Source organism: Nicotiana tabacum, chromosome 15, assembly GCF_000715075.1.
Source record: "Nicotiana tabacum cultivar K326 chromosome 15, ASM71507v2, whole genome shotgun sequence".
NCBI classification, from domain to species: domain Eukaryota; kingdom Viridiplantae; phylum Streptophyta; class Magnoliopsida; order Solanales; family Solanaceae; genus Nicotiana; species Nicotiana tabacum.
In genome coordinates this window covers 21,774,132-21,846,220 of record NC_134094.1, presented here as the reverse complement: position 1 = coordinate 21,846,220, position 72,089 = coordinate 21,774,132, and positions in this window count along the sequence as shown.

Sequence of the window (72,089 nt, the reverse complement as noted above, 5' to 3'; positions counted from 1 at the left end):
GAACATGGCCCCGACCTACCCATAACATATATACATACATACAAAAGATGTACATAAAACCCTAGACCCGGCAACTCCGAAGGACGTGGAGCCTACCGATCAGGCTGAACTCGGGAAACACCTACTGAGGAGGTCTACCTGTCTGTCTATCTGAACCTGCACGCATGAAATGCAGTGTCCCCAGTAAAGGGACGTCAGTACGAATATATACCTAGTATGTAAGGCAATAACATAACTAAAAGCTGAAACTGAACTGATAATATAATAACTGAAAGTAACTGGGAGTCAAAGATGATCTGGAGATATACTTACCTGTTAATATTGACTCAACTCCTTCAATATAGTAAGTAAAATAAATGTTCGGCCCTTTAAGGCTCGCTATGTGTAACTGCTCGTCCGTAGTAGGCTCGCTCATAGGCGCTCAGCCATACTAGGATTTGTATCTCGGCCATACTAGGCTTTGTATCTCGGCCATCCTGGGCTCGCTCATAGGTGCTCGGACATAGTAGGCTCGGTATATATCCTACCATCTGATCAGAGGTTGCCCAATAGGGGCCTGCCCATCGATTATAGCTCGATGGTAATGAGAATATATATATATATATATATATATATATATATATATATATATATATATATATATATATATATATATATATATATATACCTCTCTTGACTGGAAGAAAATAATACTTAACTGAATATAAAGTCCCGATAAGGGAGAATACTGTAACTTATGAGACTAGGATAATGTGAATAAATTCATGAATACGAACTTCTCTTTATGTCTCATTATCAAATAAATGTAGCTACGAGATCATGCCAAAATGGAGGAATGTATTAGCCTTAACATACCTTATCACCAATCACCAAGTTTAACTCGCCTCTTCGCACCTTAATCTACAACAATGATAATAATACTATCATTAAGTTACGAAAGGTACAACTATCGCACAACGAACGACAAGCTTATTTTGTGTTAAAACGGACAATATCTCCCCTATGATCCTTACTTCCTCCAAATTTTAGATAACACTAACAACACAAGAGCACAACAATAAAAACATATATACATTATTTTCCAACCTTATATACACCACAAAATACTACAAAATAGCCCAACACACCCTAATCTCTTCATACATAAGGACCACCATCGTAGTGTCAAACAACCCGAAAATGTTACGACAAACGACCAGCCCACCACCCTGTATTTATGTGGTGCTTCTACACACCCTTCCTCCTCCAAAACTCCACAAAATAATAGTAAAACACGCATCCCAATAGAAACACAAAACAGTCCATAAAACAGTCCGCTACAAGTGAATAACTCGAACTCATGGCTTCCGATCACCGTCCCGTGAGTTATTACAAATATAGAATGACTTAATATGCATTTAAAGCAGAAAAAAATGTATGAAAGAGAGCAGTAAACTTACCTTATTTTTTGGATAACTCAACTCCTATCTTGGTTCTTCAAACTCTAAGTTTTTACCTCCAATTAGAACTTGAAAAGGAGAGACAATCAATTGGGGTTTGTGGAAATTGTTTGGGAGGATTTTTGCAGAGCTTATGTCTGGTTATTATGCCCTATTATCAGTCTAATATATAAAGGATATAGGCCTTTAAAAATTCCTCTATGGATGACCCGAACTGGCCCATTTTTGGACGACCCGAACTAGCCCACTTTTGGATTCTAGTTTAAGCAAGTAGGTGACAGTCTGCGCAGTCTCGCCAAAACACCCATATATATCTACGCCGTTATCGTAATGACAAACGGGTTAATGAGTTAGAAAATAGACTCATAGATGTTTAATTTGATGGGTGGAACACTCCATAAATCTAAGTATATTGGGAGAAAATCGCAGTTACATTGGACCCAATGTTTCAGTAAAACTTATGAACTTAATTTGTGATGACTTTCATCGACTTTTGTTCCACCACTCGCTTGACTTAAAAACATAACACGCGACTATCATAAATCATAACATAACCTACTTATCATGTTAAATACCCTGGTCTCACCCCAAAAGTACATGTTATAACATTCCCAACTTGTCGACTTTTGATGAAACATTATTTTCTTCAATTCCTTTAGCTTCTGAACCTTCCAACCCTCTTTGTACTTGTTTTTCATGATATTCAATATTTGTAACCTCCTTGGTAATATGATTAACTTACTCTATATATTTTCAAAGATGATCTCATTTTTGGTCATACATTAGTTTGCTCACGACGTAATTTTACGTATTAAAATATAGGGTGTAACAGAAGAGTGTAAAGCACGAAGGGTGATGCCGTACCTTTGTTTATACATTATCATGTGAGGCAGAGTGTGAAGCACGAAGGGTGATGTCGTGCCATACTATTGAGAGTAAAATCACGAAGGGTGATGCTGTGCCATATTATTGAGAGTAAAAGCATGAAGGGTGATGCCGTGCCATATTATTGAGAGTAAAAGCACGAAGGGTGATGCCGTGTCATATCATTTGTGAGTAAAAGCACGAAGGGTGATGCCGTGTCATATCATTTGTGAGTAAAAGCACGAAGGGTGATGCCGTTCCACGTTATGTGAGTGTAAAGCACGAAGGGTGATGACGTTCCATTTTATTTATATTATCATGCTTTAAATTATCATGTGTTCATGGCACAATGGGTGTTTTCGTGCAAGTGAGGATGAGGGACATGCATTATGTTGTGATATCTTTCCTTTGTGTACACGTTCATGCCGTTACATTGAGCTGTTATTGTTGTATTTATGGTTCTTATATGACTTGTCATTAATGACATGTTATTGTTCTTTATCTTATTTGTTATTGTGTCACTCATGCCTTGTACTTGCTAAACTTGCAAATACCATGCCTACTTCCTGATGTCATAATTATATCTTTGTCATATCTATTTTGGTTGCACTTAGTACATGCCTTCTACCGTGTTAGTCATTCATTCTTCTACTTGTTAACGCATAAAGATCATGTGTTCCCCTCTTATTCGTTATATTTGTATTTGTGCCTCCACTATGCTAGTTAGTTGAAGTTACATTCCTTTTCCCGATTCTTGTCATCACCTCTATTCTTTCTGCCTAGTCGGTTACTGATGCCCTTATGTACATTCTCGTTCATTATTGCTACTTGCATATATCCTACTTTGTCATTACTGTTATCGGCATTTCTACCATCCGATTGGTACTGTTGTATGCATATTTGGTGAGGATGAAATAAATACACGAAAGGTGTTTCCGTGCAATTGACTTGATATCAGAGTATATTTCTCACATTATGAAAGTTATGGGGTGACTATTGTGGTTTATTGGTTTCGCTCTAAGGAAAAGACTGGTTGAGATATTGGAAACTGTTGAATTGTGATCTCTTTCTAGTACTCTGTTATTGTTTTGTACATTCATTTTGTGTACTCTATCCTGTTATAATATAGTATAGTTCTATTGCTAGATTTCGGTACAAATTTTTATTAGTGAGCATCTTTTTACTAAAAAGCCTCGTCACTACTTCGACAAGGTTAGACAAAATACTTACTGGGTACATGGGGTCGGTTGTACTCATACTACACTTCTACACCTTGCATGCAGACTTTTGGAGCGGAGCTACTGGTGATGTCAGGAGCTGACCCTGAAGATGTTCGTGCATTCCGGATATGGGTGCCACTTGTCCTTGGCGGCTTTAGATTTTGTTAATCTGTTTATGTAGCTTTCAAACAGATCGAGTAATTATTTGTATCAGCTTTGTAAATTCTAAGCCTTAGAAGCTCATGATTTGTACTACCAGTTCTTGGGTTAATTTGTAAATGTCCAGATAATTCTTCACTATTTTCCTATAATTTCATTTGTCTGTTAGTTGGCTTATCTAAATTTGGGTTAATTTGGGTCGTGACAAGTTCAACTAAATAATATGGGATAATATAATTGAATTAATTATATAAGTCCAATATATATGGGTTAAATAAATAAATTCAAATTTATTGGGCTAGCCGAGATAATCAGGCTACAAGTGATGAGCCCACTTTATTGAGCCCAAGATGTCAAGTTTGGTGGCACGTGTCGAATGACGTGGCACGCTAAGTCAAACAGAAGAGCCAATGAGATCATGCCACGTGTCAAAATGACAAGGCATGCCTAGTCAAATTAAAAGGCCAATGAAATCACGCCACGTGTGCAAGTGACATATTCTGACCAATTAAATGGAGCCTTGTCACTCTTCAATCTAATTGGCCGGAAAGAATTTGTTATCATAACAACTCTTCCCTCCCACCACTATAAATAGGGGTCTTCATAACCAGAAAAGACACCAGAAGTTATAACAAGAAGCAAGAGAGAACTCGTGGATCAAACGCCGCAAATTGCTCTACAAGTTTCAAGTTTCAAGTTTCAAGAAATTAAGTTCAAGTTCAAGAAATCAAGTTCAAGCTCAAGAACGAAGAACAAATCAAGATGCAAGGAGTACGAGTTCAAATCAAAGTTCTTGCTAGTTGAATTCAAGATTATCGTTCATGACAACAAATCTAGGCTCAAGATCAAGCTCAAAGGCCCTTGAATTTATATTGGAAAAGTAGAATGAGAGGAACCATAGAGATTGTAACACTCAAATATTTGAAATAAAATACTACGATTGTTGCAATATCTTTGGTCTTGATTTTATTTTCTTGACGCAAATTTATTGTCTACAAATTCTGGCACGCCCAGTGGGACAATCTCTACCTCTCATCTCAACTTTTCAATCACCAAAGTTTAAGAACATCGAAAGGCTTCAAAGAAAATCAACCCTAGATCAACTTCCACCAAGGCTGCTAATTCCAGGTTCTATACTGATGTAGAAAGCATCCTCGATGTTACATTTGGAAGCTTTGGACCAACTACAAGGAGCAATGCAAGCTCTTTAGGACAACAAGCACTCCAAGTGTCGTCCGGATCAACCCATATTTTCGGATCTTCATCCTCAAAAGGAGCAAGATCTTCCACAAACTCACCCGAAGGAGTAAGCAATGTTGGTGAAAAGATTAAGAAAACTCTTGCTCTGCTTGACCTCTTCAGATCCAAGAACTCTGCTATGAAGGAAGATGATGATGCTTCAAATGATGGATCCTCTCCACTTACACCGCATAGCATGAGCCAATCAAAGATCAATATGTGTGAAAATCCATGCTACTCTCCATCGTCCACAACAATCATACAAGCCATGGTGACAAACATTTCATCTGTGGATGAGCAGTTGGCAAACTTGACGGAAGCAATTGCTGGCCTGACCAAGTGCATGCAAAATCAAGATGCTAGAATTGACAAGTTAACAGACAGGGTGGGAATCTTGATGGAAGAAGAATCCACCCATGCACCTGGCAAGCTCGCAGAGGTTCCAGAGAGTAATTCTCCTCCAAGACAAGTAGCATCCGCTAAGTCTATCCCTGTCTCATCTAAAGAGATGATTCCAATCGATCAACTGAAGGGGTTCATTGAAGGAACTATTAAAATCAAGTACGAAGGTTCTACCAAGTCCTCTCTTACATACACAAAGCTATATATTGCAAGGATCGATATATTGAAGATGCCTGCTGGCTATCAACCTCCAAAGTTTCAACAGTTTGATGAAAAAGGCAATCCAAAGCAACACGTGGCACACTTCTTTAAGACATGCAACAACACTGGGACTTATGAAGATTACCTCATCAAGCAATTTGTCCGCTCATTAAAAGGAAATGCTTTTTATTGGTACATAGACCTCGAGGTTGGATCTATTGATAGCTGGGATCAACTAGAGCAAGAGTTCCTCAATCGCTTTTTAGTACAAGATGCACTGTGAGCATCTTGGAACTTACAAATACTCGTCAATGGAAGGGCAAACCAGTTATCGACTTTATCAATCATTGGAGGAATGCAAGCCTCAATTACAAAGACATGCTTAGTAAAGCTTCTGGCATAAAGATGTGCATTCAAGGTATGCATTGGGGATTGTGCTACATCTTACAAGGTATCAAGCCTAGCATATTTGAAGAATTTTCCACTCGTGCCCATGACATGGAGTTAAGCATGGCCTCCACTAGAAACGAAAGGCTTACTATCTATGAGCCTCACAAAGGGAACGATGAAGGTGAATCATAAGAAAGATCACATCGAGCAAGAAGCAGAGTACGAAATCCACTTATTTTCGTGGGAAGCTATGAATGTCAATACATCACTTGTCTCATAAAGGAAACATTGTGTTTCATGACAAGAAAGTAACTTCTGCACTCCAATACGTCCCTAGAAATAAGAAAGATGAAGGTGAATCATATAATCTCCAAACAAACATACTAAACGGATTGACTCTTCCGATCAAACAGATTGAGGCGACAAAAGTTATCGTCGAAGGTACTTAGAAAGTCTGTTTCTCAGAATTCATCACAAGATATAGCATTTCCTACGAAGCGTACAGATAAAGGTTTTGATCCCAATGCTTACAAGTTATTTGCAAAGGCCGGATATAACCCCAATGAGCCATCAAAGTTAGGGAATCTCCCATCAAAAGCTGCTACGAGGAAACCATGTGAAGTTTTGGGATATAAATAACCCTCACTAATGCGTATCTCCATAAGAAGGGCAAGCAATAATTATATCACTATAGAAGATGAATCTACCGCTTCTAACATGCCTTCTATATTTGTTCGACTTGGAAAATCAACTGTGAGGACTTCCGTATTTAAGAGATTGAGGCCATTAAAGAAGGGGAACAAGTTCCAGAGAAATTATTAAAGCATAAGAACACCCGCTTCGCCCAGAATCCAGAAGATCTCTTAGGATTTCCAAAGTTTGGTTGCTTCCAGAATGAGGCGACAAACAAAACTTGTGGTTTCATGTAAAGAAATACTGAAGGTAAAGCCATATACTGTGGTCTATACTAAGGAACGTGATGAAGATGAAAAAAGTGTGGGTTCTTCGTATCATGTTACTGCACTAGGCGAGAATGGTGTTTCATCTCTAATGGATGATGATGAGAAATTGGAGGATGTTTCACTGTGTTATCACATATCCTTCAACAATGGGGACCTTCAAGAAGATGAATATGTGAAAGATGCTCTACTTTAACTTGAGGAAGGGCTGAAAACAACAGTTGATGCCTTGAAAGAAGTTAACCTTGGCACTTATGAAGAACCGAGGCCCACTTATCTAAGTGCTTTACTAGCAGCCGATGAAGAAAGAACTTATATGGAGTTACTCAAGGAGTTTAAGGATGTCTTTGCTTGGTGTTACAAAGAGATGCCTGGCTTGGACCCTAAAGTAGTAGTCCATCACCTTGCCATCAAGAATGGCGCTCGTCCTGTTAAGCAAGCTCAAATGTGCTTTAGGCCGGACTTGGTTCCCTTGATTGAAAGTGAAGTTAACAAACTCATTGAAGCTGGCTTTATTCGTGAAGTTAAATACCTAACATGGGTCTCAAGTATTGTCCCTGTAAGGAAGAAGAATGGCCAGATTTGGGCGTACGTTGACTTTAGGGATCTCAACAATACGTGTCCCAAAGATGAATTCCCGCTTACTATTCCAGAGTTGATGATCTATGCTACCACTGGTTATAAGGCAATGTCTTTCATGGATAGTTCATCAGGCTATAAACAAATTCGCATAGCACCAAAAGATGAAGAGATTACTGCATTCCGTACCCCAAAGGGTATTTATTGCTACAAGGTACTGCCTTTTGGCTTGAAGAACGCTGGTGCTACTTACCAAAGAGCTATGTAGAATATATTTGTTGACCTTCTCCACAAGAATGTCGAATGCTATGTTGACGACTTGGTGGTAAAATCAAGAAAGAAGAGCGACCTCTTCAAAGACTTGAGAATGGTGTTTGAGTTGCTCCGGAGGTACCAACTTAGGATGAATCCAATGAAATATTCCTTTGGAGTTACTTCTGAAAAGTTCCATGGTTTCATTGTCTGGCATTGAGGGATCGAAATTGATCAAGCTAAAGTAGATGCAATTTTAAAAATGCCTGAGCCTCGGGATATTCATGAATTAAAAAGTCTATAAGGAAAGTTAGCATATCTTAGGAGATTCATCTCGAACCTAGTTGGGAGGTGCCAACCATTCAGTCACCTTATGAATAAAGGTGTCGCTTTCAAGTGGGACCAAGCTTGTAGTAATGCCTTTGAAAGTATCAAAACTTACTTGATGAAGCCTCGAGTTTTGGCAGCCCCTATACTTGGAAAGCCACTGATACTATATATTTCAGCACAAGAAAGGTCTGTTGCAGCGCTGTTGGCCCAAGAAAATAGTGAATGAAAAGAAAACTCCCTTTACTACTTGAGCAGGATGATGAAACCAAATGAGCTGAATTATTCGTCAATCAAAAAGTTATGTTTGGCGCTAGTCTTCTCTATCCAAAAGATGAAGCACTATTTTCAAGCTCATGTTATTCGTTTGGTTTCTAGAGCAAATCCCATCAAGTTCGTGATGTCAAAACCTGTCCTTAGTGATCGACTAGCAAGGTGGTACCTCCAATCTCAACAATTTAAAATTGTGTACATCCCTCAAAAGGCTATAAAAGGACAAGCGTAAGCGAACTTCTTTGGCAGATCACCTTATACCTGATGATTGAGAGCTAACTGATGAACTACCTGATGAGGACGCAATGGTCATTGAAGTTCAACCTCCATGGAAGATGTACTTTGATGATGCTGCATATCGCAGAGGAGCTGGTGCTGGTGTAGTATTTGTCACTTCTCAAGGTGAAGTTCCACCTCTCTTTTACGTTGACTCAACTCTGCTCTAACAACATTACTGAGTATCAAGAACTAATACTTGGGCTTGAAATGGCTGTCGAAATAAAGCGGTTGCAATTGCAAGTCTTTGGTGAGTCTCAGTTGGTGATCAACCAGCTTTTAGGTAATACGAGGTCAAGAAACCTAAACTACACCCATATCATGATTATGCTAAAATATTAATGGGGTGGGTCGGTGACGTGACTATTCAACATGTGCTAAGGAAAAAAAGAAGAAGGCTGATGCTTTAGCTGCCCTAGCTTCATCGTTAACCCTGCCTGATCAAGCGCAAGTTACTGTCTGCCAAAAATAGGTAGTGCCACCGCCAAATGAGGCTGAAGGTGAAGAAAATGAACTCAAGCATCTTGTCACTATTTCTGAAGCTGAGAAAGAAGAATGGAGACAACCTATTATTGAATACTTAAGCTATGTGATACTTTCAGAAAATTCGAGGAGAAAGACTGAAATCCGTCGTCGTGCACCTCGCTTCCTTTACTACAAAGATACTTTATATAGGTCGTTCGAGGGAGTACTATTGCGATGCTTAGGGGAAGAAGAAACACTCCAAGCTTTGCAAGAGGCACATTCTATGGTATGTGGGTCACACCAATCTAGACCAAAGCTCCAATTCCATATAAAAATGATGGAATATTATTGGCCAACGATGGTAAAAGATTGCTTGGACTACTCTCGAAGATGCAAGGCTTGTCAATTCCATGTGAATTTTATTCATCAACCTCCTGAAGTGTTGCACCCAACTGTTGCATCCTGGCCGTTTGACGCTTGGGGATTGGATGTTGTTGGACCACTGCCAAAGTCCTCTAGTGGGCACCTATACATCTTGGATGCAACTGACTACTTCTCAAAATGGGTTGAAGCTGTTGCTCTTAAGGAAGTAAAGAAGGAAAATGTTGCAAGTTTTATCCGAGTATACATTATCTATCGCTTTGGCATTCCTCGTTACATAATAATGGATAATGGCAAGCCGTTCGACAATAGGTTGATGAACAATATTTGTGAACTCTTTGGCTTCAAGCAACGTAACTATTCTATGTACAATGTTGCCGCCAATGGTCTAGCTGAGGCATCCAACAAGACTCTATGCAACTTGTTAAAGAAAGTCGTCTCCAAATCCAAAGGGGATTGGCATGACCGTATGGAAGAAGCTCCATGGGCATACAAGACAACTCATCGCACACCAACACAAGCGACCCCTTATTCACTTGTCTATGGAGTCGAATTCGTTTTGCCACTTGAGCGTCAAATACCTTCATTACGATTAGCTATTCAAGAAGGGATCACTGATGAAGAAAATGCTAGACTTCGACTAGCAGAGTTGGAGGCTCTTGATGAGAAGAGGTTGGAAGCTCAACAGAGTCTTGAATGTTACCAAGCTCAATTATCTCGTGCCTTAAATAAAAAAGTTCGCCCAAGATCCTTTCAAGTAGGAGATCAAGTCCTTGCCATACGAAGACCCATTATTACTTCCCATAAACCTATAGGGAAGTTCACTTCAAAATGGGAAGGGCCATATGTTGTGTAAAAAGATTATTTAGGTGGAGCTTACAAGCTGGTTGATGCAAATGGCATGAGAATCTCCCCTATTAATGGCAAATTCTTAAAGAAGTAGTATCCTTGAAGTTGCAACGCTCCTTGACGCATAAGCCTAAACTGCATGTTCCTACACTCCTGGCCCACATAAGTCTAAACTGTGTACGACCCGCCTAAAAAAAAAGTCCGCTAGGTTAAAAACCTCGAAAGAGGCGGCCTAGGAAAAAGTTAGGACATAAAAAAAAAGTCCTCTAAGTTAAAAACCTCGAAAGAGGTGTCATAGGAAAAAGGTTAGGACATAAAGAAAAATCACCCATTCTGAACTACGGTATAACTTGATCCTCTTCACCGAGGTACGTAGGCATCTTAGAGTTTTATTTTGAGTTCAGTCACATAAGTTCAAAAGATACATATTGCCCCAATCGTTATGCAAATGAAGTATGATGGAAGTAATTCATTCAACCAATACTTGAAAATTAGGCTGAAATTTCATTCTTTTTTTGAACTTTGGATCTCATATGACTTAGAAGGGGAAAGCCTCCATGATAAACCAGTGTCTTCAATGGGACGATTACAGTCTTTTAGGGGGCTACCAAGTATTTTCATTGAGGTTTAGGGATTCACTATGTCTTCATGTTCACCAAATCTTTAAGTCCTATGGTCTTCAAGTTGAAATATTTAAGCCCTCTAAGTCTCCAAGTTGAAGTCTCCAAGTTGAAGTCTTCACGTTCGCCGCTATTCAAGTTGAAATATTTAAGCACTCCAAGTCTTCAAGTCCGTCGGTCTTCAAATTCGCCGGTCTTAAAGTTGAATTGTTTAAGACCTCCAAATCTTCAAGTTGAAGTCTTTAAGTATGCTAATTTTTCAAGTTGAATTTTAAAAGTCCACCACTCTTCAAGTTGAAGTCTACAAAGTCCGCCAAATCTTCAAAGTCTTCCAAGTGTTCAAGTCAATGTCATCAAGTCCACAGAGTCTTCGAGTTGAAACTTTCTAATTTTTCAATATTAAGGTGGACATTTAGGTCCCTTTGCACCTTAAGTTGGCCTCTTCGTGGGTTTGTCCTTAAAAGGAAATATAATTTTCCAATCTTAAGGTGGACATATAAGTCCCTTTGTACCTTAAGTTGGCCTCTTCGTGGGTTTGTCTTTAAAAGGAACTATACTTTCCAATCTTAAGGTGGATATGTAAATCTGTGATATCCGGGCCACCTTGAGAGTAATCTCTTCGATATTCGGGCCGTGATGAGTATCCATCCCTTCACACCTTAAGAGTAATCTCTCAAATATTTGGGTCACCGTAAGAGTAATCTCTCCAATATTCGGGCCAGGATGAGTATCCATTCACCATCTTCATGCAAGAACTTGTACTTCTCTTCTTGATACTTAAATCCTTGTCTTTTAAAGCTCAACACGTTTAAATTTTGACAAGCCTTGAAGTAGGGGGCATTTGTAAGCATTTGAATTTTATCGAATTTAAATCAATAAAATAATATGGACTATATTTAAATATATTAGTCCAACTAAATATTATGGGATAGTATAATTGAATTAATTATATATGTCCGATATATATGGATTAAATAAATAAATTTAAATTTATTGGGTTAGCCCAGATAATCAGGCTACAAGTGGTGAGCCCACTTTATCGAGCCCAAGATGTCATCTTCCTAGAGGCCAAGTTTGGTGTCACGTGTCGAATGACGTGGCACATCAAGTCTAACATAATAGCCAATGAGATCATGTCACGTGTCAAAGGCATGTCAAGTCAAATTAAAAGGCTAATGAAATCACGCCACGTGTGCAAGTGACATGTTCTGACCAATCAAATGGGGCCTTGTCACTCTTCAATCTGATTGGTCAGAAAGAGTTTGTTCTCATCACAATTATTCCCTCTCACCACTATAAATAGGGGTCTTCATAACCCAGAAAAGACACCAGAAGTTATAACAAGAAACAAGAGAGAGCTCGTGGATCAAATGCAACAAATTTCTCTACAAGTTTCAAGTTTCAAGCAATCAAGTTCAAGTTCAAGAAGTCAAGTTCAAGATCAAGAACAAAGAACAAATAGAGATTCAAGGAGTACGAGTTCAAATCAAAGTTCGTGATAGTTGAATTCAAGATCATCGTTCGTGACAACAAATATATGTTCAAGATCAAGCTCAAAAGCCCTTGAATTTATATTGAAAAAGTAGAATCAGAGGAACCGTAGAGATTGTAACACTCAAATATTTGAAATAAAATACTACGATTGTTACAATATTTTCGGTCTTGATTTTATTTTTTCGACGCAAATTTATTGTCAACAGAAACATTCCACATTAGAGCATCACAAACCCAAAAAAGCATTGTGGAATTTCTTGTCATCAAAAAGGGAATACCAAAGCTTTAATAAGAGTACTACTGGTTAGTGAAAACAAAGAAGAGGAAAATCAAGAGAATCTTCTTTATCATCAGCAGCAGAAGAAGAGTTCATTAAGGACTAAAGCAACACACTTTGTATCAGATGTTGCTACTGTTATTCTGAATCATTATTAATGTAACGATCCGGCCGGTCGTTTTGAATAGTACAACCTCGTTTTCCCTATTTACTGCTCAATTTATGTTTTACCGTTGTTATGTGACTTGTCGGGGTAATTGTTTCTGGTCCGGTGAGGTTTTGAAATAAATTGGGACACTTAGAGCCCGTTTGGACATAAGAAATTTTTCCCTTTTTTCCAAAACAAATTTATTTTTTTCGAAATCAGCATTTGTTTATAAAATGTTTTAATTTTTACTTGAAGATGCATTTTGAAAATTTTCGAAAATTTTAAAAACTCCAAAAAGCTATTTTTCAAAATTTTCACTCAAATCACTCACAAAACTTCAAAAACAACCAAAAATTATATTCATATCCAAACACAACTCTAAATTTTAAATACCATTTTTACTTAAAATTTCTTTTCCCCCTATTTTTGAATTTTACAATTCTTATATCCAAACGCTCACTTAGTCTCCAAGATGAAAACTTAAGTTGAAAAGGTTGATCGGATATTGACTTATGTGTAAACGACCACAGAATAGAATTTTGATAATTCCAATAGTTCCGTATGGTAATTGTGGACTTAGGAGCGTGTCCGAAAAATTATTTGAATGTCCGTAGTGAAATTAGGTTTGAAATGGCTAAAATAGAAATTTAAGTTTGAAAGTTTGACCGGGGAGTTGAATTTTTGATATCGGGATCGGAATCCAGTTCTGAAAATTTTCATAGCTCCGTTATGTCATTTATGACTTGTGTACAAAATTTGAGGTCAATCGGAATTGATTTGATAGGTTTCGGCATCGAATGTAGAAGTTGGAATTCGTTAGTTTTCGTTAAGTTTGAATTGGGCGATGATTCGTGGTTTTAGCATTATTTGATGTGATTTGAGGTTTCAACTAAATTTGTATGATATTTTAGGACTTGTTGGTATAATTGGTTGAGGTCCCGAGGGCCTCGGGTGGATTTCGGATGGGTAACAAAGTTTAATTTGGATATTTCAAGAATGTTTCAAAGTCGTTTCTTTAATAATAAGTGGTATCACATTAAGCAAATGAGTACAAAATTCAGTATTGATTGAAGCATTAGATCCCTGTTGAAATTTCGGAGCCATAGCAAAACGAATCGTCGAATTCAGACATAGTATGGAAGAGTTATGCTTATGCCCATTTCCGTATCGAAAAAGATTTTCCGTCGCCGCGAGCGCCCAGGGTAGCGTGGAGCGCTAGCCCTGGCACTGGGATATTTAAGAGTACTGAAAATTGCGCCACATGCAGTGCCCCACGCTACCTGTGACGCTCGAAAATGTCAGAGGCTCTATAAACGGGTCTTTTGGGGGGGGAGGTTGGCCATTTTTGACATAAACATAGTTTGGGAGCTCGGTTTGGGCGATTTTCAGAGGCAAACTTCACAAATTGGACTGGGTTAAGTGATCTTAACTTGATTTGGTCCGTTATTCATGAATCTAATATTATTTCCAGCACTTATTTCATGATTTGGGGGGTTAGGATAGAGATTTTCCCAAAAATTGATTTGAGATTTGGAGGTCGAGTTGATATCGGAATTTGGTAAAATTGGTATGGTTGGACTCGTGGTTGAATGGGCGTTCATATTCCGTAACTTTGGTCGGGTTCCGAGACATGGGCCCCACAGGCAATTTTTGAGTTCATTTCGGAATATGTTGGAAAATTAGTATTTTCTTAAGGAATTAATTCCTATAAATTTGTGTTGATTGTATCGAATTATTTTGACTAAGATTTGAGGCGTTCGGAGGCCGAATCACGAGGAAAAGGCTTATTGGAATAAATAATTGCTCGGATTGAGGTAAGTAACAGTTCTAAATGTGGTCCTGAGGGTATGAAACCCTGAAATTTGTGATATGTGATTGGTTTTGAGGTGACGCACATGCTAGGTGACGGGCGTGTGGGCGTGCACCGTAGGAATTGTGACTTGGTCAATTCCATGGAACTATGTTGTTGAATAGTATGTTGATACCCGTACAGTTTTCACGTATTAGAGAAATCGAACTATAAATCATGTTTAAACCATATGTTGACACTGTAGGGACCCACAGAGGTCGTGTACATGTTGAATTATCTGCTAAATGGTTATGTTGTACTCAGTCACAGTTTTACTTGCACATTATATCTCAGTCTCTATTGTTTATTATTGATGCATCATATCATTGTTGTTTGAGCTGTTTATCATGATTTCTGAGAGCCCGAGAGACTGGAGAGGTTGATGATTGAGTGAGACCGAGGGCCTGATTGTGAGGATATTTATGAGATCGGGCTGCATGCCGCAACATGTTTCACTGTTATATTCCATGATTGGCTTGTTATAGCGCTTGGGTTGAAGGAGCCCTTCCGGAGTCTGTACACACCCCCAGTGAGTGTAGGTACCTACTGAGTGCGAGTGCCGAGTGCCGAGTGCTGAGTGATTGAGAGGAATGAGTGACTATAAGGAAAGAGTGATTATGAGGTTGGAGTGAATGGGAGGACTGAGTGACTGTTTATCTGAGAGGATGCATTAATTTCATTATTGTTGCACTTCAGCTGTCATATATCACTATTTTTGGAAAAATTCCTGAGAGATATTATCTTCTGTTTCAGTTGAACCTGATATGAAATTACTGTTTGGGTCTTGAATGTTGAACTTGAAAGCATGCCTACCTTCTTATGTTGGAAATTACTGTAATTGGACTTAACTGTAAAGCTCGTCACTACTTTCAGTCCTTTATTTAGTATTGTTACTTAATGAGTTGGTTGTACTCATACTACACCCTGCACTTCGTGTGCAGATCCAGGTGCTTCCGGATACGGTGGTTGTTGATTCCTTCGTACATTTGATTTTTTGGAGATTCTGAGATAGTTGCCAGTATTTTGCAGACCTTGTGATTCCTTCCCTATATTCTTGTTTACTTTATTTGGTCTCAGACTATTATAGACCGTATTTTCCAGACTTGTGATGTATAGATACTCATGTACTCTGTAACACCCCGATAGTTGGGAATTCTGCGTTATGTTTTGGGTTTTCTATCCCGTTTATGAGAACTTTTGCTATTAAATCTGTTTTTAATTCATTCTTGTTAAAAGTGTTGGAAATATTTGTGAGAAGTCGGCTTGCCTAGTACCACGTTAGGCGCCATCACGATAGGTTAGGATTTTGGGTCGTGATAAGTTGGTATCAGAGCCTAGGTTACATAGGTCTCACGAGTCATAAGCAGGTTTAGTAGAGTCTTGCGGATCGGTACGGAGACGTCTGTACTTATCTTCGAAAGGCCGTCGAACCCTTTGGAAATCTCACTTTCTTGTATTCTATCATGCGATTGATTCAGTTTGAAACATAATTCTTTGAATCCCTTCCACGCATTTGTGTACGCATGTGAGCGCTCGGTATCGTCTGTGCATCACCAGTTTGTGATTTCATGAACGAGGTTCGAGATAAGTATTCTGTGTTTTGGTGATGGGCTAGTCTGGAGGACTTGAGGCCGGGGCTAGACCGTATCTTAAGCTCGGTAGTTTTGGTTGTGAGAACTTATGCGTTTGGACTTATGCGTTCAGTAGTATCCCTATGAGTTGAATTTATGGCTCGATGAACGGTTGAATGACTATATGATGAGTATGTTGTGAATGCGGGATGTGTTCAGATGGGTTGAATGAGACAAATAAAGTTTACTTGTGACTCAAGAGTTTGTTATTGGGTACTTGATTCCTGTTTTGATGTGACGTACGGTCTTGAGTTATGAGTGCATTGAGGGATCTGTCATGCTGTTTAATTGTAGAGCAAAGTAGATTTTCATGTCGTGTTGATGAGTTCAAACTCAGAAATATTAAGTGATTCCGTAGTAATTGTGGATGCGAAAGGGTATATCAAGATGCCAATTTGAGGCTAAGCAGGTGGGTTATCTCCTGCGGAATAATCTACGTATGTGTGTTCTTTATAATATTGAGTGGAGGGTTTATTTTCTCCCAGCAGGGTATATGTGTTCAGATTTGAGTTTGGATTAGTTGAGAAAGTTGACTTGACCATCACGGGGATGAAGGCGAGCTTAGTAGATGATTTGAGGTATTTTATGGTTTGTGTTACCTGAGCTTGTGAAGAATTTTCGTGGAATTGACTGCGGGATTATGACAATAGTAGAGTATGGGTATGGTGAGTTATCAGATGTTTTGTTATATGGCTTTGAGCCAAGTGGGGGAGTATGCTATCTACGATTTAATTGCACGATTATGTGCGGTATTGGTTTTGATCTGAGTCATACTTGTTGATTAGTTATGACTTGCAGAGGTTGATATTGGGGATGACTCAAGTAAGAAAATTTGTTGAATGCAGGTTATATTGCACTTTATGAAAATATAAAAAAATTATGAAATGATTAAATTGTGTCTTTCGGCCCATTTGGGCGGTGTAATTTAGATTTGAGCATAGTGGGTGACTTTCGAAAGGGTTCTAATGGATCCAAAATGTATATGTGTCAATTGAAAATTTTTCGGAATTTGTATATCGCTAAAATCGGTTATTTACATTGGATGGTGCCGGGACTTGCAGTAATTCTGTATGACTATGGATTCTATATTTCAGTGCAAGAAAGGTAAAAAGGAACAATTTTAAGTCCACATAAGTCTTTTCAGTGTGGGGGTCTCGGTTGTGGTACTTTTGTGGTGCTTAAGAAGAATACAATGGCTTATGGGCCGTAGGGCGGTATGGTTTTATGTTAGGATGTCTAGCAGTGAGCTTTGGGTAAGGATCGTAGTGTTTTGGCAAGGAGAAGTGTCAACTTGAGGGTAATTCAGAAGAAACTCGAAGTAAATAGAACAACAGGGAAGTAGGTTAGACCAGTATGGTAATGGTATGCTCGGTTCTTTTGGGTAATTATGATGTGGTGAGACTTTACAGATGTTTTGGTGGCAATATTCTTGGGTTTGGTGACCTGCGTGGCTTGGTTGATTTAGAGGAATTCAGTTCTGATAGTTTGGTTATGTGCAAATGGATTTCAAAGTGTTCTTGATGGTTTCTACCATAGTTTGAGCCGTATATTTTCTACCGGTGTGGGGAACGTGTTGTGTATTATGATTCCTCCTTGAATGAAGCAAGTGTCAAGTTTCTAACTGACCGGGTATGTAATTTGATGGTGACTCAGAGTTGATAATGAGATTCTCGTGCTTGTCACATAATGGCATGATAGATGTGGTGTGTTGTGCCGGATTAAGATTTACATGTACAAGGTGGCAGTTATTTCTTGAAGGGAAGGTCACGAATTCTGGACAGAATGGTCAGTTTCAGATATTTAGATTAATGTTATAACTGCTCGGTAATCCCTGAGAAAGGTACGTATTTCAGAAGGTGCATTGTGTTTTGACTTACGGATGTTCATCGGTATTGCGGTACTCACCTGGTGATAGATTGTTGATATTCCAATTATCTCTATGCGGCACAGAAGAATTATGGAAGTATTCCTAGTGGGATGATCGTGCATGAAGGATGTGATAGTCATTCGAGTGCTGGAGTTGTGAACAATTACGGTGGTTCATGTGTTATATGAATTTGGGGGACTGGGAGATCTAAGAAGCAAATTATTTCAGGGTTGCGACCTGGTTGAGGTGAGTATTTTATTTAAACTCAGTGGAGGCACTAATTGCATTAATTATTTATGATAGCTGCTATCGCGCCCCGTTTTCTAACGAAAGCGGGCCTCGATGTGTGACAACTCTTTTAAAGGAGGTATTAAAAGAGGAGAGTCGCCACCTAATGATTTTTAAGGTACGTTAAGGCACCTATTTGCAAATAACTCTGTTTTAACTAGTCAACGTCACCAAAAGATCGGGTAAGGGCTTAAGTTACCTCAAAGAGAAAGTGTTAGGCACTCCTCGAGGTCCACAACTGTGGGTCCCAACTGTGATGACCCAAAATGTTATCTTTAAATTTAATAAGTAATTCTGTGTTCTAACACCTCAAAAAGCACCATTTATCATTCCTCGACCTGCGTGCGCAGTCCGTACAATCTTTTGAAAAGTTTTTATGTGAAAAATGGATTAAAATGTGAAATAGAGCTTTAAAACTCAACTAAGTTGACTTTGGTCAACATTTTGAGCAAACAGACCCGGATCAGTATTTTGACAATTCCGGTAGGTCCGTATCGTGATTTGGGACTTGGGCGTATGCCCATAATCGAATTCCGAGGTCCTTAGCCCGAGATATGGAATTTTGATAAAAAATTAAAAACTTGAAAGCTTAATGATTTCTAAGAAATTACTGATGTTGGATTTATTGACCTCGGGTCCGTATTTTGGTTCCGGAGCAAGGTATAGGTCCACTATAATATTTATGACTTGTCTGCCCAATTTGGTGAGAATCGGAGTTGATTTGACGTGATTCGGACGTCCGGTTGTAAAAATATAAGTTTTAAAGTTTTCTTGAAAACTTCCTTTGATTTGGTGTCCGATTCATAGTTCTAGGTGTTATTTTGGCGATTTGTTCGCGCGAGCAAGTTCGTATGATGCTTTAAGACTTGTGTGCATGTTTGGTTTGGAGCCCCGAGGGCTCGGGTGAGTTTCGGATAGGCTAAGGGATGTTTTAGACTTTGAAAATCTGGTATTTTGCTGCAGCAGGTGTTCTGGCATGTCCTTCTTCGCGTTCGCGAAGGTACTCTCGCGAACGAGAAGAGTAAACTGGGCAGCTGAAGTTTTCTTCTTCGCGAACGCGAAGCTATGGGGGCATTACCCTTTGCGAACGTGACCACCTCCTCGCGAACGCGTAGTGTTAGGCACACCTGGGGGAGGGTTGATCATTCCTTCATCGCGAACGCGAGCAATGCCTCGCGAACGTGAAGGCCAGGGGGAGTAACCATCGCGAACGCGAGCTGGGTCTCGCGAACGCGAAGGCTTGACAGCCAGTACCCATCGCGAATGCGACAGGACCTTCGCGAACGCGAAGACGGCCTGACCCCTGTGACTTAAAACAGAACCAAAACGGGATTTTTTTCATTTTTCACAAACCCTCAATTATAACTCGGCTTAAGGGCGATTTCAAAAGAGTTTTTCACGATTTCGAACTGAGTAAGTGTTCTTTATCATATAGTGATTGTATTTCATAAATTTAAGCCTATATTCATTATTTATTTCGGATTTAGATGGAAGAAATTGAAATTTTGGTAAAACTTTCCAAAAAACGAAAAATTAAGATTTGAAGGTCCATTTGATATCGGAATTGGACAAATTTTGTATGGTTTAAATCGTATCGGAACGGGTGTTCGGATTTCGTGAGTTTTTCGGGATTTGAGACGTGGGTCCCAATGCCGAATATTTTAATGAATTTCGGATTTTTATCCGGAAAATTTATAAATTCATATGGAATTAATTCCTATGACTCGTATTGAATATATCGAATTATTTGTGAATAGATTTGAAGCTTTCGGAGGCAAATTTAAAAGGAAAATATGTGGTTGAATAATTGATTGGAATTTGCAAAGCGAGGTAAGTGTCGGGGTTAACCTTGACTTGAGGGAATAGAACCCTTAAATTATTTGTTATGTGAAATGCATGTGAACGACGTATAGGAGAGGTGACGAGTGTCTATACGTTGTCAAATTGACTGTTTGCCTACTTACTTGAAAAATCATAAATTATTTTAAATTATGAATTAATTATTATAATAATTATTTCTCTCCTATTCTTTGTCAAACATTAATCCTTGAATTCTTGCATTAATTGTTACATGCTATTTGAATTATGTGTCTTAATTGTTATTTGACATTTAGCATATTAAATATTAAACTTCCTATTTTCTTCCTGATTTCCATAATAATTTGCTATTTGTCATTGTTTATTTTATAATTAAATCATAATTATTATATGCTTGTTGTTTTATAGTTTAATATTAATTATTGCATTTATCGGGAAAATTTCTTCTATAAGAATTGGTAAATGAATATGTTGGAGGAGCGGGTTGCACGCCACAACAGAATTGATTGAAAAGGATATATATTGGAGGATCGGGTTGCACGCCGCAACAAACTTATTAAAAATCCAATATTGGGGGATCAGATTGCACGCCGCAACAGACTTATTTAAAAGTTTATATATATACTTGATTGAAATAAATACATGACAGACTTGATTAAAAGGAATATATTGGGAGAGCGGGTTGCACGCCGTAACAGAATTGGATGTGAATATATTGTGAGAGCGGGTTGCACGCTGCAAAAAAATTTGTTGAAATTTCCAGTACATCATCGGTTGCACGCCTTAGCCTCGTCACTACATCGTCGAGGTTAGGCTCAGCACTTACCAGTACATGGGGTCGGTTGTACTGATGCTACACTCTGCACTTCTTGTGCAGATTTTGGAGTTGGTCCCAATGGCGTACCATAGACTTGCACGGATTTCAGCTACCAGAGGAGACTTGAGGTATAACTGCATGGTGTCCGTTGTTCTGAAGTCCCCGTCTATTTTACTTTAGCTGTGTGTTTATTTTCAGACAGCTTTATTATATTCAGACCTTTATTTGTATTTATTCTAGAAGCTTGTGCACTTGTGAGACCAATTCTGGGATGGTATTTAGACACCGTTATTTTTTATGGATTATTTCACTATATTTCAAACTTTGCTTCCGCTTTTGTTTCCTTGATTATTAATAATTTAAATATTATTTAAAAATTGGTTAATATTATTCTTACGTTTGCTTGCATGGCAAGTGAAATGTTAGGCGCCATCACGGTCCGAAGGTGGGAATTTCGGGTCGTGACAGTTGGTATCAGAGCACTAGGTTACATAGGTCTCACGAGTCACGAGCAAGCTTAATAGAGTCTGAAGGATCAGTGCGGAGACGTATGCACTTATCTCTCAGAGGCTATGAAGTTTAGGATCAATATCACTTCTTTCTTATTCTGTCATGCGATTTTATTCTATCATCGATGATTGAACCATTTTACTCTTATTCTCTCGCAGATGGTGAGAACACGTAATACCTCTACCGATGGACAGGGACCAGAACCCCCGGTGGCAATTATGGCTAGGGGTAGAGGTCGAGGCCAAGGTCGTGCTAGAGGCAGAGGCCGAGGTAGAGCTCAGTCCAGAGCTCGAGCAGCTGCACCTGTTGTAGAACCTCAGGTGGACCTTCAGGAGGAGGTTCCAGTTCAGAATGTACCAGTTGGACCAGTTCAGGTCTCGGAAGGATTCATAGCCACTCTAGTACTTTAGGACGCTCTAGTCCGTTTGGTAAGTCTTATGGAGGGCGTGGCCCAAAATGGTACATTTCCAGTGGCACCAGCTTTCTCACAGGCTAGGGGAGGAGCACAAACTCCCACTACTCACGCTCTGGAGCAGATGGCTCCCCAGAATCAGGCTCCAGCAGCCCCGCCAGTTGGGATAGTTCAGCATGTTATTGCGGTACAGACCGGTGATAGGCCCGCCATGTCTTTTGAGGCCTTATTGAGACTGGATAAGTTCACTAAGCTCTTTCTAATTCACTTCAATGGTACACCTTATAAGGACCCACAAGAGTATCTTGAACGCTGCCATGAGGTGCTGCGGAACATGGGTATAGTTGATTTTATTGTATTCCAGATGACAAGTTCCGCCAAGAGGTGGTGGAGAGATTATACATTGACCCGACCAGTCGGATCACTTGCACTTACCTGGGAGCAGTTCTCTCAGCTATTTCTGGAGAAGTTCCTCCCTATTACACTGAGAGAGGAATTCCGCAAGTAATTTGTTACTCAGTATGAGTCCCGTTTTGTGGGTTTGACCCATCATGCTCTCCTTTTACTACCTACGGAGGGAGAGAGAGTGAGGAGGTTTATTGAGGGACTCACTCACACTATCAGACTTCAGATGGCCAAGGAAACTGAAAGTGAGATTTCTTTTCAGGTGGCTGCTAATGTCGCCAGGAGGATCGAGATGGTTCTTGCACAGGAGAGAGGGCAGAGGTCTAATAAGAGGCCTCGTCAGTTTGGTGGTTTCAGTGGTGCCTCGTCTGGAGGCAGGAGTAATTTTGGTAGGGGTCATCCTCCCAGACCGTTTCATTCAGCACTTCATGCATCTCCCGGAGCTTCAGGGAGTCACGGTCCTATTATGCCTTACTCTGGGCAGCCAGTATTCAGTGCACATTCAGCTCCTATCAGTGCACCACCACTCCAGAGTTACTACAGTGGTTATCCTGCCCATTTGGATCAGCTTCAGCAGCCACGACATCAGGATGGGTGTTATGAGTGTGGGAACATTGGTCACAATAGGAGGTATTGCCCTAGATTGGCGAGTAACAGATCTCGACAGGATTCTCGTGCCATCATACCGACACCGGTTGCTTCACCGCCTGCTCAGCCAGCTAGAAGTAGGGGTCATGCAGCTATAGGCAGAGGTCATGCCATTAGAGGTAGAGGTCAGACCGTTAGAGGTAGAGGCCAGCCAGTTAGAGGCCGTCCTAGAGATATAGTTCAGAGTGGTGGGGCCCAGCCCCGATTTTATGCTTTTCTAGCTAGGCCTGAGGCTGAGTCATCTGATGCTGTGATCACAGGTATTATTCCAGTTTTCCATAGAGATGCTTCAGTTCTATTTGATCCAGGATCTACTTATTCCTATGTGTCCTCCTATTTTGCTTCATATTTGGTTGTGCCTTGTGATTCTCTTAGTGCTTCTGTGTGTGTATCTACACTGGTGGGAGACTCTATTGTAGTAGATCATGTCTATCGATCGTGTGTGGTTACTATTGGTAATCTTGAGACTAGTGTGGATCTTCTACTTCTTGATATGGTAGATTTTGATGTCATCTTGGGTATGGATTGGCTGTCTCCTTATCATGCTATATTGGACTATCATGCCAAGAAAGTAACCCTAGCTATGCCGGGGTTACCTCGGTTAGAGTGGAAAGGAACTCCTGGCCATTCTGCCAGCAAGGTTATTTCTTATATGAAAGTTCGGCGTATGGTAGAGAAAGGGTGTCTAGCCTATTTGGCTTATATTCGCGATCTCAGTGCGGATGTCCCTTCTATGGACTCAGTACCAGTTGTTCGTGAATTTTCAAAAGTATTTCTTGCAGATCTGCCGGGGATGCCACCCGACAGAGATATTGACTTCTGTATTGATTTGGCTCCGGGCACTCAGCCCATTTCTATTCCACCATACCGTATGGCCCTGCCAGAGTGGAAAGAATTGAAAGAGCAGTTACAAGACTTGCTTGATCAGGGATTCATTAGACCTAGTGTCTCGCCCTGGGGTGCACCAGTATTATTTGTAAAGAAGAAAGATAGCTCGATGCGGATGTGTATAGATTATCGGCAGTTGAACAAGGCCACTATCAAAAACAAATATCCGCTGCCAAGAATTGATGACTTATTTGATTAGCTTCAGGGTGCCAAGGTATTTTTGAAGATTGATTTGAGATCAGGTTACCATCAGTTGAAGATTAGGGCATCTGATGTCCCTAAGACAGCTTTTCGGACTCGGTATGGGCATTACGAGTTCCTAGTGATGTCATTTGGGTTGACAAATGCCCCAGCAGCATTTATGGATTTGATGAATCAGGTGTTCAAGCCTTATATGGATTCTTTTGTGGTTGTATTCATTGATGATATCTTGATTTACTCCAGCAGTCGAGAAGAGCAAGAGTAACATCTTCGAAGTGTGCTTCACACCTTGAAGAATAATCACTTATATGCCAAATTTTCAAAATGTGAGTTTTGGTTAGACTCAGTTGCCTTTTTGGGACATGTTGTATTGGCAGAAGGCATAAAGGTGGATCCTAAGAAGATTGAGGTTGTTCAGAATTGGCCTAGACCTACTTCCGTTACAGAGATCCGGAGTTTTCTGGGTTTGGTAGGTTATTATCGTCGGTTCGTGGAAGGGTTTTCATCTATAGCAAGCACATTGACCAGACTAACCCAGAAGGGTGTCCCATTCAGATGGTTAGACGAATGTGAGTTGAGCTTTCAGAAGCTCAAGACCGCTTTGACTACGGCGCTAGTGTTGGTATTACCCACAGGTTCAGGATCGTATACGGTATATTGTGACGCATCTCAAATTGGGCTTGGTGCAATATTAATGCAAGATGGCAAGGTAATTGCATATGTGTCGCGGCAGTTGAAAGTTCACGAGAAAAATTATCACGTTCATGACTTAGAATTGGCAGCCATTGTTCATGCACTGAAGATTTGGAGGCATTACCTCTACGGTGTCTCATGTGAGGTATTTACTGATCATCGTAGCCTTCAGTATCTGTTCAAACAAAAGGATCTTAATTTGAGGCGGAGAAGATGGTTGGAGTTATTGAAAGACTATGATATCACCATTTTGTATCACCCCGGAAAGGCCAATGTGGTGGCCGATGCTTTGAGTAGAAAGGCTGTGAGTATGGGCAGTCTTGCGTATATTCCGGTTGGTGAGAGGCCATTAGCTGTAGATGTTTAGACTTTGGCTAATCAATTCGTGAGGTTAGATGTTTCAGAACCCAGTCGAGTTCTAGCTTGCACAGTCGCTGGGTCTTCTTTATATGAGCGCATCAGAGAGAGGCAGTATGCTGATGCTCACTTACTTGTCCTTAAGGACACGGTGTGGCACGGTGATGCCAAATAGGTTGTTGTGGGGGAATATGGGGTTCTGCGAATGCAGGGTCGTATTTGTGTGCCTAATGTGGATCGGCTTCGTGAATTAATTCTTGAAGAAGCACACAGTTCCAGGTATTCTATTCATCAAGGTACCGCCAAAATGTATCAAGATTTGCGGAAATATTATTGGTGGAGGAGAATGAAAAATGATATAGTTGCACATGCAGCTCGGTGTCTGAATTGTCAGCAAGTTAAGTACGAACATCAAAGACTTGGTGGTTTGCTTCAGAAGTTAGAAATTCCTGAGTGGAAGTGAGAGCGTATCACTATGGATTTTGTTGTTGGGCTCCCACGAACTCAGAGAAAATTTGACGCAGTTTGGGTCATTGTGGACAAGTTGACCAAGTCAGCCCATTTCATTCCAGTGGCAGTTACCAATTCTTCAGAGAAGTTAGCTAAAATTTACATTCGTGAGATTGTCCGCCTTCACGGTGTGCCCGTGTCTATTATTTCAGATCGAGGTGCGCAGTTTACCTCACATTTCTGGAGGGCTGTACAGCGTGAGTTAGGCACGCGGGTGGAGTTGAGTACAGCATTTCATCCACAGACAGACGGACAGTCAGAGCGCACTATTCAGATATTGGAAGATATGCTCCGCGCTTGTGTTATAGACTTTGGAGGTTTTTGGGATCATTTTTTACCAATTGCGGAGTTTGCTTATAATAATAGCTGCTGGTCAAGCATTTAGATGGCTCCATATGAGGCATTATATGGAAGGCGATGCCGATCGCCAGTTGGTTGGTTTGAACCGGGAGAGGCTAGGTTGTTGGGTAACGATTTGGTACAGGATGCCTTGGATAAGGTCAAGATTATTCAGGATCGACTTCGCATAGCTCAGTTTAGGCAAAAGAGTTATGCCGACCGTAAAGTTTGTGATATTGCATTCATGGTTGGAGAACGAATATTGCTCCAGGTTTCACATATGAAAGGTGTAATGAGGTTCGGACAGAAGGGCAAGTTGATCCCTAGGTATATCAGACCCTTTGAAATTCTTGAAAGGGTGGGTGAAGTAGCCTACAGGCTTGCATTACCACCTAGTTTATCTGCGGTTCATCAGGTGTTCCATGTGTCTATGCTCCGGAAATATCATGGTGATCCGCCCCATGTGTTAGATTTCAGCTCAGTCCAATTGGACAAAGATTTGACTTACGAGGAGGAGCCGGTGGCTATTCTAGCCCGACAGGTCCGACAGTTGAGATCAAAGAGTTATCCTTCAGTTCAGGTGCAATGGAGAGGTCAGCTGGTAGAGGCATCTACGTAGGAGTCCGAGTCGGACATGCGGAGTAAATATCCACACTTATTCACCAGCTCAGGTACTTTTTTTCTAACTCCGTTCGAGGACGAACGGTTGTTTTAGAGGTGGAGAATGTGATGACCCAAAATATTATCTTTAAATTTAATAAGTAATTATGTGTTCTAAGACCTCGAAAAGCACCATTTATCATTTATCGGCTTGCGTGCGCAGTACGTACAATTTTTCAGAAAATGTTTATGTGAAAAATGGATTAAAATGTGAAATAGAGCTTTAAAACTCAACTAAGTTGACTTTGGTCAACATTTTGAGCAAACAGACCCGGATCAATGTTTTGACAATTCCGGTAGGTCCGTATTGTGATTTGGATTTATTGACCCCGGGTCCGTATTTTGGTTCCGGATCCCGGTATAGGTCCCATATAATATTTATGACTTGTCTGCCAAATTTGGTGAGAATTGGAGTTAATTTGACGTGATTCGGACGTCCGGTTGTAAAAATATAAGTTTTAAAGTTTTCTTGAAAACTTTCTTTGATTTGGTGTCTGATTCGTAGTTCTAGGTATTATTTTGGCGATTTGATCGTGCCATCAAGTTCGTATGATGCTTTAGGACTTGTGTGCATGTTTGGTTTGGAGCCTCGAGGGCTCAGGTGAGATTCGGATAGGCTACGGGATGTTTTGGATTTTGAAAATCTGGTATTTTGCTGCAGCAGGTGTTCTGGCATGTCCTTCTTCGTGTTTGCGAAGGTACTCTCGCGAACGCGAAGAGTAAACTGGGCAGGTGAAGTTTTCTTCTTCGCGAACGCGAAGCGATGGGGGCATTACCCTTCGCGAACGCGACCAGCTCCTCGCGAACGCGTAGTGTTAGGCACACCTGGGGGAGGGTTGATCATTCCTTCATCGCGAACGCGAGCAATGCCTCGCGAACGCGAAGGCCAGGGGGGAAGCCTTCACGAACGCAAAGGAGGACTCGCGAACGCGAAAGACACAGGCTGCTACTCATCGCGAACGCGAAGACGGCCTTACCCCTATGACTTAAAACAAAACCAAAACGGGATTTTTTTCATTTTTCACAAACCCTCAATTATAACTCGGCTTAGGGGCGATTTCACAGGAGTTTTTCACAATTTCGAATTGGGTAAGTGTTCTTTATCATATAGTGATTGTATTTCATAAATCTAAGCCTATATTCATCATTTATTTCGGATTTAGATGGAAGAAATTGGAATTTTGGTAAAACTTTCCAAAAAACGAAAAATTAAGATTTGAAGGTCCATTTGATATCGGAATTGGATAAATTTTATATGGTTGAAATCGTATCGGAACGGGTGTTCGGATTTCTTGAGTTTTTTTGGATTTGAGACGTGGGTCCCTATGCCGAATATTTTAATGAATTTCAAATTTTTATCCGAAAAATTTGTAAATTCATATAGAATTAATTCCTATGATTCGTATTGAATATATCGAATTGTTTGTGTATAGATTTGAAGCTTTCGGAGGCAAATTTAAAAGAAAAAGCTGTGGTTGAATAATTGATTGGAATTTGCAAAGCGAGGTAAGTATCGGGGTTAACCTTGACTTAAGGGAATAGAACCCTTAAATTATTTGTTATGTGAAATGCATGTGAACGACGTATAGGAGAGGTGACGAGTGTCTATACGTTGTCAAATTGACTGTTTGCCTACTTACTTGAAAAATCATAAATTATTTTAAATTATGAATTAATTATTATAATAATTATTTCTCTCCTATTCTTTGTCAAACATTAATCCTTGAATTCTTGTATTAATTGTTACATGCTATTTGAATTATGTGTCTTAATTGTTATTTGACATTTAGCATATTAAATATTAAAATTCCTATTTTCTTCCTGATTTCCATAATAATTTGCTATTTGTCATTGTTTGTTTCATAATTAAATCATAATTATTGTATGCTTGTTGTCTTATAGTTTAATATTAATTATTGCACTTATCGGAAAAAATTTTTCTATAAGAATTGGTAAATGAATATGTTGGAGGAGCGGGTTGCACACCGCAACAGAATTGATTGAAATGGATATATATTGGAGGATCGGGTTGCACGCCGCAACAGACTTATTAAAAAGCCAATATTGTGGGATCATTGCACGCCGCAACAGACTTATTTAAAAGTCTATATATATACTTGATTGAAATAAATACATGACAGACTTGATTAAAAGGAATATATTGGGAGAGCGGGTTGCACGCCGCAACAGAATTAAATGTGAATATATTGTGAGAGCGGGTTGCACGCTGCAACAAAATTGGTTGAAATAATAATAGATTATGACTGCTGAATTGGCTTCAATTATTATAAATGAGTTACTTGATTTATTTCTATTATTTGTTGTTATTATCAATATTGCGTACAGGTTAATGTAAGTGAAGCGCCTTAGCCTCGTCACTACTTCGTTGAGGTTAGGCTCAGCACTTACCAGTACATGGGGTCGGTTGTACTGATGCTACACTCTGCACTTCTTGTGCAGATTTTGAAGTTTGTCCCAGCGGCGTACCATAGACTTGCACGGATATCAGCTACCAGAGGTGACTTGAGGTATAACTGCATAGCGTCCGCAGTTCTGAAGTCCCCGTCTATTTTACTTTAGCTGTGTGTTTATTTTTAGACAGCTTTATTTTATTCAGACCTTTATTTGTATTTATTCTAGAAGCTCGTGCACTTGTGACATCAATTCTGGGATAGTATTTAGACACCGTTATTTTTATGGATTATTTCACTATATTTCGAACTTTGCTTCCGCTTTTGTTTCAATGATTATTAATAATTTAAAGATTGTTTAAAAAATGGTTAATATTATTCTAACGTTGGCTTGCCTAGCAAGTGAAATGTTAGGCGCCATCACGGTCCGAAGGTGGGAATTTCGGGTCGTGACAGTTGGTATCAGAGCACTAGGTTACATAGGTCTCACGAGTCACGAGCAAGCTTAATAGAGTCTGAAGGATCAGTGCGGATTGTATAGTTGTCGCATATTGTTTGTTGAAACTGCAGATTTCGAGTTATTAATCCTGTAGATGTTGCGTCTAAGTGATTTATGTAGTAAAGACAGTGGAATATATCAGGAGAAACCCAGAATTACTCACGCATTTGATAGTGGTCTAAGTGAACAATAAACAATGTTGAGAGGGGCATTATTAAGGCGAATTGTGGAATCCTATAGGCAGGATCTTTAACGATTAGCACTTGGAACTGATTTTATTGTTATACTTAGTCCTATAGGCATGGTTTCTAGTGAATAGTGCGATACAATAGCAAATGAAATGATCCAAATCCTATAGGCATGATTTCTAGCAATGCAAATTGAAGGAAAGTTCAACGATATTTATTTCCTATGGGCATATTTTCTAATAACATGTAGCAACAAGGTTAATTGAAGCATTTGAGCTCATGCTTTGCTAGTAGACAAGTAGTGTGAGTGTGTGCTTCTCCTAATAGCATGATTTCTATAGTGTACATAGAGAGTGAACGACACATATAGCAAACACATTATTAAGTCCTATAGGCATGTTATCTACCCATCACATGTAAATATTAAAATCTACCCAATTCCCTTTTACTAACAACCCCAATTGTTTATACAAAGATTATTACAGGCCCAATAATGAGTAATAGTAACAGCGTTACATAATAGTAATAATAGGCCCACCAGCAGGCCCAAATAAAAATAAATATCCAAAATTGCCTAGGCCTTCAATAACTCTTACACAGCGTACCTAGACCTTCAACAAAGAGCCACATTCATTACACGACTCAGGGATCCATCGAGGAGTCCAAAACCAATTTACTCAACCACAGCACCAAGTGTTGCATCACTTGAACCAACCAATTCAGGTACACAACACATAACATGGAGAAGTAGAATGAATAGGAACAACTTTGAGATTGAAGGAGTGACTAAGGACCAAGTCCTAGTGTGTCAGAGTTCACAAGGGCCTCAATTGGACCCCGAGAAGTGCTCACACTAGGGAGGCCGACAATATAACCTAGATAGGCTTAGCTTTCTGCCGGCTAAGAATGAGGAGTTCAGAATAGCATGAGTTGCTAGTAAGGAGAGTGGATAGTGATGGAGGGACAAATGTTAGGTGATACACTTATACTTAAAATAGACATAGCCAAGTTAAGCATACAAAGCAGCTAATTAAGTGGATCATAAGACTTTGTTCAGTAGAACTTCAACATTTAGCAAAGTAGCACATAACAAACACATATTGGGAGAGTTAGGGGGAGGAACAGGTTTGCAAAGTTTGACAGAAATTAACACTAACAGGTTGAGACTTAAGAAGTCCAATTTAGGCTAAGTATACATCTTAGCATCATAAGACAAATATGTTAATTCTCATCAAAAGGCAAGGCAACATTGAAAGACGTATTATGACAGACCAAGTAATCACTGAAGGAACAGGGAATCAAGACATACTAGGAAGCATATTAGCAAGGAAGCCAGATCATAGTTGAGGAAAAATGAAATGTTTATCTTAAAATCCTAAGTGATGCTAGGGATCGGGATAGCAAGGAAACATGTTTAGAGTAAACCTTAAAGTAGTGTTCCATATAGTTGTGGCTACTACACAAAGAACAGTCAATCAAACACAAGACTCAGCACTAAATGATTCATTCAAAGTAGAGGGAGGTTTCCATAGAGTTGTAGTAGTATCCAAAGCAAGGTATGAAGAAATTCTATAACTAACAATATACAGTCACAACAGTCAGATTCATATCAAAATAGGCACGCATTGAAGCTCAAAACTGAAACACATTCAGATGCTAGAGGTACATAACTGATTTTAGAAGAAAACAAAGAACCAACATAGAAGTGCAGACCATAATGAAGAACACATGCTAGCCTAACACAAACTAAGGATAAAGTAGTAAACTATGTCATGCATTCAACTATTATAGGATGACAAAGGAGTATTGAGCATTATCATAATAGTGCAATATCAAGGATTTACAACTAAATCATACTTATATAATTCAAACACATATAGGTATGCAGAAGGAAAGAAAGAAAATTAACATTGCAAGGGTTAAAAGCACTAACCAGTAGCAAAATTATACGAGCAAAAGAATAGTAAAGAGCTTAATAGCAAGAATCCCATATCTCCGATGCTTCAGAGTTTAAGCCGTGCTTGCACCGAAGGAGGTCGTTTAATGGCCTTGGCTTTCAGCCGGCCTAGAATTCAACAGTTTTACAAAATATTTGAGTGTAACAGAGTGAGTGAGTAAGTGAAAGAGGAGAATAATGAGAATAATAGCAGTGATTGGATCCGTCAAAGGAAATTATGGGAGGGGTTTATATAGTAGTAGAAATTGAACAAACAAACAAGAAAATATAATCAATCAGACACAAAATAAGGAAAGAAGAGCATGCAGAATTGATTAGAATCAATTTAGGAGAAAATCAGGCAAACCGTAGTTTGACCGGAATCACAGACTGGCCGGAGATCTTGTTAAATAGGGCCCGTGTAATCTTGCCATAGACGTATATGGACGGAAAATCGTCCCAATATTATTGAATAGGTCCAATCCCTCTTGATTTGAGAGACTGGTACTTGCCAAAATCGGGCAAGTACCTAGTAATACTATGTTTATGCAAGTAACAACGATACAATCCCAAAAAGATAAGCAATCAGTGTAAGAATCCATGGATGGATTGGATTAGGAAAAGAACTGGAGGTGACAACTAGGGTTTGTGAAGAGAGGAGAAGGTTCGAGAGGATTTGGGCATGGCGGACGAGTGAAATAAGGGTTAGGGTTTGGGTGAGGTTAATTTAAAAGGAGATGATGAATGAGGGTCGTTGATCTTGAAAGATCAACGACCAGGATTAAAAATTTGAGCGGGGCGGGTCATGGAGATGGGTGCCGGACGGGTTTAGATTAATGGGTCATTTGGTTTGGGCTGGGACTATTGGGCTAAGTTACTGGGCCTTTTGGTCCGAGAATTGGCTTTAAAAACTTGGGCCAGTTCTTAAGTACACTCAATTTATTAAAAAATAATTTTAAAATGGCTAGTAAATAAATAAATAAAATATATTTTATGCACTAAAATAATTTAAAATAATTATTTAGCATTAAAAAATATAAAATACTATTTTAACACAAATAGTATAAATAAGGAGTCTTTGTATATGAATATAGGCTATTATTGCAAAATTAAATAAATAGCTTAAAAATATAAAGATAATTATATGAAATGAAGTGAAAATAAAATAAAATTATGAAACATGTATGAGGATGCAAAAATAGTAATTTGGATGATTAAGTCATCAGAAATAATTTAAAGGGATAATTACTGAATTTTTATGTAATTTAATGCAAGAACAAATTAATTTAAAAGCTCTAAAATTATGGAAAATTATAAAAAGTTCTCGTGTAAATTTGTAAATTAAATAATAACGTAAAATAATATTTTGAAAGCATATATATATTTTAAAAAAATATAAGGGCAAAATTGGGTATCAACAGTTGCCCCTCTTTACCCGAAAATGATGAAAGCGTTGTCGGGTAAAGAATATGATGGCCAATTTTGGCCGAATTGAGTGAGGGATGGTGTGATTTGAAAAAATGGGGGTCGATCCCTGGTTCTTGAGTTTTCTACATATCCCTGGTGTTACAGGAATCAGGCCGTATGTAATTCTGGATCCAACGGTGAACTGAACCGATGGAGTTGTTATAGGAACGATCGTATGCTTCGGAAAGGGTTCTTTTGGGTAGGGAAATATCAGATGAATTTGCGCAAAATCATGAATGTGAATCTAAAATGTTATAGATATATCTCAAAACGAGTATCTGAACGGTTACCAAGTAAAAGTAGGTAACTGATGATGGTTGGTTGCATTTGAAATAATTGCAGGATGTGAACGTTGAATGAAAACTGGAGCGAAGATTGCTCCTGTCAGGAGAACGGTTACTTCCTGGATTACCTGCAAAACTTAAAGCACGATGCATGCAAGTATATATGGATTATTGGGAGAATTTAAACATGATGCAAATTCCCTTTGGACCATGAAAGTTGTCTTTGGACGGTGATGATGATGTCCTTAGACTATGACGTCCTGGGTTATGAATCATATGATAAGGGATTCACAGGCCATGAAACGATGTCCTCGGGCCATGAAAATTATGCCTCTGAACCATGACGCCTTTAAATAATGATGTACAATACTGAGAGATCCTCAAGCCATGGAATGGTGTCTTCCGGTTATGAGGATGATGCCTTCGGACTATGACGCCTTTGGACAAAGATGGCGATGTTTTAGCCCATGAGATGCAAAGATATGATGCTAGATCGTATGTAAAGTAAAACAGAGCTTGGGCAATGCTTAGCCGTAGGCGAATAGAAGACAGTGCTAGGTCTTAAATAGCATAATGGAGATAATATTTAATCTTGAGGAAAAGACAGTGCTTAGCCGTATGCAAGAGGGGGAGGCAGGGCTTAGCCTCATGCAAAATAGGAGACAATGCTTAGTCTCATGTAAGTGAGGGAAGCGGTGCTTAGCTTCATGCGAAATAGGAGACAATGCTTAGTCTCATGCAAAGAAGGCAGTGCTTAGCCTTGTGCAGTTAAGGAGGCAATGCTTAGCCTTATGTAGTTAAGGAGGCGGTGCTTAGCCTCGTGAAAATAGGAGACAATGCTTAGTCTCATGCAAAGAAAGGAGACAATGCTTAGTCTCATGCAAGGAAAGGCAGTGCTTAGCCTTACGCAATTAGGGAGGCAGAGCTTATCTTCATGTAAAATAGGAGACAATGCTTAGTCTCGATGTAAGGAAAGGCAGTGCTTAGCATTTATACAATTAGGGAGGTAAGGCTTAGCCTTATGCAGTTAAGGAGGCGATGCTTAGTCTCATGCAAATAGGAGACAATGTTTAGTCTTATGCAAAGAAAGGAGACATTGCTTAGTCTCATGCAAGGAAAGGCAGTGCTTAGCCTTATGCAATTAGGGAGGAAGGGCTTAGCATCATGCAAAATAGGAGACAATGCTTAGTCTCGACCTAAGGAAAGGCAGTGCTTAGCCTTAATGCAATTAGGGAGGCAGGGCTTAGCCTCATGCAAAATAGGAGACAATGCTTAGTCTCATGTAAAGAAAGGTAGTGCTTAGCCTTATGCAGTTAAGGAGGCAATGCTTAGCCTCATGCAAAGAATATGAGGCAAGTGGAAAAGTATTTTTTGCTGAAGATATTTGTGCTAGATAATCTGAAGGCAGTGTTTTGATGTATCTGCGAGTAACGTTATCTTATTGTACATGCATTCAAAGAAAAATTGTGAGTTCTGTAGGGGGAGGTTGTTTCGCGTTTTCGTCTTCTGCCTTGCCTGTGCTCCTGTCTTTAGATCCTGTTTGAGTTACCCTGGGTAGCATCTGGCTGCCATAGAAATAAAGTTTTCGAAAAATATGCATGCATTTGATAAATAAAGTTGTTTTTAAATATAGTAATATGCGATATAAAGTAAGTTAGATGAACTCATGACTGTGACATATTTTAGAGACATTGCAACTTCTTTGCTTTAGAATTTTGAGGGTCCTTCTCAAAATTCTGCCCCAGTTTAAAATTCTGTGTATGACGAAGTTGGCTGGACTTGCTTCAGAATTTTGAGGGTCCTCCTCAAAATAAAAAAACAAAAAGAAAATGCCAAAAAGAAAATCAAAAGGGAGTTTGATGAAATCGAAAATAGGCAACTATCTTTAGTATGAGCATCAAGTGAAAAAAAGAATGAAATGAACAATAAAGAGTAATGGAGTACAAGATTTATATGATCGAATAGTCCCCTATTGAAAGTTTAGGTGAATGCTCCAAAAGAATAACATGTGTTTGAAAGGATCAAGCTTAGACATAACATCTTTAGAAGAGTATCACGGGTGAGTGGGTGGAGATTGAGGGGGAGATTGGTAGAGTAGTGCTTGAATGGTATTGACCATTGAGGCCATATGATTCATCGGATGCACGGAGAATAAAACCAATAATTCAAGACTCGTGCGAACATTTTAGAATTTAGCAACTGAAGCTCGAGAAGCAAACACAAGGGTCTAACCTACTTGGACTTTAGACGTTATGTCTTTGATATAAAAAGGCACAAGATGTGCAAGAAACAAGACCATAATGTCCTAACAAGATTAGGCCGCATTTGACTAAAACGACAGAGTTAAATTTATCTGACAAAGGAGAAATTGATTGTATGAATAAGCAAAATGTCATGTCTTTTAGGAAATATATCATGTTCGTTTGGCAGAAGAACTAAAGTTAAAATGGTTCCATATGACTTGAGTGTTGCATAAGTTGGAATACAAAACGAATATCCAGAAATGAATCAGACGATAGCCCTATGCATGATCTGAACTGAGTTGAATAGGGGTAACAACAATTGAAGGGTAAAACATCTTATTTTGAAAAAGTTATACCCACATGAGAAAAGTTGAGATGGAACATCGTTTGAGAAGAAATTACGCCATGAGCTATGACTGATGATAATAGTAGATCAGTTATGTTATGTAATCAATGGATGCAATATTCCATTTAGGCAAAATAGGAGATGGTGCCTCTGGAACACAAAGGTAGTTTGTTCAGACCCAAAACTATTGTGATTTGAGCCTAAGAAAAGAAGTTTAAGAAATGCCCTAAAATTGATTGTATTAGGCGTGGAGTGATTTTGAAAGAATATGTCATGAGTACTTTGAAGTAAATAGCAAGCGAATAAATATAGACATGTAAGAGAGAAGGTAGACACACATATAAATGTCTAAATAAGCCTTTATGGGGATGACAAGAGAGATAAGGCTGCTTTGAATAAGTTAGACCTACCCCTCCTAAATTTGATAATTGAAGACAACAATCAACATATTATCACATCTTTCTCTAAAATAATGCATATAAGGTATGAAATTGTTACTTGGGATTGTAAAACAATCCCATTAGACTTTGGGCAAGGTTATCTAAATAGACTGAATACACCAAAGGTACTTATCCATCCTAGGTTCAACATAATGCATGCATAGTTTCCACCAGAATAGGTTTCTAAGGGGTCTAAACTGGTACTCTCAAGCGGACAACTTGAGAGGGAAAAGCACGGGACCGTCGATTGCACCGCTGATCGACTAGTCTACCGCTAATAAGCCTTTCCGATTTGACAAGGATATTTACGGAAAGCGCGGACACTCATCAAGCGTTTCTATATTGATAATTGGCACGAGTGGAACATGATGTTGAAAACATGCTTATGCTTTTGACAACATGTAGTAAAGTAGTTCACATAGTGAAAGCACATAACAGTAGTATTAAATATTGCGAAAAAAATAAGCGAGAGGGAAAGGGAAAATAAAAGACAAAGGGAAAAAGGTTAGCATACTTCATAAAAAAATCGAAAACATAATTAAATGAAGCGAATAAAGGAGACGGGGAAGGGAGGTTCATGATGTAGCAATTTTGAGCAAATAAAGGGACGGGGAAAGGGAGGTACATAAAAGAAGTTGAACAAGCAATCCAATAATCCACACAAACAAAATTCATTATGGTAAGAGCCTTAGTATATCCCCAGCAGAGTCTCCATGCTGTCGTACCCCGTTTTCTCGCAAAAGCGGGCCTCGACGTGTGACAACTTTTTTAAAGGAGGTATTAAAACAGGAGAGTCGCCACCTAACTATTTTTAAGGTGCGTTAGGGAACCCATTTGTAAATAACTTTGTTTTAACTAGTCAACGCCACCAAAGATCGGGTAAGGGCTCAAGTTACCTCAAAGAGAAGGTGTTAGGCACCCCTCAAGATTCACAATTGTGGGTCCCGGCCGAACTTAAGATTATGTGAATTACGATTAAGCTAGGTGATCAAGTAAACAAAGGGAATTCAGAAGTCAAAGAACTTTATTACAACATATAAAGAAGAGGGGGGTCCTAAGTTTTTTAGCCTAAAGGATTACCCCGTGCAACATAAATAATACTTTGTAACTCCCTCAAGATGGGGTGTTACTCATATTATTCAGCGGGCACAGACTATCATCTCCTGCTACCCGATTACTATGTTAAAGTTGTTACCTAAAAGCATTCTAATTCAATTATAGGTCGTACCCTATGCGTGCACTACTCGTCCCATACATATGGTCCAGGAGGTATTGGACCTTTACTTTGGATGGTTCTAGACCTCACTTAGGCTACTCAGAAATGTCAAAACTAGGCGACATACGAAACACATTGGACTTCACATATATGCAGTCAAGTTTCAAGTTTGCCTTCACACTTAAGCAACAAATGCACGCAAGACAAATTATATGTTGAGCATTTCAGAATTAAGAACTTAGATCCCTATAGACATGATTTCTATGTGACAAGGCGTTAAGGCATGCAAGCAGTTTCAAAAACCAAGTGTCGCCCATAGACAGGATTGTACAATTGTCGCATATAGATTGTTGAAATTGCAGATTTCCAGTTATTAATCCTGTAGATGTTGCGTCTAAGTGATTTATGTAGTAAAGACAGTGGAATCTATTGGGAGAAATCCAGAATTACTCACGCTTTTGACAATGGTCTAACTGAACAATAAACAATATTGAGAGGGGCATTATTAAGGCGAATTATGGTATCCTATAGGCAGGATCTTTAACGATTAGCACTTAGAACTGATTTTATTGTTATACTTAGTCCTATAGGCATGGTTTCTAGTGAACAGTGCGATACAGTATCTAATAAAATGATCCAAATCCTATATGCATGATTTCTAGCAATGCAAATTGAAGGAAAGTTCAACAATATTTATTTCCTATGGGCATGTTTTCTAATAACATGTAGCAACAAGGATAATTGAAGAATTTGAGCTCATGCTTTGCTAGTATACAAGTAGTGTTAAAGTGTGCTTCTCCTTATAGCATGATTTCTATAGTGTACATAGAGAGTGAACGACACATTTAGCAAACACATTATTAAGCCGTATAGGCATGTTATCTACCCATCGCATGTAAATATTAAAATCTACCCCATTCCCTTTTACTAACAACCCCAATTGTTTATACAAAGATTTTTGCAGGCCCAATAATGAGTAAAAGTAACAGTGTTACATAACCGTAATAATAGGCCCACAACAGGCCCAAATAAAAATAAATACCCAGCCTTGCCTGGGCCTTCAATAACTCTTACACAGCGTACCCAGGCCTTCAACAAAGAGCCACTTTCAATACACGACTCAGGGATCCATAGAGGAGTACAAAACCAATTTACTCAACCACAGCACCAAGTGTTGCATCACTTGAACCAACCAATTCAGGTACACAACGCATGACAGGGGGAAGTAGAATGAATAAGAACAACTTTGAGATTGAGGGAGTGACTAAGGACCAATCCCTAGTGTGTCAGAGTTCACAAGGGCCTCAATTGGACCCCGAGAAGTGCTCACACTAGGGAGGCCGACAATAGAACCTAGATAGCCTTGGCTTTCAGCTGACTAAGAATGAGGAGTTCAGAATAGCATGAGTAGCAAGTAAGGAGAGTGGGTAGTGATGGAGGGACAGAAGTTAGGTGATACACTTATACTTAAAAAAAACATAGCCAAGTTGAGCATACAAAGCAGCTAATCAAGTAGATCATAAGACTTTGCTCAGTAGAACTTCAACATTTAGTAAAGTAGCACATAACAAACACATATTGGGAGAGTTAGGGGGAGGAACAGGTTTGCAAAGTTTGACAGAAATTAACACTAACAGGTTGAGACTTAAGAAGTCAAATTTAGGCTAAGTATACATCTTAGCATCATAAGACAAATATGTTAATTCTCATCAGAAGGCAAGGCAGCATTGAAACACGTATTATGACAGGCCAAGTAATCACAGAAGGAACATGGAATCAAGACATACTAGGAAGCATATTAGCAAGGAAGCAAGATCATAGTTGAGGCAAAATGGAATGTTTATCTTAAAATCCTAAGTGATGCTAGGGATCAGTATAGAAAGGAAATATGTTTAGAGTAAACCTTAAAGTAGTGTTCCATATAGTTGTGGCTACTATATAAAGAATAGTAAATCAGACTCAAGACTCAGCACTAAATGATTCATTCAAAGTAGAGAGAGGTTTCCATAAAGTTGTAGTAGTATCCAAAGCAAGGTATGAAGAAATTCTATAACTAACAATATATAGTCACATCAGTCAAACCTTAAAGTAGTGTTCCATATAGTTGTGTCTACTACACAAAGAATAGTCAATCAGACTCAAGACTCAGCACTGAATGATTCATTCAAAGTGGAGGGAGGTTTCCATAGAGTTGTAGTACTATCCAAAGCAAGGTATGAAGAAATTCTATAACTAACAACATATAGTCACAACAGTCAGATTCATATCAAAATAGGCACGCATTGAAGCTCAAAACTGAAACATATTCAAATGCTAGAGGTACAGAACTGATTCCAGAAGAAAACAAAGAACCAACATAGAAGTGCAGACCATAATGAAGAACACATACTTAGCCTAACACAAACTAAGGACAAAGCAGTAAACTATCTCATGCATTCAACTATCATAGGATGACAAAAAAGTATTGAGCATTATCATAATAGTGCAATATCAGGCATTTACAACTAAATCATACTCATATAATTCAAACACATATAGGTATGCAGAATGAAAGAAATAAAATTAACATTGCAAGGGTTAAAAGCACTAACCAATAGCAAAATTATACGAGCAAAAGAATAGTAAAGAGCTTAATAGCAAGAACCCCAGATCTCTGATGCTTCAGAGTTCACAAGAGCCTCGAGTAGGACTCTAAGCAGTGCTTGCACCAGAGGAGGTCGTTTAATGGCCTTGGCTTTCAGCCGGCCCAGAATTCAACAGTTTTACAAAATATTTGAGTGTAACAGAGTGAGTGAGTGAGTTAGTGAAAGAGGAGAATAATGAGAATAATAGCAGTGATTGGGTTCGTCAAAGGGGATTATGGGAGGGGTTTATATAGTAGTAGAAATTAAACAAACAAACAAGGAAATATAATCAATCAGACACAAAATAAGGAAAGAAGAGCATGCAGAATCATTTAGAATAAATTTTGGAGAAAATCAGGCAAACCGTAGTTTGACCGAAATCACAGACTGGCCGGAGATCTTGATAAAACGGGCCCGTGTAATCTAGCCATAGACGTATATGGACGGAAAACCGACCCAATATTATTGAATAGGTCCAATCCCTCTTGATTTAGGAGACTGATACTTGCCAAAATCGGTCAAGTACCAAGTAATACCATGTTTATGCAAGTAACAACGATATAATCCCAAAAAGGTAAGCAAATCAGTGTAAGAATCCATGGATGGATTGGATTAGGAAAAGAACTAGAGGTGGCAACTAGGGTTTGTGAAGAGAGGAGAAGGTTCAAGAGGATTTGGGCGCGGCAGACAGGTTAAATAAGGGTTAGGGTTTGGGTGACGTTAATTTAAAAGGAGATGATTAATGAGGGTCGTTGATCTTGAAAGATCAACGGTCAGGATTAAAGATTTGAGCAGGGCGGGTCGTGGAGATGGGTGCCGAACGGGTTTTAGATTAATGGGTCATTTGGTTTAGGCTGGGGCTATTGGGCTAAGGTACTGGGCCTTTTGGTCCGAGAATTGGCTTTAAAAACTTGGGCCAGCTCTTAAGTACACTCAATTTATTAAAAAATAATTTAAAAAATGGCTAGTAAATAAATAAAAAAATGCACTAAAATGATTTAAAATAATTATTTAGAATTATTAAAATATAAAATATTATTTTAACACAAATAATATAAATAAGGTTATTGTATATGAATATAGGCTATTATTGCAAAATTAAATAAATAGCTTAAAAGTGTAAACACAATTATATGAAATGAAGTGAAAATAAAATAAAATTATGAAACATGTATGAGGATGCAAAAAATAGTAATTTGGATGATTAAGTCATCACAAATAATTTAAAGGGATAATTACTGAAGTTTTATGTAATTTAATGCAAGAAAACATTAATTTAAAAGCTCTAAAATTATGGAAAATTATAAAAAGTGCCGTGTAAATCTTGTAAATTAAATAATAACACAAAATAATATTTTGAAAGCATATATATTTTTTTTTAAAATATGAGGGCAAAATTGGGTATCAATAGGTGCGCGCCACAAGTGCGTACATATGGGAGGTTTGAGCCATGTGCGGGGCAAGTATTCATACTCGGAAGAATACTTAGGTAAATATATGCCTAGAGTTGACTGTTAAGCGTAAAGTTATAACGTTTCTCGTATTCGTACCTCTGTCGAGAACTATCTGGACTACACTTGAGGTTACAAATAGGCTAATTTCCTGAATAAATTGGGTAGTTACTATTTCTGTGTTAACTTGCCAATTTGAGTGGTGATAGCACACTTTGAACCTGCCTACTCTATGGCGTGTTATTTATACCAATCCAGGAGCATGAGAATCTTATTTCATTTATCATATACATGTGTACTTATTCGATTGCTCCTGTATGATATGGTTGGACTAGAGCCCTGTGACCATGCCAGGCGGATTATATTATTGGCACGTGAGTTATCCGTGCGGATCCATATACTGATATTATTGGCACATGATTTGTCCGTGCGGGTTCAGATATTGATACTATAGCACGTGAGTTGTTCGTGTGAGTGATGTTAATGTGAGCTCTAGAAAAGCTGGTTACTGTTATTAAATTCGTGTGTCTTGGTTCTATTATATATAGTGAGCTTATAGCATTGCAGTTATGGTGGTGCTTGTTGAACTTGCAATACGGTTCTCTTCTTTGAGATATCTTCCATTTTGGGTACAAGGTTGTGCAATACGGTTGAATGCAGGGTTTTCTCCTAGTACTTGGCTGGTTTTGAGTAGTTACGGTGATCGAGAATAGGGTTGCGAGTATGCGAGTTGTGTAGTATGTTATGCGATTATATCTGGGGTTATGGTTATGGATTGATACAGCTTGTTCAAACTTATACAATGTGTAGATGTGAGACTCGGGTCTTGTATAAAATTTTGAATGTTTGAAATTGGGTTTTAAGTTTTACGAACTAAGGTGAAAGTAATGATCATCAATTATGTTGTGTTGTCACGCCTATATGGAATAGGGTGGCATGGGATTACCCTGGGTATGTGCGTGATAAGGTGGAATAGTGATTCGAAGGTTTATAAACAACTCTTGGCACGCAGTTTACATCACAGTTTTGGAGAGCAGTGTAGTGAGAATTAGGTACACAGGTTCAGTTGAGTACAACATTTCATGCTCAGATGGACGGATAGTCCGAGCGCACTATTCAGATATTGGAAAATATGTTACGCAATTGTGTTATAGATTTTGGGGGTTCTTGGGATCAGTTTCTTCCTCTAGCAGAGTTTGCCTACAATAATATCTATCAATCGAGCATTCAAATGGCTCCGTATGAGGCTTTGTATGAGAGGCAATGTCGTTCTCTAGTAGGTTGGTTTGAGCCGGGGGAGGCTAGGCTATTGAGTACTGATTTGGTTCAGGATGCGTTGGAAAAGGTTAAATTGATTCAGGATCGTCTTCGCACGGCGCAATCGAGAAAAAAGAGTTATGCTGACCGGAAGGTTCGTGATGTTGCTTATATGGTGGGAGAGAAGGTACTACTCAAAATTTCGCCTATGAAAGGTGTTATGAGGTTCGGAAAGAAGGGAAAGTTGAGCCCTCGGTATATTGGGCCTTTTGAAATACTTGAGAAGATTGGAGATATGGCTTATGAACTTGCTTTTTCACCTAGTCTATCGGGCGTTCACTTAGTGCTTCATGTATCTATGCTCCGAAAATATGTCAGAGATCCGTCCCATGTTTTGGATTTCAGTAAAGTTTAGTTGGATGGTAATTTGACTTATGATGTGGAGCCGGTGGCAATTTTTGATCGGCAGGTTCGAAAGTTGAGATCAAAGAACATAGCTTCAGTGAAATAGCAGTGGAGAGGCCAGCAAGTTTGAGAAGCTACTTGGGAAGCTGAGCGGGAGATGCGGAGCAAATATCCACACCTATTTGAGGCTCCAGGTATGATTCTAAACCCGTTTAAGGACAAACGTTTGTTTAAGAGGGGGAGAATGTAACGACCCGGCAAACTATTTTGAATAGTACAACCCTGTTTCTCCCATTTACTGCTCAATTTATGCTTTATAGTTGTTATGTGACTTGCGGGGGTAATTATTTCGGGTCCGGTGAGGTTTTGAAATAAATTAGGACACTTAGTCTCCAAGATAAAAACTTAAGTTGGAAAGGTTGATCGGATGTTGACTTATGTGTAAATAAACCCGAAATAGAATTTTGATGATTCCAATAGCTCCGTATGGTAATTTTGGACTTAGGAGCATGCCCGGAAAGTTATTTGGAAGTCCGTAGTGAAATTAGGCTTGAAATGGCTAAAATAGAAATTTATATTTGGAAGTTTGACCGGGGAGTTGACTTTTTGATATCGGGATTGGAATCCAGTTCTGAAAATTTTTATAGCTCCGTTATGTTATTTATGACTTGTGTGAAAAATTTGAGGTCAATCGGAATTGATTTGATAGGTTTCGACATCGAATGTAGAAGTTGGAATTCGTTAGTTTTCGTTAAGCTTGAATTGGGGGGTGATTCGTGGTTTTAGCATTGTTTGATGTGATTTGAGGGTTTGACTAAATTCGTATGATGTTTTAGGACATGTTGGTATAATTGATTGAGGTCCCGAGGGCCTCGGGTGGATTTCGATGGGTAACAGAGTTTAATTTGGATATTTCAAGAACGTTTTGACGTCGTTTCTTCAAGAATAAGTGGTATAATATTAAGAAAATGAGCTCCAAATTCAATTTTGATTGAAGTATTAGATCCGTATTGAAATTTTGGAGCCATAGCAAAAATAATCGTCGAATTCGAATATCGTATGGGAGTGTTATGTCCATTTACGTGTCGGAGAAAAAAATAATTTTCCGTCGCAAGCGTCCAGGGTAGCGCTGGGATATTGGAAACAGTGCCACAGGCAGCGCCCCACGCCACCTGTGGCGCTCCAAGCATTAAATCCCTATAAACATGGGATTTCACTATTTTTGACATAAACATAGTTGGGAGCTCGGTTTGGGCGATTTTCAGAAGCAAATTTCACCACACAACTTGAGGTAAGTGTTCTTGACTCCCTTGTGGTCCGTTGTTCATGAATCTAATATTATTTTCAGCACTTATTTCATGATTTGGGGATTAAGATAGAGATTTTCCCAAAAATTGATTTGAGATTTGGAGGTCGAGTTGATGTCGGAATTTGGTAAAATTGGTATGGTTGGACTCGTGGTTGAATGGGCGTTCATATTCCGTAACTTTGGTCGGGTTCCAAGACATGGGCCCCACTGACGATTTTTGAGTTAATTTCAGATTTTGTTGGAAAATTAGTATTTTCATATAGAATTAATTCCTATAAATTTGTGTTGATTGTATCGAATTATTTTGACTAAGATTTGAGGCGTTCGGAGGCCGAATCGCGAGGAAAAGGCTTATTGGAATAAAGAATTGCTCGGATTGAGGTAAGTAACAGTTCTAAATTTGGTCGTGAGAGTAAGAAACCCCGGCTTTTGTGATATGTGATTAGTTTTGAGGTGACGCACATGCTAGATGACGGGCGTGTGGGCGTGCACCATAGGAATTGTGACTTGGTCAATTCCATGGAACTGTATAGTTGAATAATCTGTTGATATCCATATATTTTCCACGTATTAGAGAAATCGAACTACAAATCATATTTAAACCATGTGTTGACACTGTAAGGACCCACAAAGGTCGTGTACATGTTGAGTAATCTGCTAAATGGTTATTTTGTGCTCAATCACAGTTTTACTTGCACATTACATCTCAGTCTCTATTGTTCATTATTGATGCATCATATCATTGTTGTTTGGGCTGCTTATCATAATTTCTGAGAGCCCGAGAGACTGGATAGGTTGATGACTGAGTGAGGCCGAGGTCCTGATTGTGAGGATATTTATGGGATCGGGCTGCACGCCGCAACATGTTTCATTGTTATATGCCATGATTGTCTTGTTATAGCGCTTGGGCTGAAGGAGCCCCTCTGGAGTCTGTACACACCCCCAGTGAGCGCAGGTACTTACTGAGTGCGAGTGCCGAGTGCTGAGTGATTGAGAGGAATGAGTGACTGTGAGGAAAGAGTGATTGTGAGGTTAGAGTAAATGGGAGGACTGAGTGACTGTTGATATGAGAGGATGTATTGATTTCATTATTGTTGCACTTCAGCTGTCATATATCACTGTTTTTGGAAAAATTCCTGAGAGATATTATCTTTTGTTTCAGTTGAACCTGATATGAAATTACTGTTCGGGTCTTGAATGTTAAACTTGAAAGCATGCCTACCTTCTTATGTTGGAAATTACTGTAATTGGACTTAGCTATGAAGCTCGTCACTACTTTCAGTTCTTTATTTAGTATTGTTACTTACTGAGTTGGTTGTACTCATACTACGCTCTACACTTTGTGTGCAGATTCAGGTGTTTTCGGACACAATGTGTGTTGATTCCTTCGCACATTTGATTTTTTGGAGATTCTGAGGTAGTTGCCGGTGTTTCGCAGACCTTGTCTCTCCTTCCCTATCTTCTTGTTTACTGTATTTGGTCTCAGACTATTATAGATCGTGTTTTCCAGACTTGTGATGTATAGATGCTCATGTACTCTGTAACACCCCGATAGTTGGGAGTTCCGCGTTATGTTTTGGGTTTTCTATCCCGTTTATGAGAACTCTTGCTATTAAATCTGTTTTTAATTCATTCTTGTTAAACGTGTTGGAAATATTTGTGAGAAGTCAGCTTGCCTAGTACCACGTTAGGCGCCATCACGACAGGTTAGGATTTTGGGTCGTGACAACTACAATTGAAAAATATAACCATTTGATTCCTTTTTATGGTAAAAAATATGGTATTTATTTTTTGTTTCTTTTGGATGATTACGAAATTTGAACTAAACACCTCTATTTGATAGCATGTTTAATTGTATAACCGCCATCTATAAGTTTGAGCGGTTAGAAATATTAAGGATAAAATAGTAAAAAAACTCAAACTAAAAGAATAAGCTGAAAAATTATTAGTTAAGGGTGACTAACTTATGATTTTTGGGTGATTTAATTTTAACTTATAAGCATTTATATTTTAGGCGTTTACCAAATGCAAAGTAAACCATAATATGATAATAAGTCAGTTTGACTATCTTAACCAGTAGACAATGTTAGATACTATTTAAGACAAATTTAGTAATGAATCTATAGCAAACGTTGTTTACTCGATTAAAAGATAAATTGATCCTCATCAACAATAAATAAAATAAAAAACTTAGTATAAAATAATACAAATTTAATCGATAGATACCATCTTTTACTATTTTTTTGCTCGTGATTTAAACGATTCCAATAATATTATTTCTATTGGCATAGGAATATAATTTTGCCGTTTTTGCACTATTGAGGACTCCTAATAAGTTTGAAGTTCCATATGAGGGCAAATTTACTTGAAGATTACTCCGATAAAATTTCTTGGAACATACTCCACTCATATATATAACGTATGCCTATAAAAAGAATCATATATGTCACGTATCTCATTAATTAAGAAAATCGACATGGCTGGTTAGCATTTTTTTTTAAACCTATATATTTGTTATTTGATTCTGTTGCTTGATTTTCTCCTCTTTATATTCTTGTGATCTTCTTTTTAATTTTTTATGTTCGTTGTTAAATATTTATGCGGAGGATCCACCTTGCGAGATACAGTTCGCGTGAATCCAATAACTTTTGTTCAAACAATGTATATGTGTTCGAAAAATTCACTAAATATCTATAAATATTTTAATGTGAAATCACTTACTATTAAAAATTTACTTGAGGTCATTAAGGGAACCCATAAATATCAAATTCTGAATCCGTCTCTGGTGCAATGGCTCCTTTATATACTTTTATTGTTTTGATCTAACATTATCCACTAATTAATTTTATGCCAGACGATAATCAGAATTCTAGAGATTCCAGTGACGGTGTTTTATGGGGTATGTTATAAAAGAGTTCCGTTGTAACATTATTAATGCCTTGTCTTTTAAGATATATTCATAATTTACAAGGACGATCAAAAATAAAATATAATTAACTAGTAAGCTCATCTACATAAAAAAATTTCGTAAGATCTTCTATAGATTTTAACAATTTATAGATCTTCAATAACTAATCTTTATTCTCTTGTTTATGATATTATTTTCTAGTAACCAAATATTTTTTTTAACAATTTTTGTTTAGAAATAGAAAAATACAAAGAGTTTTCTAATGGTACTTTGTTTTGTATTAGGTTTGTCATTTGGAGCTGCTTCAGCAATGGCTTCTGAATATGTCTATATAATTAAGATGATATCATCCACATTCATTACTAACTGCCATCACCGCATACCATTATTAACTACCACTACCACCATACTCACGTGCCTTCTAACCTACAAATTCAACGTCTTCCACATGACATGTCAAGCCCAAACCAGATAAGTACCATAAATCAAGATTAGTTATATTCCCCAAGGAGTTGATAAAGTGAGGAAGGTAAAACTTCAAACTCTAAGGGCTGATTTTGAAGTTTTAAAAATGAAGAAATCTGAATGCATTTTAGATTATTATTCAAAAGCGAAGGCTATTGTAAATCAATTAAGAAGATACGGGGAGGACATGGAAGATGTCTGTGTGGTAGAAAAGATCCTTCGCACTTTAACACCTAAATTTGATTTTGTGGTGTGTGCTATTGAGGAGTCTAAAGATTTAGACTCAATGATGTGGAGTAATTGGATGGTTCTTTATAGGCCCATGAAGAAAAGATCAAGAGGAAACAAGAAGTGTTGTTGGAGCAACTTCTTAAAACGCAGGCATCCTTTAAGGATTATGGAGGTGAAATAAGCTATCGAGGGGATGGATGAGGACGAGGTCGTGACGGTCATGGAACATGAAGAATTATTAGTAATAACTTCAACAATGAAGTTAAAATCCACCAAACATTCAGAGGTCGTGGTCGTGGACAAAGAGGAGGAAGAAGACGTGGCTATTATCAAGAAAATAATGGACAAAGGTATGACAAGACAAAAATTGAGTGTTATAACTGTCATAAATTAGGCCATTACTCTTGGGATTGTCGTAGCAATGTTGAAGAGAAAGCTAACCTTGTTGATAACAAGAAAGAAGAAGATGAGTCAACATTGTTGTTGGCACTTAAAGAAGAAGACATGGATGATTGTATCTCGTGGTATTTGGACAATGGAGCAAGCAATCATATGTGTGAATTCAAAGATAAGTTTGTCGAGATCAAAAAGTCGGTGAGAGGTAATATGTCTTTTGGAGATACCTCAAAGATTCAAATCGAAGGGATATATACGATTCTGATCTCCTGTAAAAATGGTGGCCACAAGTTAATTCAAGATATTTATTATGTGCCAAAATTAAAAATATTTTGAGTTTGGGCCAACTTCTTAAAAGGGAATATGAGATCCACATGAAAAATATGCATTTTTGGCTTAGAGATTTAAGTGGAATTCTAATTGATAAAGTTCATATGGCAAAGAATAATTTATTTTCTTTGAATCTTAAGACAATCGATGCAAAGTGTTTGAAGGCTAACGTGCAAGATGAATCATGGTGTTGGCACATGCGATTTGGGCACTTGAATTTTGAAGCGCTCAAATCAATGGGAGAAAGGAATACGGTTCATGGGATACCATCAATCAACCATCCCAATCAATTGTGTGAAGCTTGTCTTCTTGGAAAACATGCAAGGAGGAGTTTTCCGAAGGAGTCCATGTCAAGAGCAACCCTGCCACTCCAACTTATTCACACTGATGTGTGTGGGCCAATCAATCCACCTTCCTTTGGTAAAAGTAAATACTTTCTGCGATTCATTGATGACTTTAGTAAAAAGACTTGGGTTTATTTCTTGAACCAAAAATCTGAAGCTTTTGCTGCTTTTAAATATTCAAAGTAATTGTGGAAAAAGAAAGTGGCTATGAAATAAAAGCTTTAAGGTCCGATAGAGGAGGCGAATTCATGTCAAAAGAATTTAATGACTTTTGTCAGTCTCATAGGATTCGCCGTCCTCTAACAGTACCTTATTCACCCCAACAAAATGGAGTTGCAGAGAGAAAGAATCGAACGATTCTTAATATGGCTAGATGAATGTTGAAAGCTAAAAGTATGCCCAAGGAATTTTGGACCGAAACTGTTTCTTGTGCAACTTATTTGAGCAACAGGTCTCCAACAAGAAATGTTAGAGATTAAACTCCTTAAGAAGCATGGAGTGGAAGAAAGCCAAGTATCAAGCATTTGAGAATCTGTAGGAGCATAACATATGCCCATATACCATAGCAAGAGAGAGCGAAGCTTGACGATCGAAGTGTCAAGCATGTATTTGTTGGCTATGATACGAGTTCAAAAGGCTACAAGTTATACAACCCAAGCAACGGCAAGGTGGTGCTGAGTCGTGATGTTGAATTTGATGAAGAATTGGCATGGAATTGGGAAGCTCAGGAAAAAACTTCATATGATTTTCTTCCATACTTTGGTGATGAAGAAAAATCGGAGACCGTGGAACCTGTGCAAGATGTAACTCTACCTTCTTCACCAACTAATGTTGCATCTCCTTCTTCTCAAGAAAGTTCAAATGAACAACCGCAAAGGACGAGGAGTATTCATGAGCTTTATGATAACTCAGAAGAAGTTACTAATTTTGATTTTTTATATTGTCTCTTTGATGATAGTGAACCAATGAACTTTGATAAAGCTACTACAGACAAAAGGTGGAGACAATCCATGGAGGAGGAGATCTAGTCAATAGAGAAGAACAACACTTGGGAGTTAAAAACTCTTCCCAATGGTTATCGAGCAATTGGAATGAAATGGGTATACAAGGCAAAGAAGAATACTGATGGAGATGTGGAGAGATACAAAGCACGACTTGTGGCTAAAGGCTACAAGCAAAGGCACATCATTGACTATGAAGAAATCTATGCACATGTTGCCCGTATGGAGATGATTCATTTGCTGATCTCTTGAGCAGCGCAAATGAAGTGGAAGATCCATTAACTAGATGTCAAGTCAGCCTTCTTGAATAGTTATCTTGAAGAATAAGTCTATGTTGAACAACCATTGGGCTTTATGGTTAAATACATTGAAGATAAAATATTGCGGTTAAAGAAAGCCTTATATGGATTGAAGCAAGCCCCACGGGCATGGAATAGTTGCATGATCAAGTTGTGGATATTTTCACAAAGCCACTTAAGTTTGAAGATTTTCAGAGGTTGAGATCAAGAATTAGAATAAAAAAGAAAATCAAAATTAAGGGAAAAATTTGTGGGACCCATATACAAAGGCGTATCCAGGCTGATGGATATGGGTTCACATGAACCCATATTCCTCTCCCTAAACCATATATAATAATGCTATATTTCTTTAAAATTATTTAAATATATGTGTGTGAACCCATGCTCAGAGACTCCTAAGATGAAATTATTATTAAGTGCACCTCTACAAATGAAAGTGGCGGTTCAAATCCTACTCTGAACGGTCTTGATTCGGCAAGGAGTATAGATATATATGTGAAAATTACTAAAATTTTCAAAAAGAATATAATTTTGAACCTATAATTTCAAAAGTGTAATGGGTTCATGGTAAGAAGAGACTAAAGTTAAACCCGTCAAATGTAAATTCTAGATATACTTTTTTCACAATAGTGCACCCATCCTCTTGATATCCTGGATCCGCTTCTGCCCATATAACTAAGAGGATGTAAAAGAAAAAGAGAAAAAAATGATAACAAGTTGCAATAACAGCAAAACAAATAGCAAAACCAATATGTGCAATTGGTTTTGAACGGTGGAACAAGTTACGAAATTTGCAATATGCAAATTGTAAATCCAGCCCTTTGATTGGTTGGAGGAACGGTTCCTCACTGCTATAAAAGGAGGCTTCGCTATTCATTTCAAGTACACCAAAATCAGAAAGCACCATAGAGCGTAGAGAGAGTAATTCACAGATTGTAGTATGTGAGATAAGTAGAGGGTGAGAGTAATATTGTAGTGAGGTGTCATGACTCGCCACATCATCATACCACGTAGGTGCCACTTGGCGTATATTTTTGCCATATGGAAAGCTTACATAGGAAAGAGGCTAGAACTTGTAGGAAAGTTCTAGAGAAATATAGAGGTTTCTCTAGGAAGACCCTAGAACCCTATTAATTTGCTAGGAAAATCCTTGGAAGATTCTAGCTATGTAGAGAATTCTAGAGAGGGGTCTTACTTGTAAATAATAAGGGACTTGTGTAATAATTATTATTTAATCACTAGCCCCTAGGAGACTAGTGTATAAAGGGGGCCATTCATTTGTAATTCATCAAGCAAAACTATTAAGTTCTCTCTAATACAAAAGCTACCCTTGATAATTCTCTTGTGTTCTTCCTACCATTCTCTTAGCGATCTTGAGTGTGGCAAGGCTGATTTGGCATAGCAAGAATGTGAGCAGGTTATGCAAGATCACAAGCGAGTTGTCAAGTGCCGCTCGTGTACTTAGTTAACAACTAAGGACGTGACAGAGGTATTTAAAATAAAGAGTGTTATTTCTTTTGAAGGTGTAGTAGTCTCTTGACACTACCAAGTTGTAATATTATAGTATAATTATATTACTCACCTCGAGTATTATATTTTACACCGTTAAAAGATTTGGTGTCGTTGTTACTCTCCTGTATTATTATTATTTACCGTGGATATTATTCCTGGGCGGAATATTATTTTTCCCAACAGTTAGTACTCCTTCCATTTCAATCTAAATGACATATTTTCCTTATTAGTCCATTCCAAAAAATGACACATTTCTATTTTTAGAAACAGTTAACCTTAAACTTTTTATTTTACCCACTTTACCCTTAATGAGAAGTTTTTATAGCTATACAAATATTATGGCCCCGCGAAGCTTTTGCCTCTCAACCTTTTAGGACCACATGTTTCAAAAGTCTTCTGTTTTCTTAATCTTTGTGGCAAGTCAAACTTACATGATCTAAATTGAAACGGAGGGAGTAGTAAATATAAGCTCGTAACTTTGAAAAAATAATGAGTTCAAGGCTAAGAACACTAAAAGTTAAATTAATAGAGTTTAAATCGTAGATACGCCTCTATTGACGAGGCTCGCAAGAGATCAAGCGACAAAACATCATACCCAAAGTAAGTAAAGGAACGTTGCTGGGAGATAAATGACATTTTAGAACATATCGGGAGGTAAAACTTCTTAAGCTTATTTATCGTCCAAAAATAGTTGGCATATTATTTCTGAGCAAACAACTGCGGGAAGGTAGCCTAATCCTTAAGGAAAGAACTTTACACAAATAAACTTGGTTGATCTCGGAGGTATTCAGGGGCGGCTTAAAGGAGGTTTAATAGAGCTTTAGCTTTAAGGCCCTCAAAATTTTGAGGTCCAGAAATTTTTAATAGTAAATTTTATGATTTTATTTTCGCTTAAAAAATATTGAAATTTGTAGAAAAAATAAAAAGTACAAATTTCTAGTAAAAAAAAAAAAGAAAGAAAACTGTTTAATTTTTAAAAGTGGATATATTTTAGAACGTCGACTTAAACTAGTCAAATCTTCATAATATTAAATAATATTTCTTAAAACAACATCAAACATATTATTATAGATAAACGGCTAACATTTTATTAACTTGAAGTAAGTCTTACCAATATAAATAAAAAGATTACTATGTAAAGTTAACTACTTTATTTCTTTTAAGGATGTAGGGGGAAAAAGGCAATATTAATATTTTGCATATTTTGTGTATGTATGTGTCACGACCCAAAATTCAACTAGTCGTGATGGCACCTAACCCAACCCGCTAGGTAAGTCAATTATCAACTATCCAATTCAAATAATAATTATTAAAGCAATTTAAGTAAAGAAAAAAATCTGAATCTTATATATTCCCCACGAATTGGTAGTACACATCATGAGCTTCTAAGAATAGAGTATACAAAGCTGGTATGGAGTAATATATCATCTGTTTGAAAAGTACATAAACTGAGTTTTTATGAATCTAAGGCTACCATGAACAAGAGGCAGCAACAACCGGAACGCAAGTACATCTTCAGATGCAGCTCCCAACGAACACAGCAACATCAGCAGCTAACATCTGCACGCAAGGTGTAGAAGTGTAGTATGAGTATAACCGATCACATGTACTCAATAAGTAACAAATCTAACCTTAGGTTGAACGTACCAAGGTCGGGTCCACCACCAATAACCAACAACTGTTCATAACAACATAAAGCGAGTAGTAAAAGAAGTAACTCAAAGAATAAATGCTCAGCTACATCATGATTTCTGAAAATAGTTATGCCTTTCCAGTGTATCAGTGAAAATCCAAATAGTTTACCAAAAATATAAGTAAGTTTGAAAAACAGTAATTTTTTCAAAAAATCCTTTCAACAATAAATAAGATGTCTCATTTTCTTTCCAGATAACTAGTGGAAAATGCATCACTATGTCCATATGCCAAAAATGTATGAGAAGTCATAAATGACGTGATACCGTACAACATGAGAAAAATGCATCTCTATGCATGTATGTCAAATGTGCAAGTTAATGCGATGCAACTCAGTGATAAAATTATATGCATACTCTCAGAGTATCATTTCACTCAGTCCTCTCTGTCACTCAATCCTCACATTCACTCCGTCCTTACAGTCACTCAGTTCTCCCAATCGCTTGGCACTCGGTACTCGGCACTCGCACTCAGTATGTACATGCGCTCACTGGGGGTGTGTACAGACTCCGGAGAGGCTCCTTCAGCCCAAGCACTATAATCTGCACAGACAACTCACGTGCTGCACGGACAACTCACGGGCTGCATGGACAACTCACATGCTATAGTATCAATATATGTATCCGTACGGACAACTCATGTATCCGCACGGACAACTCACGTGCTATAATAAAGCCTATAAGGCCTGCTACAGGCTGGCAACCCCGATTCACATAATAATAAAGTATATAAAGCCAATATGGCCTGCTGCAGCGTGCAGCCCGATCCCATAATTATGCTCACAATCAGGCCCTCAGCCTAACTCAGTCATCAATCTCTCCAGTCTTTCGGGCTCACAATGTCATGAAACTAGCCCAAAATGATGATATGATGAATCAATAAATAGCAACAAAGACTGAGAGATGATATGAAATGAATGAACATGACTGAGTATGAAATTTCATTTTAATCAAATAATTCAAGAGCAATATGACCTCTGTGGGTCTCAATAATACTGGCACATAGCCTCGGCATGATTTTTAATATGATTCTCAGCTCAATTTCTTTAACACATAAAACTACATAGAAAATGCCAAGATTATTTGACTACAAAATTTCACGGAACTAATTACATCAAAATTTCTATGGTGCACGCCCACACGTCCTTCACCTAGCATGTGCGTCACCTCCAAACAATTCACATAATACGTATATTCAGGGTTAATACCCTCAGCTCCAAGATTAGAAGAGTTACTTACTTCGAACAAGACGAATCCAATGTTGAGCAAGCTAAACAATGCTCCAGAAATCCCATTCTGCACGTATCAACTTCTAAACGGCTCGAATCTAGCCACAATTAAGTTGATTAAGTCAATACCAATTATTGTAATCAATTCCATAAGGAAATACTAATTTTTCAATAAAAATCTGAAATTAAATCAAAAGTTGCTCATGGGGACCACGACTCGGAATCCGACGAAGCTCATAAAATTCGACAACCCATCCAATTACAAATTCAACCATACTAATTTCACTCAATTCCGACTCCAAATCGATTTCAAAACTCAAAAATTCATTTTTATGAAATTATAGGAATTTCCTTCGATTTCTCTTGAAGATTCGATGATTTCCTCTCCAAAATCGTCCAAACCGAGCTCCAAAATACGAAAATGGGTGAAAATATCGAACCCTCGAACTTAAAGGGTTTTGTCCAGCACTTTCGCAGATGCGGACAAGAGGTCGCACCTGCGACCCTCGCTTCTGCAGAAAAATCTCGCTTCTGCGAGAACAGCTTGGCCAGCCATGATCGCTTCTACGATGCCTAGGACCGCATCTCCGGTCGCGCTTTTGCACAAAATTCGCCGCACCTGCGAAGAACCAGACCATCACCAGTCCTGCATCTGCGCCAACCCCGCCGCACCTGCGGCATCGCACTTGCGGTCAAGACCCTCACAGGTGCGATCACATCAGAGGCAGCAGTTCCAACATTTTTCTTAAGTCCGAATTTGATCCGTTAACCATCCGAAACTCACCCGGGACCCCAAGACCTCAACCCAATATACCGAAAAGTCCTAAAATATACCACGGACTAATTCCACTACGGACCTCCAAATAATTTTTCGAGCACGCTCCTAAGTTCAAAATCACCATACAGAGCTATTGGAATCATCAAAATTCAAATCTGAGGTCGTTTACACATAAATCAATATACGGTTGACTTTTTCCAACTTAAGCTTTTCATTATGAGACTAAGTGTCTCAATTCATTCTAAAATCTCTCCGGACCCAAACTATTTAATCGGAAAGGTCATAATACAGCTATAAAGCAAAAATGCATCTATTTAAAGAGGGAAAATAGAAAATAAGTTGGCACCTCTCTGTCACGACCCATGCCGATGGGCTGTGACGAGTGCCCGAATGCTACCTATCGAACACCCCTAAGCATATGTCTAAGATATAAACATGAAATAAGTGTAGGTTATGCCTAACTTCTGGGAATAAACTATTGTTTCATATGAACAACATACGTGGGAAACTATGCCCAAAAGACATACATACATATATATACGGTAGGGCGAGCCGACAAGGCCACATACTATCCAACAATACATGACTGCCTACAGACCTCTAACCGAGTGTACAACTGTATAGAGGATGGTACTGGGCCCCGTCATACCCATATGTATACAAAAGTATCGTACTAAAACTCAATAGCAGCTCCGAATCAAATAGAGCACACCAACTCTTGCTGAGCAAGGATCCTAAGATGGGGGACCGTTAGCATGTCTACCTGCACCTGTGGCATGAAACGCAGCCCCCCAGGCAATAGGGGCGTCAGTACGAATAATGTACCGAGTATATAAGGCATAAAAATTAGTATATAATAGACATGAAAGAAACATGGAGTAAAGAACTCAACCTGTAAATCTGAATAGATTTGTGAATCATGAAAATATTTATAATACCATGTTTATGCGTATAAATGTCATATCACCATGCATAAGTATATGCGTACATAACATCATCAAGCCTCTGAGGGCATCCCGTCATATCATCTCAGCCACTGTGGGCAAAATCATCAACGTATACCAGCTGATCAGGTAGTGGTCGTATATAACGCCATAACCTTTCCCCATATCTCATATATATATATATATATATATATATATATATATATATATATATATATATATATATATATATATATATATATATATATATATATAATATACGTGTATATAACGCCATCTGGTCATGGGTCAATGTACATGTATAAATGAATGCAATGCATAAGGAAGTAAGTCAATAAGATCACATGGAATGTTATAAAATCAATATGCCTTCGGATAAACTTTAGCAACTTACGTATTTTTCTGAGACCCATGAATAGAAGATATAATAATAGGACACATGGGGAATCAAGAACATAGGCACCCCTAGTATTTCTATGAATAGAGTCATTTATGAAAATTGTACATTTGCTCATTTCGTTTATATCATATGAATCATGCCAAAAAGAAAGAATGGATAGCCTTAACATACCTCAAGTCGTCAATGCAACTCAACAGCAAACTTACAACATCTAGCGTGCCAACCCTATAACAAAGAAATACGTGTACAACTTAGATGGCGGTGGTATATCACGTATCTCAAATGATAACTCGATTCTAAAATAAAACGGGCAGCATTTTCCCTGATGTCACTGCTCAATCAATCCTACTATAGGCGAGATACAAACACAATACAATCAACATCTCAAAAACAACCCAACTACAATTCGGTACCTTCAATACAACAAAACCCTCAAATATACCATAACTTACCCAATCAATAAGTTATCAATTAACCTGAAATTGCAACAACGAGCGACTACCCTACTACCCTACCACATGTGGAATTTCTCCACGCCCTTCATCCGTCCAAACTCCATAAATCAGCATAACAATAAGCCAACATGAGTAGACTAAAAAACAGTCCACTAAAAGTGAAATTAATCAAACTCACGACTTTCGATTACTGTCCCGTGAGTTCTAAATATTAGAAAAAGAATTTATCAATCTTCTTTGATATTTAAACACTTAAATACAGAAATTAGGCATTTTATTAACTATTAAATACATTCCAAAACTCAAACTACAAAGAAAAGGAGAGGCGATATAGCGATACTTACGTCGTATGGATCGTTCTGATGTTATCACTTCTCGATTTCGTACCCGGGATGTTAGTATTATTTGAAACACTATCAGAGAGCTCAAACACAGGTTCTATGGTGTTCTATGGGCAGGTTCTATGTAAAAATGAAGAGAGAGACGAGTTAAGACATATATATCAACTTTTGAAAAGTCAAAGAGGTGCTAGCTTGGCACCCTTTCATTCGCCCATCTTCCGGTACTTATATCTTTTTATCCAGATGTTGTATGAATGAACGGTTAAGAGTGTTAGAAACTACATTCCACGGCCTTCAATTTGGTATATAATATGTCTTAAAAAGACCTCATATAGCACACAAAATATATTTCTCAAAAATCTATGTTACAAGGCAAATCCGTAGACGATTTTTTTGCAACTTAATCCGATTTTCCAAACTTTATATTTTCTATCCAAACATCATATATAATCATATTATGACTTTAAAATCATTTAAATCATGATTAACAAGTCTCATATTCATTATACGTCACCGTGGGATGCACATGGTGTAACAATCTTCCCCCCCTTAGAAACATTCATCCTCGAATGTTAAACTCCCAGAGATCTATAGAAAATTTTGGCAGAGTCACCTCTATAACGATACTACTACCAACCTGTTAGATAGAAAACCCAACAACACAAAGCCACACAAAGCCACAATCATCAATAACACCAATGGCCTCACATGACCAATGACAATATCTAACATAAGAATCAAGTACCATATACGTACCTAAAGGCTGTGATGTCTCAGCCCGATCCTCCTCTGGAAGCGGAAACAAGTAAGGATACCTAGACTTCATGTCTTCTCAGCTTCCCAAGTCATCTCCTCCACATTCTTGTTCCTCCAAAGTACTTTAGCTGAAGCTACGTACTTAGTTCTCAATCTCCGAACTTGTCTATCTAGTACAGCAATGGGAGCTTCCTCATATAATAGCTGCTCTGTGACCTGAACATCGTCAACTAGAACGACTCTAGAAGGATCTCCAATACACTTGCAGAGCATAGACACATGAAAGACTGTATGTACAGACTCAAATTTGGAAGGTAAGTCTAACTCATATTCTACTTGGCCTACTCTGCGTATAATCTTATAAGGTCCAATGTACCGAGGGCTAAGCTTTCCTTTCTTACCGAATCGCATAATGCCTTTCATCGGTGATACCTTTAGGAATACCCAGTCGTCTACCTAAAACTCCAAGTCTCATCGTCGATTATCTGCATAGGACTTTTGACGACTCTTTGCTGCTAATATCCTTTCCCTTATAAGCTTAATATTCTCAACTGCCTGTTGTACCAACTCTGGTCCTACTTAGTTTCCCCAACCTCGAACATCCTATAAAAGACCTACACTTCCGTCCGTAAAGAGCTTCGTATGGAGCTATCTGAATGCTGGAATGATAACTATTATTATATGCGAACTCAATAAGTGGAAGATGATCATCCCAGCTACCCCTGAAGTCCATCACACAAGCCCATAGCATATCTTCCAGTGTCTGAATAGTACGCTCAGCCTGACCGTCTGTCTGGGGATGAAATGATGTACTAAGACTTACCTGAGTTCCCAATCCTTTTTGGAAGGACCTCTAGAAATTAGCTATAAACTGAGCACCTCTATCTGAAATAATAGATATAGGGACATCATGAAGTCATACTATCTCCCTAATATAAAGCCTTGCATAATCCTCTGTTGAATATGTAGTCCTGGCATGCAGAAAATGGGCTGATTTTGCAAGTCTATCAATAATAACCCATATAGAATCGAACTTACGCTGGGTACGAGGTAAGCCTATAATGAAATCCATGTTAATCACTTCCCATTTCCAAGTCGGAATCTCTATAGCCTGCAATAATCCACCGGGTTTCTGATGCTCAATCTTAACCTGCTGATAATTAGGGCACTGAGCAACAAACTTTGTTCTATCCTTCTTCATTCCGTTTCACCAGTATATTCCCCTGATATCATGATACATCTTTGTCGCTCCTAGATGAATAGAATAACGAGAATAATGAGCTTCTCCCATAACCTGCTGGCGCAACCCTTCCACATCAGGAACACATAATCGACCTCGATATCTAAGGATTCCATCTCCTGTAATCTCAAATGTTGTCTTCTCTGTTTGAGGGGTTGCATCTCTTTAGTGAGCTAGCACAAGATCTTCATACTGGCGTTCCTTCACTTCAGTTACTAGAGAAGATGTTACCGTATCATGAATAGTAACTCCGGTATCACCTGAGTCCAGTAATCGAACTCCAAGACTAGCTAGTTGATGAATCTTATAGGCTATCCCACACTTCTTTACATATAAATATGACAGGCTACCTATACATCTATGGCTGAGAGCATCAGCTACTACATTCGCCTTCCCCAGATGGTATAAAATATCAACGTCATAGTCTTTCAGTAGCTCCAACCATCTCCTTTAGCGTAAATTCAATTCCTTTTGCTTGAAGATATATTGAAGGCTCTTATGATCCGTATAGATATCAACATGAATACCATATAAATAGTGCCTCCACATCTTTAGTGCATGAATCACCGCGGCTAACTCTAAATCGTGGGTCGGGTAATTCTTCTCGTGGTTTCTTAGTTGTCTAGAACCGTAAGCGACAACCTTACCATGCTGCATCAATACACAACCCAATCCAACGCCCGAAGTGTCACAATATATATTATAACCATCGGTCCCTTCTGGAAGTGTCAGAACCGGCACTGAAGTCAATCTGTCCTTCAATGCCTGGAAACTCTGATCACAAGCATCAGTCCACTGAAACTTGGTTGCCTTCTGAGTCAAATTTGTCAATGGTGCTGAAAGAGAAGAAAAACCCTCTACAAATCTCCTATAATAACCTGCCAAACCCAGCAAGCTACGAACCTCTGTCGGTGTCATGGGTCTAGGACAAGTCTTCACTGCCTCAATCTTCTGTGTATCAACCTGAATACTCTCACCTGAAATAATATGTCCAAGGAAAGCTACAAAATTCACATTTGGAGAATTTTGTGTACAACTTCCTTTCTTGTAGAACTGTGAGCACAGTACGCAAATGATTTACATGCTCAGCCTCTGAACGAGAATAAACCAAAATATCATCTATAAATACAATCACGAACAGATCTAGAAAGGGTTTGAACACACGGTTCATCAAGTCCATGAATACTGCTGGGGCATTGGTGAAACCGAACGACATAACACGAAACTCAAAATGCCTGTATCTGGTCCTGAATGCTGTCTTCGAAATATCCTTCTCTCTAACCCTTACCTGATGGTACCATGACCTCAAGTCTATCTTTGAGAAACACCTGGCACCCTGCAACTGATCAAATAAATCATCAATCCTCGGGAACAGGTACTTATTCTTGATCGTCGCCATATTCAACTGTCTGTAATCAATACACATCTGCAAGGAACCATCTTTCTTTCTCACAAATAACATAGGTGCTCCCCACGGTGATGTACTGGCTCTGATAAAGCCTTTTTCAAGCAAATCCCTCAGTTGTTCTTTCAACTCTCTCAGCTCTGCAGGTGCCATTCTATAAGGAGGAATAGATATCGGTTGAGTATCTGGTAATGTGTGAATAGCAAACTCAATCTCCTTCTACGGCAGAAGGCCTGGAAGCTCATCGGGAAATTTATTAACTACTGGGATAGATTGAAGAGTCGGTGACTCTGCTTTCACATCCTGTACCCGAACTAAGTGATAAATATAGCCCTTTCTAATCATCTTCCTTGCCTTGAGATAGTAAATAAACCTACCTCTTAACAATGCAGTATTACCTTTCCACTCCAGAATTGGCTCCCCTGGAAAGTAGAACCGAACCATCTTTTATCTACAATCAACGTTAGCATAACAAGAAGCCAACCAATCAACACCCATTATAATATCAAATTCCACCATATCTAACTCAATTAGGTCTGATGTTGTAGAACGACTATGAACTACTACTATACAGTCTTTATATACCCGTCTAGCTATCACTGGGTCCCCAACAGGTGTAGACACCTCAAAAGATTCAATCAACTCAAGTTCTATCCCAAACTTACTAGCAACCAACAGAGTGACGTACGATAAGGTGGAACATGGATCAATCAATACATATACATCATATGAAAAGAATGATAATATACCTGTAACAACATCAGGTGATGACTCGTGATCCTGTCGACCCGCTAAGGCATAGATAAGATTTTGAGGACCGCTCGAGCTAGATGCTCCACTTCTGCCTCTACCACGACCAGCTGGTGCCTGTGAACCTTGCCCAGGGGGGCGTACTGATGCTGATGAACTGGCTACAGATCTCGTTGGCTGAACTATACCTGCACCACCTCTCGTCAGACAATCTCTCAAAACGTGGCCTGGATAACCACAGGTATAACAAACACCCAACCTTATAAGGCACTGCCCGGCATGCTGCTTACCACACTGAGCACATCATGGAAAGGGTTGCCTCATCTGACTTGACTCACCCCTATACTGAGAACTAGAGGCCCTGCAACTCTGACTGGGCCCTGAATATGTGGAACGATCAAATCTCCTACCGACAGACTGAGGGGGTGCACTAGCCGATGGCTGGGCTGGATACCGAGGGTACTGTTGTCTCTGACCACCTCGAAACTCACCAAAAGGACCTGAAAGTCTCGCTCTCTTACTCTTGCCCCTATCATGCTCACGATCGGCCCTATGCTTCTGCTTACGCTCCTCTACACCCTGAGTGTATGCCTGAATACGAGAAATATCAATGCCTGGATGAAGTGAGACCGACATACAGTCATTAAGCAGGTGCGACTCCAACCCTATCATGAACTGGTGAACCCGATCCTCCATCTTAGCTACAATTGTGGGAGCATACCTAGCCAAAGAAACAAACTGAAGGCTGTACTCCCGAACACTCATATTACCCTGTCGAAAGGTTAAGAACCTATCAACTCTGGCCCGTCTAAGCTCTGGTGGCAAATAATGATGAAGCAAAGCCTGTGTAAACTCCTGCCATACTGCTGGAAGGGCATCCTTACCTCTAGACAACTCCCAAGACTCGTACCAATTAACTACAACATCCCGAAGTCTATAGGAAGCTAGCTCAACTGACTCAGTCGTAGTGGCCTTCATTACCCTCGAAGTCCTCTGCATCTTATCGATAAATACCTGAGGGTCCTCGTTTGGATTTGCTCCAATGAATATCGGAGGGTCCAAATTAATGAAATCACGAACCCTCGCGCTGGTGGCCCTATCTGTATGACCGATACCTACCTCCTGGCGCCAAGCCTGTGCGGCCACTAATCGAGTCAATAGTTGAATAGCATCTCTCATCTCCTGACCCGGTGCATCTGGCTGAGGAATTGGGGGTACTGGGGCTAGCGCTGGAGCTGGTGCCCCTCAGATCTCCTTCGGATAGGGTAGGATATATGAAGTCTGAGATGGAGTCTCATTATGTGACTCTCCCTGAGCACTGGTAACTCTTGGCACTCTACTTGTAGTCTCATTATCCACGGACTTGCCCTTCTAGGCAGTTGTAGCCTTCTTGGGTATCACTGAAAACATAACATACCGTTAGGAAAATAAATTCTTATATCGCACGATCTAAAATAAGAAGGGAGGGTAACATCCTATATGTCCTGTAGCCTCCTGTTTATAAGTGTGGTTCACAACACACTCATAAACAAGACTCTACTAGACACAGTCTGTAGACAGACCTAGGATGGAACTGCTCTGATACCACTTTTTTCACGACCAATGCCGATGGGCTGTGACGAGTGCCCGAGTGCTACCTATAGAACACCCCTAAGCATATGTCTAAGATATAAACATGAAATAAGTGTAGGTCATGCCTAACGTCTGGAAATAAACTATTGATTTATATGAACAACATACGTAGGAAACTATGCCCAAAAGACATACATACATATATATACGGTAGGGCGAGCCGACAAGGACATATACTATCCAACTATACATGACTGTCTACAGATCTCTAACAGAGTGTACAACTGTATAGAGGACGGGACTGGGCCCCATCATACCCATATGTATACAAAAGTATCGTACCAAAATTCAATAGCAGCTCTGGATCAAATGGAGCACACCAACTCTCGCTGAGCAAGGATCCTAAGATGGGGGACCGTCAGCATGTCTACCTATACCTGTGGCATGAAACGCAGGCCCTCAGGCAATAGGGGCATCAGTACCAATAATGTACCTAGTATATAAGGTATAAAAATTAGTATATAATAGACATGAAAGAAACATGGAGTAAAGAACTCAACCTGTAAGTCTGAATAGCTCTGTGAATCATGAAAATATTTATAATTTCATGCGTATGCGTATAAATGTCATATCATGCATAGGTATATACGTACATAACATCATCAAATATATATATATATATATATATATATATATATATATATATATATATATATATATATATATATATATATATATATATATATATATATATATATATATATATATATATATATATATATATATATATATATATATATATATATATATATATATATATATATATATATATATATATATATATATATATATATATATATATATATAACGCCATCTGGTCATGGGTCAATGTACATGTATAAATGAATGCAATGCATGAGGAAGTAAGTCAATAAGATCTCTTGGAATGTTATAAAATCAATATGCCTTCGGATAAACTTTAGCAACTTACGTATTTTTCTGAGACCCATGAATAGAAGATATAATAATAGGACACATGGGGAATCAAGAACATAGATACCCCTAGTATTTCTATGAATAGAGTCATTTTTGAAAGTTGTACATTTGCTCGTTTCATTTGTATCATATGGATCATGCCAAAAAGAAAGAATGGATAGCCTTAACATATCTCAAGTCGTCAATGCACTCAACAACAAGCTTACGACATCTAAGCGTGCCAACCCTATAACAAAGAAATACGTGTACAACTTAGATGGCGGTGGTATATCACGTATCTCAAATGATAACTCGGTTCTAAAATAAAACGGGTAGCATTTCCCCTGATTTCACTGCTCAATCAAGCCTACTATAGGAGAGATACAAACACAATACAATCAACAGCTCAAAAATAACCCAACTACAATTCGGGACCTTTAATACAACAAAACCCCCAAATATACCATAACATACCCAATCAATAAGTTATCAATTAACCTGAAATTGCAACAACGAGCGACCAGCCTACTACCCTACCACATGTGGCATTTCTCCACGCCCTTCATCCTTCCAAACTCCATAAATCAGCAGAACAATAAGCCAACACGAGTAGATTACAAAACAGCCCACTAAAAGTGAAATTAATCAAACTCACGACTTCCGATCACCGTCCCATGAGTTCTAAATATTAAGAAAAGAATATATCAACCTTCGTTGATATTTAAATACTTAAATACAGAAATTAGGTATTTTATTAACTATTAAATACATTCTAAAATCCAAACTACAAAGAAAAGGAGAGGCGATATAGTGATACTTACGTCGTATGGATCGTTCTAATGTTATCGCTTCTCGATTTCGTACCCGGGATGTTAGTATTCTTTGAAACACTATTAGAGAGCTCAAGGACAGGTTCTATGGTGTTCTATGGTCGGGTTCTATGTAAAAATGAAGAGAGAGACGAGTTAAGACATATATATCAACTTTTGAAAAGTCAAAGAGGTGCTAGCTTGGCACCCTATCATTCGCCCATCTTCCGGCGCTTATATCTTTTTATCCATATGTCGTATGAACGAACGGTTAAGAGTGTTGAAAATTATATTCCAAGGCCTTCAAGGTAAATCCGTAGTCGGTTTTTCTGCAATTTAAATCCGATTTTTTCCAAACTTTATATTTTCTATCCAAACATCATATATAATCATATTATGACTTTAAGATCATGATTAACAAGTCTCATATTCATTATACGTCATCTTGGAACTCACATGGTGTAACACTCTCTTTGGCCAAGAATCCTATTTGCAAATAACTCTGGTTTAACCAATTTGCGTCACCAAAGATCGGGTAAGGGCTCAAATTACCTCAAAGAGAAAGTGTTAGGCACTTTTTGAGGTCCACAACTGTGGGTCCCGACCGAACTTGAATTATATGAATTAGTCAAATAGTCAGAGAGAAAAACAAGAAGTTTGAAAAAAAATCATTATTAGAAAGTTCTTGAGTAAACACAGATAATTGGTTTAAAGACAAGATGGGGGGTCCTAACTTTTTTAGCCTAAATGATCACCTCGTGCAACATAAATAATACTTCGTAACTCCCTCGAGGTGGGGTGTTACTCGTATTATTCAGCGGGCACAGACTATCATCTCCTGCTACACGATTACTATCTTTAAGCTTTTACCTAAAGCGCATTAGTTGATTCTAAACAGTGCCCTATGCGTGCACTACCCGTCCCATGCCTATGGCCCAGGAGGTGTTTGGACCTCTATTTTGGACGGTTTCTAGACTTAGCTTGGGCTGCTCATAAATAATAAAATTAGGCGACATACAAAACAAGTTGGACTTCATGTAAAAGCAATTAAGGGCTCAAGTTAGCCTCCACACTTAGACAACAAATGCACGCGACCAAATTTTCACATTAAACGTTAGACAATTTCAGGATTGAGGCAAATTAAAGCTATTGGACCCTATAGACATGGTTTCTATGTGACCTTGGGATTCGAACATGCAGGAAGTTTTGTATGCAAAGTATAATTTCTAAGTGACTACACAGTTGCCTACTAATTACAGGTTATAAGCGATTAAACCTATAGACATGCTATCTAGATGATTTACGCACTAATTGGCAGTGATAATAACAGGAGATATTCAGAATTACCCAGTTTGATCCTACATGCATGCTTTCTAATAGCGGCAAAGTTAAGCAATGAAACAGTATTGAAAGTTCAATTTTAGCACTTAAAGCAAGATTTCTATGATTAGCGATTGAAACTGATTTTCTCCTATAGTCATGTTTCCTAAATGAGCAATTATAACAACAACACATTAACCAATTATACCCTATAGCATGATTTCTAAAATGCAGATTTGGTAGAACATAAATTAACAGAACCCTATGGTCGTAGCACCTAATGAATATGCTGTAATGCACATTGAGACATTGGTCATTTTATTTTCTATAGGCATGACATCTAGCATGTAGAAACAGAATATGTTAAACGAATTAAATACCTATAGGCAGGTTATCTAACACACACAATAGCAGAACATGTTCGAGCAAAGTAAACACCTATAGACAGGATTTCTACCCGTTTCATGCAAATATTAAAATAAATCCCTATTCCCAATTTTACTAATATCCCAATTATTATTATAATATTATTACAAGCCCAATGAGTGAAATAAATTACAGAATTACAGAATAGCTATAGTGGGCCTAAGGCAGGCCCAATGTATACCTAGCCTAGCTAGGCCTTCAACACAGTTTCACAACAGCCCAGAAACAATCTCCATTCACACAAAATAGCCCACATCCAGTAGCTATCAAAAGTCCCAGAGGTATAGCCATTTACACAAACCAAGTGGTTTATCCAGTAGGTGAGAAGAGGGGGCAAAGTTGAGCAATTAGGAAAAAGGTGGCAAAGAACCTTGGACCCTAGTGTGTCAGAGTTCCCAAGGGCTTCAAGAACCCAGGGCAGTGCTTACGCTAGGGAGGTTGATAGAGGAGACTTAGGGGAAGGGCTTTGGCTTTCAGCCATCCCCAGAATTAAACAAGAAACAACCAGTGAAAATAGTAGTAGGGTAATAGGTTTGGAAAACATTTGCAATCTTATAAGATAATCACATAATGAACTTCAAAAGCAAATTTACACATTGGGCAGGGTGACATATGATAAGGAACAAGGAGTCTGGGATTGCAAGTTAACAGGCAATGGTATTAGACTATTAAAACCAAGTAATGCAACTAATTTAGGACTTAAGGGATCATATTATACCAAACACAGGAGTTAAGCAATATAATACAAACATGATCAGGTAACATAAAGAGTGTCAGTTAAGGCAGACTGGTTTTAAAGGATCACAAGTTGTCAGAGGTACAGATTGGATATGGCAAGAATACATAGGGTGATAACCATAGTCATAAGAGCATATAACATTCAGAGTAAAGGTCTTAAACAAGTTAAGGCATACTAATAACATCAAATTGGTCATTAGAAGTTCAGAATTAGCCAAAGAACATAGATTGAAGCATATAGTCAAAACAGATTTTTCAGGTTATCACTAACTAAACTAAGCGTGCTTCATTTTGTCTAAATTAATTAGGCTAGGTGCAAAGCATTATTAAGCTAGCAATCACAAGCAGAATTAGGCAGAAAGGAGTCAAAGAAATACATTAGATCATGCAGTTCAGAGAACATGCTAATTAGAACATAATAAACATTGCGAAAGTTAGAAACTAACCAGTGACTGTGCAATAAACAAGAAAAAAATTGCAGTAAGGACCCAGAGTCCTGAATGTGTCAAGTTCCAAGGGTTTCAAGAACCCAGGTAGTGCTCACACCCAAGAGAGGTCAGAAAAAGTAGAAGTCTGGTGGCCTTGGCTTTTAGCCGGCCAAGAACCAAACAGAATCGAATAGTGAACAAGTATAGAGTAGAAAACTTCAGCTTTTAGTGAATGAATAGTGATTCCAGTTCTGTCTAAAGGGGGAACGGGGATGGGTTTATATAGTGGTAAAAATTCAACACACAGACAAGGAAAAAAATCAATCAACCTCAAAAGAAAAGGAAAGAATAACATGCGAAATTGATTCAGAATCAATTTAGGAGAAGTCAAGCAACCCTAGTTTTTAGGAAAATAAATATTACCAGAATATACACAAAAATAATAACATAGGATGAATATAGACCCAAATAGCACTAAATATCAGAGGGTCAAACTAATTTTGGTCCGATTTAAGAAAATCTGAAAACCCTAATTTTAGGGTAAGACAAATATTAACAAAAATATAATAAAAATAGACCATAGTAGAATATAGGACAAATATGGACATAATAATACTTAAAATCAGAGAATCGAACCTATTTTGGTTCGATTAAAAGAGATCTGAAAACCCTAATTTTAGGGTAAGTAAGAATCCATAAGAGATACACAAATATGCGTACTTACGCAAGATGATGAATGTAGACAGAATATCAGAAAAGTCGAGGATTTGAACCGATTTTGGTTCGATCCTTATGTGATTTTCTTTACATGTCTAGGCAAGCAGTATAGAAGAAGAACCAGTACCAAAGAGAGGCCGTATATGGCAAAGGGTAGCCATAGAATCCCATATCGTGTGGGATTAGGAGAGATTTTAGGGGGCGGCGGCTAGGGTTCTTAGGAGGGAGAAGGGAGGTGGGATATGAGGGCAGCAGACGGTGGGAAATGATTAGGATTAGGGATGAGGGTGGTAATTAAAAGGAAAGGTTTAATCTGGGCCATTGATCTCAGAGATCAACGGCCACGATTAGAGGGGAACTGGGTCGGGTGGTTAAAACGGGTCGCAACCGGGTTCTGGGGTTGGGTTAATTGATTTGGGCTTGGGGTTATTTGGTCTAGGGTATTAAATTTTGGGCCAGTAATTGGTCCGAAAATAGGTAGGAGTTTAGACTAGTTTTTAAATACCTAATATTTAATAAAATAATAATTTATAAAAGTAATTAATAAATAACAAAATATTATTTGTGCACTAAAATGATTAAAAATAATTACTTAACATTATAAAAATATAAAGAGTCATTTTCGCATAAATAATGTAATTATACATGAATATGGGCTATTATTGCAAAAATGTGCAATTAGCCCTAGAAATGCAAATGTAATTTAAAAATGTAAAAATGCACTGAAAATATTTAAAACATCATGTTGGTGTAAATGATAAGTTTGGATGATTAAATCATCATAAAAATAATTTGAAAGATAATTATTGGATATTTATACAATAAAATGCAGAAAGAAATTGATTTAAAGTCCTTAAAAATTATGGACAATTATGAAAAAGCTTGTATAGGTTTATAAACTAAATTATAATGCAAATATACTATTTTGAAAGTGTGAACAAGATAAAAAAACAATGGTATATAGGGCATTTTATATTTTGACAAAAATTCATTCATCAATGCATTCCACATGAGACTTGTGAACACAAGACAGACCATAAAAACATACTATTGTCTTATTTTGTTCATATGAAACACTCAACATGATTGTCGAGTAATAATAATGCTTATCAAAAGTTGAATTTAATTGATTGTTGTGCGGTTGATGGTGAAATAGTTATTTTTCGGTTTCTTCTTTTTTGTTTTGTTTTCAACCAACAACACCCTATTTAGTAGTAGGCTGTGATATTTCCATAGGAGCTCTTTGAGGTTTTGATTGATCACCTGGTGAAAAGGTTCACATGTAGAATACTCTATCTATGGTGAAAAGTAGTATTATCTTTGTGCATATATGTTGATAATGTATAGACAAAGAGAACCTTATGCGATTAAGTTGTATATTTTTTGGTTTCACATTTGAGATGTTAAAATATGCGGTTCAGCGAGTTATATTTTTCATGTTTTTTCTTTCTCATAGGCTAATTTTCAAGAAGAGCTGCCAATAATTTCAATTGGGAATATGTTAAAGCTATGTGGAAAAGCAACATGCATGAAGATGAGCCAGAATGTAGGAATGTATTAACTGGCTCGGTTGAGTCAATGACTAGGTTCAACTCATTTGGATTACCAAGATCTTAATTATCAAAATTCAAATAAAACTATGCATCCTTCTATTTCTTAACTCTCATAGTTGTTCCTTCTCTTTATATTTATTTCTTTTTGTTGGTTCTTAATTCTCTTTTATTGTTCCTTCTCTTTGTATTTCTTTCCTTTTTAGTCAATCTTCTCAAATTAATGTCCACAGTCCAGTTGGTGCAAGGGCATTTGGCAATTCTTGAATGTTGAAGGATTTTTCAATGTGTTTAAAAATTTCTTTAAGGCTCGAATATTGTATGTATATCTATGAATGAGTACTTGATTTGAAGTTAATTTTTGTTTTAAAATTGAAGTTAAAATAATTGTACATTTAGTGGTATGTGGATATGTACTTCGCTTGGCAAAAAGAATAGTTTGTGATTTTCAATACTTGTGAGTGAATTTAACTATTGGTCGTTTGGTTTTCTTTATGTTTTTAACCAATGGAGTTGACTTTAGAAGGAACCTCAGAGTAGTTCTCTCTTGGAATAACCCAATGATGGTCTGCCTTACGGAGACAAAAATGCAGGAATCAGCCCATGAGGCCCTAATTGACGAGTTTATTCAGGTGTAATAGTCATGCTATGGAGGGAACATAAAATTGCACAAATGGACCCCATTGCAGTTACCAACCAGGAGATCCATGTAAATGTTCAGGTTAGTCTCTCAGCCCAACCCTGAATTCTATCAATTGTTTATGCCAGCACTAGGTTTAATGATAGAAAAATTCCGTGGGAAACTTAGAACAACTATGAGCATCCCATAATCAACCCTGAATCTTATGTGGTGATTTTAATGAAATAACTTCGGTTGCAGATAAATTTGGTGGTAACCCTATTAATAAAAAATATGCATTTGCACTGATTACTTATCTATAAATTAACATGATGGACCTTGGCTTTACTGGGTCCGGATTCACATGAAGTAACCTAAGAAAAGTTAAAAGTAACCTAATTCTAGAAAGATTAAACCGTTTCCATGCAAACCCCTTATGGCTTAGCTTACACCCAGACTCTACCATCACTCACCTCCCTCGAACTCATTCAGACCACTGCCCTCTGCTACTTTCTCTCTCGAAAAATACCAGGTCAAATAACTTATTTCGCCTCAAAATAATGTGATTTAGCCACCCTGATTTTAGAGGTATTATAGCCCAGTATTGGCATAACTAATATTTTTTTAAAACATCTCCAGGAATGGAATAAGTCAACCTTTGGCAATATGTTTCACAC